The following is a 60,948-nucleotide window of genomic DNA, read 5'->3' on the forward strand; positions in this document are numbered from 1 at the left end:
AGATCTGTTGGCACTTAACTTTGACTGCGCCGATGGTCGAGTAGCGTTTTAGGCGCTCAAATAAATTTGAACCGGACAGTAAACAAACTGTGCCCTAAATTTGCCAGCGATCACCAAAGAACAAATGCGGCTACACTTGATCTTATTTTGGATCGAACGACAACAGGCTTGTCGACTCCGACAGTGCAATGGAGCCTGAACCCTTCGTGTGGCCACACCCAGGGAGGCCGCTACAAGCGACGCAGATCGACAGAGGTTGTGAGCCTCTCCCCCATGCCATGAAACAACCGTGAATGGTGGATGGGTGTAAAAGCACGTGGTAAGCATGAAACGACATGAGCGGCCCATGGGCCCAAAACCAGATCGAAAATTCTGCTTCCCGAAAGGGAAGCCCAAGGTCAAGCAGAGACACCCAAAAGGGCACCCGTCTCAACCCCGGTTACAAATTACAAACTACCCGAAAGCAAGCCAAGAATGGCTACTCTCAAGTAGGATCCCTGACAAAAACAAAAACAGACATTAGACAAAAACTGGGATCACGAACAGGCAACAGCAGTACAACTAATTAAAGCGACCGCTGTGTCTGAAGAACCGGACTTGACAAAAACAAGACAAAAGCAAGAAACGCACGCAGGGGCATGCAGAGAGAAAGGGAGGCCGGGCAGACCACTCCCCTTCCTGGGGCAGGAGACGCTAGGGCAATACCCTATAACCTAAAAAGAAGGTATACGGCTTAAAGAGGACGTGCCAAGCAAAGTTTAACACGCTGTTGCTCGGCCAATCTCCATACGGAGACTTGAAAAACGTTACACTACATTAACAAAATACGCGACGAAAACAAACATACCGAGCCGTTAACACAAGATTAACCAACCACAGGAGGGGTGGGGTCAACTCTCTTGGACGAGAAGCATGAGAGACCGTCAACAAAGACTTCAGCACTCCCCCAGCGAGCCACTCGTTGGTGTAAAACACTTCACTTGTTTGACGCTGTTGGACCTTTGAGACAAATCGGAATGAAGACACGATTTTCTCAACCAAGCCCCGGGGATCTGGACGGATATCCTCAAATTGCCAGGCATTTCTAGCGACCCAGACGTAATGTCTGAGGGTTGCCAAGAGAAATTTATATCCGGCTGGAATTTTGACCGAAGCCGCAAAACCAAACCGGACTTCTGCGTTCAAAGCTGGCGCCCGAAACGAGGCCAGCGACTTAACAACCCCTTGAACCAGTCAATCAATTCTTTCGCCAAATGGCAGGAGAGAAACAAATGTTCTTGCGTTTCCAGAGCTCCACAGTGGCAGGACAGCGAGTTAACATTTACGCCCCAGGCAGAAATACGGTCAGCCGATGGAAGGATGCCATGAAGGAGGAGCCAATTAGTTTTCCATACTGGTCGATCAACAAAAAAGTTTTTTAAGTCTCTCCAAGCATTTTGCCAATCAATGTCATATTGCCGGAACTTCATCACACAACGATGCGGAGCCAATGGCAGCAGAGACGAATAAGCCAGTTTTGCTGACAAGTTCGTTAAAGGAACTTCAGAATTGTGAGAGGGGACCACCCACTCTTTTTGGTCGTTAAGTCCACCTCCCAATCGAATCCAGGCGAGGATGACTTGGTGATAAAAGTCTGGGAGGCGACGTAGAGTGAATGATCCCACGTGCTTGAGGTTGAACACTTGATTGACTGGTTCGGCAAGAAAAGCCCGGCGAAGGAAGTGTCGGAAAAAAACACTTCCACAGATGCTCTGTACCAACAAGGAAGCGTTTCACCCACATCACCAAGAGTGATGCTAGCTTCAGAGACACGTTGACAACACCTAATCCTCCATTGGAAAAGGGCTGACAGACCGAGACCCTCTTGAGCCACTCCCCTTTGTTGTCCCACACGAAGTCAAACATAAGTTTATCTATCCTATGTACCAGATGTGAACTTACCGATACCGTGGAACCCAAGTACCAGAAACGGCTCACACCCAGTACGCATGCAATTATCGCGCGACCTCGGTATGATAACTGACGACGTTGCCAGGAATGAAAGATTGCTTCCAGCGTTCGTAACGCAGGCTCCCAGTCCTGATCACCCCCTGCGAAGATTCTCGTTCCTAGGACCTTGATGTGGCTGGAAGACCACCGAATAGCCACCGGTAGCGAAGTACAATTACGCCAGGAACCAAGAAGTAAACCAGAGCATTTGCCCTGATTCAGCCTAGCGGCGCTTGCACGCTCATACTTTGCAAACAAACCAAAAAGTGCGACAAGAGAACCATCGCGGCAAACGAGACAAGACGTATCATCGGCATATTGTGACAGTTTTGCCAGGTTGTTTCCTCCGGGGAGAGGAAAACCGTCAATGTTTGGATCACCGCGAACTGCACATGCCAAAGATTCCATCGCCAAGACATACAATAACGGAGAGAGAGGACACCCTTGACTTACTCCCCGAGTCAGCGGAAAGAACTTCGTGAGGAATCCATTCCCAGAGACTGCAGAAACCACATCGGTGTAAAGAAGTCTTATCCAGTGCCTAAAAGACGGGCCAAATCCCATGGGGTCAAGGACTTTCATCATGAAGGAAATTTCCACACGATCAAAAGGCCTTTTCTTGGTCCAGGGAGACGATTGCTCCCGGAACGTTGTAACGGTCTGCATAATCAGCGACATCTAACAGAAGTTGCACATTCTCACCACAAAAGCGACCTGGAATTCCACAGGACTGGTCCGGCGAAACAACAGATGTTATTACGGCAAGAAGTTGATTAGCCAGAGCTTTTGCAGCGATCTTGTAGTCAACACACAAGAGTGTTATCGGACGGCAATTCACTGCATCAAGACAATCCCCCTTCTTAAAAAGAAGCGAAATTGCACCGCATCTCAGGGATATTGGTAGAACACCTTGATGGTAACAGGAGTTAAGCACCTCAACCAAATCTGGGCCCAACAGCTTCCAGAACCGCATAAAAAATTCAGCCGGGAAACCATCTACCCCGGGCGTTTTGGCCTTGGACATCTTGGAGACAGCTCTCCAACATTCCTCGATCGTGAGGTCACCTTCACAGAACTCCGAGTTTTCTGGCGACAAAGTACGTTCGATGCTGTTCAAAAACAGCACTTTATCTTCTTCAACTAATTCTTGAGATGAGAATAGGTCGAAATAGAAATCTCGCCAGACGTTCAAGACGTCTTTCGTGCTCGTTGCCATGGAGCCATCTTTCCGCCGAATGGCATCAATCAGTCTCCTCTGACCCCGAAGCTTTTCCTGTCTCAGGAAATAAGACATCGATCTCTCCCCTTCTTCAGCATCCTGGATTCTCGCCCGTAACCGAGCACCCTGACCCTGATGAAGCAAAAGCTCATCAAGTTCAGCCCTCGTCTCCTCTAGAAGCACGGAGAGATTGTTACCATCATCGGCCCTTTTCTCGAGATCTTTGAGCTCAACTGCAAAATTTGTTCGCTCCTTTCCTGAGCCAATTGCTTTGAAAAGTCCCGAACCAAAGCGCGAAGCTTTGTCTTGCCTGCTTCATACCAATTTGAAAGCCGGACAAACCGACTGCGCTCCCGGCGCCAGCTGCACGGAAATTCTTCAACTTCCGCACAAAAGGCTTCGTTCTGAAGAAGCAAGACGTTGAACTTCCAACAACCAGGTCCACGTTCCACCCCTCTAGGGAGGTCCAGCTCCAGATACACACAACGGTGATCCGAACGAACGAAAGGAGTTATATCCACAACACGGACCCGACCCTTCCATCTCTTTGACAGCCAAATCATATCGATTCGAGACCCCTGGGAACCATTTGTCCTCCAGGTGAACTCCTTGACACCAGGGTGCAATTCACGCCAAATATCGTACAGTTCGAATGTACTCATCAGATCACGATGAGTGGAGGCCCAATTGTTTGCCCATGGGGAGTCGGGATTACAACCGAAACGATCAATACGAGGATCAATTGTCGTGTTGAAGTCGCCACACATCAACAAAGGGATGTCCGGATCAATTTCCTGGTAAAGGGACTCAAAAAATTGTTTCCCTTCAGCTTTGTCTTTAGGCGCGTAGAGGCACATGACTTGAAAATCACCACTGTCACCAGAGAACTCGGCGACAACGAGTCTTCCCTCGTCATCCCTCTTTGTACACTCTACCTGGAAATTGGGACAGAAGAGAATAGCAACACCTGAGGAGCGCGCGCTGCCCAAACACCTAACACATTTATACTGGGCGGATCTAGAAACACAATTAAGTGAGTCTAGCCACCCTTGGAACTCGGCAATAGAGGTTGCATGTGTTTCTTGCAGACAGACAATGTCCGGACAAAAACATGTTAACCACGAAAAGAAAAACAAGTCGAGTCCAGGGAACGCATCCCTGACAGTTAATGGAAACTATCTTACTTGGACGCTTCATCAGGCAATACATCATAACGATTCCAAACTGTCGAGGTAGACTGCGAGGATTTCCGGGAGGTGGGAAGTGGGCTCAGTCTGGTCGCTGAGCGGTAGTCTAAGGGAGACACGGAAGAATCTTTAGCCAATCTCTTCATCTTACGGCTCATCACTATTCTCTGCTTTCGACTGGCACTGTCCTCTTCCGATGAAAGAGAAAGTTGGGAGGGAGGCTTGGGCCTGGGCATCAAGTCTACTGGAGGATCACCCTTCACCAGGGTACGGACCAAAACTTTATCAGGTGGAGTACTACCGCTAGCTGGTATTTTAGAAGGATCGAGGGAAATGTCCGAATCATCAGCTACCATTTTAGGAGGATCGAGGGAATCAGCTACCGGTTCTTCATCTAAAGGATCCTGGAGGTTCTCTACTGGAAGAGTCGTTGGAGGGATGATTGGGGCAAGATCTTTTGGAGCCAACGAGTCGACAGAATTGTCACTGGGTGCAGGAGGATCCTTAGGAACCAAGGGCACATCTTTGGAGATTGAGGATTCACCCATAGGGTCACCAGAGGTCTCCATAGTGAGGATTGGAGCAGTTTCGGGAGAACTATCGTTGGGTGCCGGAGGATCTTTAGGATCCAGGGGTACCTCTTCAGCAACGGTGGATTTACTTTGACCTTCACTACCGGTATCCACTGGGGGGGGGGAGGGGGATCGGGTTGGAGAGGGGGGAGGAGACCGAGTTGGAGGAGGGGGAGGAGACCGAGTTGGAGGAGAACGAGGATGCGATGAGCTTCCTTCATTCACAACCTGAGCATGTGATAACTCTTCACCAGAGGATGAGGTCCGTACCCGTTTCTCTCCACAGGGAATCTCCTGGTCTGGATCAACTGTATTGATAACAGCAGGAAGAAACGGAAGTACCGCTTTCTTCTTCTTCGTAGGGCAAGTCTTAGCTTCGTGACCAGATACTCCACACACAAAGCAAGAACGTGGCTGATTACGATAAAATACATTGAGCGGATTCCCTTGTACTGAAATCCTACTAGGTATGTCCGATTTCATGACCATCTCTACTACCATTTTACAGAGGTCATAGCCTTTGAACTTAACCCGATGAGACTTCTTAACCTCACCATACCGCTGTAGCAGGGACACCACAGCATCGGCAAGTAAGCCGTATGGAACCTTTTCGAAGGTTACATTTGTCGAATTTTTTTGCAGCTTCCAGTTTCACTGGATGTCCACGGAAATTAATGCCATTAGCTATAAATTCGGTGACTTGCTCACGCTTCGCAAGATGGATAAGGAAGGCTTTCGCCGAATATTGCATAATGCTGCATACGGCAGAATGCATGTTCACTTCTCCCAACTGGGATTCAAAATCATTAATAATTTCAGTTAATGTTGGGGCCGGTGTTAATGCCAGAGCAGCAATTGTCCCCACAACCGCACGATGGCTTTCATATATAGGCATGATGAAAGTCCAAATATACACACGAAAATATAGAAAAAAGAAAAAAAAGTTACCCCGCCTAGAGACTATTTGTCACTTAGACGTTGTTGTCCACACAGTTTATATATATATACAGAGGTCCACCAAAAGATAGCAGTGAGTAGACCAAACACCAAAAACACACAGGATGCGCACGCACGGCAAGACCCACGGATGCCACAAGGCGGCCTCCAAGCCTGAGCACCAGCCCAAAAACACAACCAGGACCAGGATCAGAAACAAATAGCAGGAGCAAAAAACAGCAGGAACACAGGAACAAACTTGAGGAACGACTTGAACAGTAACTTGTAGAGGTCTTCTAAATACCAACAGCAATCAACAATATTCTTTTCAGAGAACTATCGAGATAAATAATCTTAGCCAAAAGGCCGAGAAGCGATAACCCGTTTTCGGCAAGACTTTATTGCGCGTTGGCGAGCCCGCTCGACCCGGTGCCGGCTGCTGATGGCGTGTGCGATCGAGCGAGCTGAATCGGTCGCCGGCACGAAGAAGAAGCCGACCAATGTCGCTGCTGCAGCTCTCGTTATTTTGCGAACGGGTACGATGCGAGGCTGGCGGGGCGCCTACGCTTGCCGAGACGTCCTCGTGGTCACGCTTTGCCATCATTACGTAGTACTGTCGAGAGTTGGTGAACAACGATCGTGAAGCTGTGTTTTTTTGCGGTTTTCGGTCATTTGCTTTCATCATCACAGTTCCGATAGATAGTTGGTCATTCATTTATCCGTACGTCGGTCGATGTGTTGCCTCGCAAGAGTTGTGGTGCATGGTGCCATACATGCATGAGTACTGCCGGCCGGCGCCATTTGCTGCTGCATATGTGCTGATATCGGAGACGTTGTTGTATACGGTGGTAGTATATGTATATATAGTAATGGCACGCGATCCGTCGATCGGTAGCGAGAGCTGATGAATAGTTGTCGAATTTCAAACGATTTCCTGAGATTCGGTTACACTTAATGACTTGTGACAACCCGGTTGTTAAAAAATCAAGTTGTTATTAGCAGCTTTCACACGCAGCACGCTTCTGAGTAGTTTTACACTTGTTTTTCGTTGTTTTTTTTTTGAATCATGAACATGATGAGGTGGCCGAACTGAAGGGAGAAGGGGACGAGCGCGAACGCAGGTCCCCACTACCAGAAATTATACGCTCGAGTTACCCACATTAGGGGAAATCGCAGGAGTCAACCCAGTCGAAGTGCAATGAAAGGGCCTCATCCTGAGAGAACCTCCTAGTTGATCAAGGTGCCTCTCGTGTCAGGTAAGTATGCTTTCGTAGCAGCGCGGCAAGCTTATAATTGTGGCGACGAAGCGTTTCGATCACGGTCGTTAACCGCCGCGTTACAGTAGTGAATAATATTCATACAAGTACGTACGTACGCCGTTTCGGTTACCTGAATGCAGTGGCTGTTCGTAACTGGTTTCCCGATCGATCGAGGAGTCCGGCGGCGGCGGTTCGTGTCTGAAATGGAAAGCGGCCGTGAGTTGATATATCTGTGAGGTTTAACTCTACCGAAACAGAATTTTAGAAAGAACAATGCAAATTAAGTTATAGCATTGAATAATAATATGTATAGGGCTGCATGGCTGAGTATAATAGATTGATAGCTACTAGATCGGATACTAATATATATGATAGAATCATATACTGAGCGAGTTTTCAGTGTTACTGAATTCATATTACAGTTTTGTTTCGATTCAAATGATTTGATTCTTCCCCTCGCGTTGAGGGGAAGAGGGCCGTACTCGGATGTAGTGCAATACCGAGACAACCCGTGGTGGCCAGGGCGAAGCAAGCTTCAATCCCAGGGCCGAAGGCCAAAAATCAGTTTAATATATGAGTTAGGCATTGCCTAACATATCAGATATTAAGCTGATAAGAACAGAGTTATTATAATTTATTTCTTTGAAAATTAGATATTTACATACGTTATAATTACTATATAAGGATACTAATAAAATAGCACATCAATTTACAAGAAATGAGAAATAGTTCTCATAAGAAGGGGGAAATGTGAGAGGTAAGTGAGTATAAACAATACTATATAGACAAGTGTCTTTTACGCACTCAAATTAAGCACTAATTATGCAAGAAATAAAATTGCATTATCAAGTGTCTTTACGCATTGAAGTGAGGCACTAATTATGCAATAAACAAAACTAAATGATCAAGTGTCTTTAACGCACTCAAATGAAGCACTAATTATGGGAATAATATATGAATCAAATACCACTGTTAGTCAGTAGTACCGTTTAAATGAGAGACTGTTCAAGTAACTATATTTTTAATCAATGTCATCGATACTACAAGATAAATGCTCATAGTAAATGTCAGTAGAACCCTGTATAACGTCACTGCAACAGAGTTTACGAAACAGGGACCGATAAGATCTTGTCATCTTGAGTTTGTTCAAGACCACTTCGTTATTAGGATGCCAAGCACCAAGGGAACCAATCACGAAACCAAACACTGAGCAGTTCTTTCCTTGATCTTCGAAGTGCTGTTTGAGGTGCTCATATTTCTGGAGTTTGGCTGCTTCAGCGATAGAAAGGGCATCACTATCATTTTCAAAGGGGCACGTGACATCAATGATGGTGACATCATTATCATCCATAATTACGATGTCTGGGCGGAGTTGATCTGGGGAGTCAGGAACTTGTTGGTCAAGGCGGACTTCACCTGAGCGAACGGCGTTAGCTAGTCTGTCAACGACTTTGTTGTGGCGATTGCGAATTTGGACCATGTGTGGTGGGCAATGGCATAAGATGTGAGGGAGGGTTTCAGCATCGGAGGAACAATTGCGGCACGAGGGAGAACAGTCACACCAACGGGCTTTATTCTGGTTAGTTGGGACGACGTTCAGACGTGCACGATGAATAAATCTCCAGTCCTTGAAACGAAGGTTAAGACCCTTAAACATCCAAGACGAGCCATTGTAGAAGGAGTCAGCCATCAAACGGCGAGCTACTTTGCCTTGGTCAGGGAGGTCGGTTAATTTCTCAGCTGCTTGATCTTGTACCAGACGATGGAGAAAACCACAAACGGCTTTGGATAGACAAGGGCCGTTACCTCCTGCCGAGATGGAGGGTTGGTCATTATCTGGGACGGAAAATTCAACTTTGAGGCGATTACAGGAGACTCTCGTACCGGACCAGAGAGATTGACGTCAGTAACGGATCTTATCCGGGTGAAGGTTTCCATGGTTAGAGCCTGAAAGGAATTTCTTGAGAAGACCAGAAGAGACGTTATCTTGGGCGGCGTACCTGACAACCTGGCACAATTCTGCTTTGGCAATTGACACCACAAACGGATCCGAGGATGACAACATTCTGATGGCTTGAACAATGGTTTGAATGTCGACTTCTTTCAGGGGATCCTGAAAGGCAAGACCACCATGTTTCCTAGAGGCAAATACGTAATGTGTTGTGGCACGAACAGGGAGATTGCAGATGGAGCGAACGACCTGAATCAACTTCTTTCTATAATTAATTAATGAGCGCTTGAGGGGGTTTCCAGCACGAAGGGCATACGTGAGGCAGGGTTGGACGAAGGTTCTGATCGCATCGAGTTTTTGCCACGGAGCGAGAAGAGAGAAGCTTATGCTTTCTAGATCATCACACAGGTCATCGACAATATGCTCGATATTGGAGACGTCACGAATCACACCAATAGGGACACCCAAATAACGGTAGTGTTCATGGCTCTGTAAGGCCGGAATAGATTTCCCCTGGACTTTAAAATCGTTGATGGCAATATTACCTTAAACACGTCTAGAATTAGTTAGGCTGATGGAGGCACACTTATCTTGGCGGAACTCAAGGCCAATTAGAGAAGCAGAAGAGCTGGCGGCATCAAGGAGTTGCTGTAGATTATTTTTGTTCCTCGAGATAAGAACAAGGTCATCCGCGTAAGCAAGGACGGAGATCGGGGCACCATGATGAAGAGCAGGACCACACTTTTGACCACTAGCGCTGATGGATCTCAGAATGATCTCAATACAAAGGTTGAAGATGATGGGAGAAAGGGGACACCCTTGTTTCACACCAGCTAGGACAGGAATCGGGGGAGTAGAACCTGACGGTGTTCTGATCTAAGTAGAGGTACCAGTATACACATTAGAAATGAGGTCAACAAGCTGCTTAGGAATACCCATGTGACTAAGTGTCAACGATATGATGTCATGCGGGACACTACCAAACGCGTTTCTAAGGTCTAACCAAGCCAAGAAAAGGTTTTTGCTGTTACGCTGACAATCGGTGACAAGCGATTGCAATATGAATGTATGTTCGTAGCAACCCTCTGATGGACGAGCACTCTTCTGAGATGACGACATTAAATTGTTAGAGTTGACGTGAGAGACCATACGGTTTGCGATGATGCTCATTAACAGTTTGTAAATGCAACTCATCAGTGCGATAGGGCGGAAATTTAACACGTCTTCAGTGGAGCCTTTCTTATGGATCAGAACGGTTGATGATGTTTTCCATTCGGCAGGAACATCACTCTGAGACATGCATCTACGGTAAATGAGGGCCAAAATTTCACCTTTCGGATCAACAGCTTTAAAATGACGATATTCAACACGGTTAGAACCTGGAGCGGAATTAGCAAGAGATCTGAGCTTTTTGGACACTTCATAAGGCGACGGGGCAGCATAAAGGTTTTCGTCCACATCAGCGGCGGGAACGAACTCTTCGAGACCTTTCTTTTCCTCCTCAACATTACAAGTTTTTTCCCCAAACACATCAGAGAAAAAAGAATTAGCATCATCAACAGTTCCTGTGTAAGAAGGAGAGTTGTTATTCAATATTTTCCGAGCAGCACGTTTCTTAGAGAACCGATAAAGACCTTGAATCTTACGAGCAGCGACAGGATCGTATTGGAGTGGACGTCGATTATTAGGAACCGGACAAGCAGAAGGACGGTCTGGACGACGAGCAGCTGGTTTTTTCCTCGAGTCGTTAAGATGAGCAGTTTGGACTATATTATTGGCGAAAGCACTACAGCTTGCTGAAAAATTGTCCCAAGAAAGGTCAGAGGAGAAGGTGTTCGACCACTTCGACTGAAAGTCACCAAGGGGGTTGTTAGGATTAGCTAATGGTTCCAAGTTAAACGATCCTGATTCATTAATGGAGGGAGGAGCATTAATCGGCTGATGCGAGACATCATTAGATGGAGAAAGATCACCAAAATTACTTGCCTGGGAGGAAGGGGGAGACGAGATCGTTGAGGGAGGAATATGATGTTGGTTAATTAACTCACTATCAGCGGTCTGCGATACATTGCCAGATAGGTTTGGAAATGACAACGGGGGGGGGAATGCTGAACATAGTATCATTATCGCTAGGAGCCTCAGGGTTGATGGAATCAACAAAACTAGATGATTGATGACTAAAGGGGGGAGGTGAAACCACGGAGGGGTCTGAACAAGGTAAAAAGGTATCCTCATCATTAAAAGGAGTCTCAGAGATAGTGGAGTCTTCCGTGTTGATTGATTCAAGGTTGAAGGGAGGAGGGGATACCCCTGAGGGTTCCGAGGAAGGTACATCCGTAGAATTAGGAGAGATTACTGAGAATGAAGGATCACCCATGGATGAGACAGTGACATCAGAGACATGAGATGAGCCAAACGATGGAGACGAAAAAGGGTCAATGGGTGAGGATTCAACAGGCACACGAAACCTTGGGATGGATTGAATAAGAGTGGGGCTAATCGGAGCTAGCCTGGGAGCTTTCTTCTTTGAGATGTTATGTTCTCTCTTACAATGAACACCAACGCCTTTAGCAGTGGGAAAATCTTTGTTGCAAATCGAACAATGACCGGACGAGATGAGGGAAACATTCTTATGAACATTGTCAAAGTGTCTTTTAAAGTTAAGAAAGCTACCAATAACATTGCCACATAAGCAGCATGAGAATTTCTTGCTTTCAGGATAAATACAAACAACTTGAACTGCTTCAATCAGGGAGTCGTCAGTAGGATGGGATTTAATGCGATGGACCCCAATACCGCTGCGAAGACGATGTAAATTCACAATGAGGGCATTCATAGTTACAAGAATTATCCGATGACCGACAAGCCATGAAAATAGTGTTTAGAAAAACCAAAACCACAAGAAACCAATTACTAATGTTGAGAATGGAATGAGAGACAATATCCGTTGAAAAAATGGAGAGAAAACACCAAATCTTGCGATTAAATCAAATAACGTGTTGCTAGGCAACAAACGCGTCCCAACGGTTTTCCAACGGTTTTTCACTAAAACCTGTGTAGTTTGAATTTGACTGGACCAAATCGGCTAAAACTTCCTGAGTATGATCTTATAAGTACCAGGCAACTGTCGATTGTAAAATAATTAACCAAAGATACCAAATAAGCCAAAAAAAACAATTACAAATAACGATGCCAAATGCGATCAATTGCGTGAAAATGGCGAGAAAAACAAAGACAGTTATCTTCGTGAAAATAGAAAATTCCACCACAAATTTAAATATCCAAGTAAATAATGATAAGATAGTCCAGAATAAACCAAAAACCAACAGGATATGTTCACAAAACGTTAGTATACCAAGCGAGAAAATCCACCAAATATAACGGGATAGACGCCAATAAACAAACACAAATAATCATCAAACAATACACGGAAACCAAAAACAAACTAGCCACGTAGCTTCTGATAGCCTTAGCAATATTTTGATATCAAATTTACTGTGAATTGATCAAGTGTAGTAGAAAAAATAACATTAAGCTGATAAGAACAGATACTACACTTGATCTTATTTTGAGTTGAACGACAACAGGCTTGTCGACTCCGACGGTGCAATGGAGCCTGAACCTTTTCTTGTTGCCGCACCCAAGGGGGCCACTACTTAGTGACGCAGATCGTCTGAGGATATGAACCTCTCCCCTGTGCCATGATACAACATGTGAATGGTATTCTAATGATGATGAATGGCAGTAAAGATGATAAATTACACGATCAACGCGAGCAACCCCGAACACCGGACCAAAAATTCATCCAAAAAGGATGTTTTGTGTTTCGTCTATTCTAACCAAGGTAAGAACAAAACACAATTCCAAAAATTCATTACGAAAAAAACATACAAAACATGTGACAAGACAAAACATTGAATAAATCCATTCATGTGAAAAAACACCCGAAGAGGTATTTACTCATTAGACAAAACAAAAAGCACCTCCAACAAGAGGCATCAAAGAAACATGAAAAGGACGTTACTACTTACGTAAAATGATTAAGGACAACAGCAGTGCTTTCCCATAAGGCGACCACTGCCTCCATAATCGATAACAAGGAAAAAAGACTCAGGTGATAAAGTCCCGAGAAAAATGAATCCAACCAACTTGGGAGTTGGAGCCAATTAGACCATCTACTAGCCAATCTTGTTGAAATTGGTTCTGAGAACAACGACGCTTTTGCATCCGTACCATGAAGCGGAAGGTGGATTTCGCTTTTAAGATCGTTGTATGATAGTTTGGTGGGATACCATTAAATCTTTGCTTATTACGCGAGAGCCAACTATGATGGCGTAGGACTCCTACTAAAGCAGTGTAGACTGGCGGCATGCGATAACGTGGTGGGAAGCCAAATAGGATGATTGTATTTGACAATGTCAAGTCGGATTTGAATTTCTTTGCCTAAGGTAGAAACCAGGACCAAATGGACATGGCAAAGGGACAAGAAGTGAAGAGGTGAACCAAAGACTCATCGTGGCCGCAGAAGCAAGCAGGGTTGACATTCATTCCAAAACGGACTAGACGATCAGCAGTGGGTAATATACCATGAAAAGAAAGCCAGGAGGTGTCTTGAACGGACCGGACATGTTTCCATAAGAGAAGGCTGTTCCAAACATATGACCAGTCGACTGCAAGCCCTAAATCGTTGAACTTTGTCACTGTCCTATGTTCGGTTTGGTCTTTTGAATACAAGATGGAATATGCTTTTCGCGAGGACAGCTCGTTGATGTCGAGTGGATCTAAGTTACCACAAGAAATACACCAGCGACCAGATATGAATTGTCCCTTGAGGGCTATCCACGACCGGACAATGGAGCCATATTATTTTGGCAGACGGTTGACCAAATAAGCGGGAATAGTATCCATGGAAAAAAGAGACGCCACAGTCTGGTTCGGAAAAACTTGGGCCACATGGTGCTCAAAGAAAATCATCCATGCATGTTGAGCGGGATTCAGTAAGCAACGACGTATCCATGAAGCTCGTAGAGAGAGCACTTTTCTGGACAAGTCGACTACGTTCAGACCACCATCTGGTAAAGGCTGGGTGACTGAGGTTCTGGCCAACCATTCTCTTTTCTTGTTCCAAACAAAAGGAAAAAGGATTTTGTTGATACGGGCCAAAATAACTTTCGGGGCATCAAAAACTGACGCTTTATACCAAAATAAACTCAAACCAAGAACGTTAGCTACCAAAGAGTGACCTCTGAAAGAGAGTGAGCGAGATCTCCACGTTGCAAGAAGATTGTCAAAACTTTGTAGTAAACCATCCCAGTCTGGTAATATATCATTTCCAATACGGCAACCGAGAATAGTGATCTCTTCTTTAGACCAACGTAGTTTCACAGGTAAGTCATCACGCATTTGCCAGGGACCAAATAATAGACCATGTGACCTTTCCACATTAAGACGAGCTCCAGACGCTTGGTAATAACGATCAAACAAAGCGAACACAGCATAAAGGGATTTGTCAGATCGCACCAAAACACTTGTGTCATCAGCATGCTGGAAGAGCTTGACAATCTGGTGGTTTGGGAGTTGAAAACCATCAATGAGCGGATCTTTACGTATGGCACATGCCAAAGTTTCTGCCACCAAGATATAAAGGAGAGGAGATAATGGGCATCCCTGACGAACACCCATGGCGATGGAAAATCGTTCACTGACAAAACCATTAGCACTAACTCTCGAAAAAATGTTGGTGTATAAAAGCTTCACCCAGGAACGAAAGGAAGGACCAAAATTCATCTTTTCTAAAACACTGAATAAAAATGGCCACTCCACCCGATCAAATGCTTTCTCTTGATCTAGAGATAACAGAGCACCACCAATGTTACTTGAATTGGCATAGTCAACAATATCTTTCAATGCTCGAATATGTTCTGTACTTTGGCGGCCTGGAATGCCACAGGCTTGTGCAGCATCAACAACATTAGCGATAACTGTTACCATTCTGTTGGTTAGGACTTTCGCTAGTATCTTGTAATCTGTACAGAGGAGGGAAATAGGACGCCAATTCTTTGGTTCCAAACGGTTACCTTTTTTGTATAAAAACGTTATGAGTCCGGTTCTTTGTGATAGCGGGAGAAAGCCAGTTTGAAAACAATCATTAAGCATTTGTACAAAATCTGATTTCAGGACTGACCAAAAGGTAATGTAGAACTCATAAGGAATACCATCTAGTCCTGGGGATTTATTTCGCTTCGTCTGTTTGAGTGCAATTAGACACTCTGCTTCTGTAACTGGACCTTCGCATAGTTCTTTGTCAGTCTCGGATAAAGATTGAGTTAGTCCATTGATGAAATAATCTTTCTTCAAAGAAACCAGGGAAATGGACGTAAATAATTGGACATAAAAAAGCACCCAGACTCGTAATATTGATGATGCAGACCGAACTACCACTCCACGAAAATCTTTAATACCATTGAAAATACGTTTAGACGCTTTCACTTTTTCTTGTCGAAGAAAGAACTTAGATGATGATTCACCTTCTTCAGCCCAACGTTCTTTCGCGCGAATCTTTGCTCCCTCTGCTCGATGCAGATAGATACTTTTAATTTTGTCTTTTGTCTGTTGAATACTGACGGAAACATCTTCTCCATCCTTCAATTTTTGTTCAAGATCACGTAAATGTTGTTCCAAGTAGAAGAGATCTGCCTACAAACGTAGCTATAAATTTTGAATATGTACGAGTAATGTCGATAATACGATTTTTCCCAGCATCCCACCACAGAGAAAGCGAGGGAAAGGAATCTTTTTCAGAACGCCATTCGTTCCAAAATTCTTTAATCATAGATACGTAGGTGTCATCTTTCAAAAGAGAGGAATTCATTTTCCAAGTACCCCGGCCACGTTTAGGTTTAAAGGGAGGTGTAAAACGAATGTATACATACGAGTGGTCGGAACGGAAAAAGGGTAATATATCGATTTGGTTGACCATCTCTACCAGATTGGAGGAAAGGAAGAACATGTCTAAACGAGATGCTTGAGTACCACATGGGCAATGCAAGTATAAGCTCGTTCGTCAGGGTGTTTCAATCGCCAAACATCTAATAAACTGAACTGAGATGTCAAATGTTCCAGCAATGATGGCCAGTTGTATGCCCAAGGTGATGATGGGTTGCATCCCATACGATCTAAGTCGGCGTTCACCACGGTGTTGAAGTCACCAGAAAGAATAACAGGTTTTGTAGGATCAAAATATTCTGTCAAATCTTGAAAGAATTGTTCACCCAAAGCTTTATGATTGGGACCATAAATATTTACTAGTTGGAAAGGTGAGGATCCCCTGGAGACTTCGGAAAAAATTGCTGTTACAACACGACCTTCATTGTCTCGAGTCATTTTTTGACATTCATAGGAAGGCTTGTACAAGATGGCTACTCCTCTACTGCGTGCTATCCCTGGTGAAGATATAACTTGATATTTGGCGGAGTTCATACCATTAAAATTTTCCTCCCTTATCCAGGCCTCAAATTCTTCTAAATTTGAATCCGAATCAGCAGAACCAAAATCAACTGATTCAATAGTGGAATCCACCGTAGCAGATTCAGTATCCATATCTTTGGCGCAATCAGTACTAAAAGAGAGGTTATCCAAACTAGAATAGGATTCTCCCAACTCTTCCGCTTAATGCAAAGGAGAACGACTTCTGGAACGACTCTTTCTGCTAGAAACTTTACGACACCGTTTCGTTTGTGGTTCAGTTTCAATGACTTGAAGCTGGGAAGTTTGCTCTACCAAAGTTGATTGCGTCGCTTCATTATTTTTCGAAGACTCTGTTAAAGGATATTGTGAAGAGGCGGAATGTTCTGTACTAACATCCTTTTGTAGAGGCAAAACCTGATCATTAGAATGAGCTACGTTATCAATCACATGTTGTTCTTCTTGAAGTGTGGGGACAGGTTCAGTAACAATCACGTTACTAACCTCTTCAACAACTGATTGTGTTATCTCCATAGTAGCTGTAGACTGAGCTACGTTATCAGTAACAGTAACTGTACTAACCATTTCATCAACCATTTGTGTTGTTACAGATTCCAGAATTTGGGAATTTTGTCCTTCGGAATCAATAAGGTGAGGATCCACTACCTCACCATCACTTTGCACACGTTTTGTGGGACAGTCTCTGCTAATATGACTTTCTTCGCCACAATCAAAACACACTTTTTCCTGTCCCTTATAGTATATAGCACACCAATGTCCAGCAATTCGAACACGAGCTGGGATATTATGTTTATCTCCGTTAATACATTTCGAACACCGGTATATACACCCAAATATTGTTGAGATCGAATTAGGCGAATCTTACCAAAAGAGCCTAAGACTTCTGAAATAGCAGCATCAGGGATGCCATAAGAAAGACGTGATACTTGTACCCATTTGAATGTTGAAATTGGTGTGAATTCAGCAGGAAAGCCACGAACAGTCGGACAAGTATTCAAGACAATTTCCAATTTGCGAGAACTGCAACAGGTAACTCTGAACTTGCCAGGAGCGATTAAAACAACGGCTTCAAAAAGTTCAGAAAAGTTATCATAAACATTACGGAGATCATCAATAATCTCCCGAACAGAATCTCTAGACACTTCAATTTGATCGGATAAAATAAAATCCGATGATCTATTGATGTACGGAATCATAATAAAGAAAAAGTTGTGGAGTAGCCTCCAACCACTAACCAACTATCACACGAAAACACTACTACGAAACTGGATTCGGGACCACCCGACTTACCGGACAACAACAAAGAAAAGAAAAAGACCACCTCCCTTGAGTTACCCGTTAGGGCCCCTCGACAGGAACAAAACCGAAATAAAAACCTCTTCTTTTAACCACTACCGTAGATTCCGTAGGACTGGTTTCAAGCGACCACAGCCCAGCCAGGCACCAGAGGAGACCACCACTAGCAGGCCACCAGAAGGAATGGATCACCAGCGAACACCACTAATTCTTGATCTTGCACCAATGTTGAAAGATTATTCTTTTCGAGATTTATCGAGATTTATCGAGAAATACTTGATCTTATTTTGGATCGAACGACAACAGGCTTGTCGACTCCGACGGTGCAATGGAGCCTGAACCCTTCGTGTTGCCACACCCAGGGAGGCCGCTACAAGCGATGCAGATCGACAGAGGTTATGAGCCTCTCCCCCATGCCATGAAACAACCGTGGATGGTGGATGGATGATGTAAAGCACGTGGTTAAGCGTGAAACGACATGAGCGGCCCATGGGCCCAAAACCAGATCGAAAATTCTGCTTCCCGAAAAGGAAGCCCAAGGCTAAGCAGAGACACCCAATAGGGCACCCGTCTCAACCCCGGTTACAAATTGCAAACTACCTGAAAGCAAGCCAAGAATGGCTACTCCCAAGTAGGATCCCTGACAAAACAAAACAAACATTAAACAAACATTAAACAAAAACTGGGATCACAAACAGGCAACAGCAGTACAACTAATAAAAGCGACCGCTGTGTCTGCAGGAAAAACCGGACTTGACAAAACACAGGACAACGGCAGGAAACGCACGCAGGGGCATGCAGAGAGAAAGGGAGGCCGGGTAGACCACCCCCCTTCCTGGGGCAGGAGACGCTACCTCCATTTACGGGGCAAGGGCATGACCCTATAACCTAAAAAGAAGGTATACGGCTTAAAGAGGACGCGCCAAACAAAAGTTCAACACGCCGTTGCTCGGCTAAACTCCTTACGGAGAAAACACCGAGCCGCTAACCAGAATTAACCAACCACAGGAGGGGTGGGAGTCGACTCTCTTGGACGAGAAGCATCAGAGACCGTCAACAAAGACTTCAGCACTCCCCCAGCGAGCCACTCGGTGTAAAACACTTCACTTGTTTGACGCTGTTGGACCATTGAGACAAATCGGAATGAAGACACGATTTTCTCAACCAAGCCCCGGGGATCTGGACGGATATCCTCAAATTGCCAGGCATTTCTAGCGACCCAGATGTAATGTCTGAGGGTTGCCAAGAGAAATTTATATCCGGCTGGAATTTTGACCGAAGCCGCAAAACCAAACCGGACTTCTGCGTTCGAAAGCTGGCGCCCAAAACGAGGCCAGCGGCTTAACAACCCCTCGAACCAGTCAACCAATTCTTTGGCTACAGGACAGGACTCATAAAGGTGTTGCTGAGACTCCAGAACACCACAGTGACAGTTCATATGGTTAAAGATTACTCCCCACTTGGATAAGCGGTCCGCAGTCGGCAGGATACCATGACATAACTGCCAGTTCGTTTTCCATACAGGACGGTCCACAAACAGTAACAATAAGTCCTTCCAGATGTTTGGCCAATCAAGTTCGTAATTTTGGAATTTGCGTGCACAACGATGAGCTATGGTTGGGTGTAATACCGAGTAAGCAGTTCTAGCTGTGAGATCTGATAATGGAATTGACACAGTGTTCGATGGGACCACCCACTCTTTACGATCGTTAAGGCCACCTCCTAATCGTAGCCAGGCTAGGATGACTTGATGGTAAAAGTCTGGGAGGCGACGCAGAGTTGAAGATCCCACATGTTTCAGGTTGAATACACGATTGACTGGTTCGGCAAGAAATGCTTGGCGGAGGAAGTGTCGGAAAAAATACTTCCACGGATGCTCTGTACCAACAAGGAAGCGTTTCACCCACATCACCAGGAGTGATGCTAGCTTCAGAGACACGTTGACAACACCTAATCCTCCATTGGAAAAGGGCTGACAGACCGAGACCCTCTTGAGCCACTCCCCTTTGTTGTCCCACACGAAGTCAAACATTAACTTATCTATCCTATGTACCAGTTGTGAACTTACTGATACCGTGGAACCCAAGTACCAGAAACGGCTCACACCCAGTACGCATGCAATTATCGCGCGACCTCGGTATGATAACTGACGGCGTTGCCAGGAATGAAAGATTGCTTCCAGCGTTCGTAACGCAGGCTCCCAGTCCTGATCACCCCCTGCGGAGATTCTCGTTCCTAGGACCTTGATGTGGCTGGAAGACCACCGAATATCCACTGGTAGCGAAGTACGATTACGCCAGGAACCAAGAAGTAAACCAGAGCATTTGCCCTGATTCAGCCTAGCGCCGCTTGCACGCTCATACTTCGCAAACAAACCAAAAAGTGCGATGAGAGAACCATCGCGGCAAACGAGACAAGACGTATCATCGGCATATTGTGACAGTTTCACAACGTTGTTTCCTCCGGGGAGAGGAAAACCGTCGATGTTTGGATCACCGCGAACTGCACATGCCAAAGATTCCATCACCAAGACATACAATAACGGTGAGAGCGGACACCCTTGACGTACTCCCCGAGTCAGCAGAAAGAAATCCGTGAGGAATCCATTCACAGAGACTGCAGAAACCACATCGGTGTAAAGAAGTCTTATCCAGCGCCTAAACGACGGGCCAAATCCCATGCGGTCAAGGACTTTCATCATGAAGGAAAATTCCACACGATCAAAGGCCTTTTCCTGATCCAGGGAGACAATTGCTCCCGGAACGTTGTAACGGTCTGCGTAATCGGCGACATCTAACAGAAGTCGCACATTCTCACCACAAAAGCGACCCGGAATTCCACAGGACTGATCGGGCGAAACAACGGTCGCAATTACGGCAAGAAGTCGATTAGCTAAAGCTTTTGCGGCGATCTTGTAGTCCACACACAAGAGTGTTATCGGACGCCAATTCACTGCATCAAGACAATCCCCCTTCTTAAAAAGAAGCGAAATTGCACCGCATCTTAGGGATTTTGGTAGAACACCTTGATGGTAACTGGAGTTAAGCACCTCAACCAAATCTGGGCCCAACAGCTTCCAGAACCGAATAAAAAATTCAGCAGGGAAACCATCTACCCCGGGCGTTTTGGCCTTGGACATCTTGGAGACGGCTCTCCAACATTCCCCAATCGTGAGGTCACCTTCGCATAACTCCGAATCTTCTGGCGACAGCGAACGTTCGAGGCTGTTTAAAAACAGCTCCTGATCTTCTTCAACTAATTCTTGAGACGAGAATAGGTCGAAGTAGAAATCTCGCCAGACATTCAAGACATCTTTCGTGCTTGTTGCAGTGGAGCCATCTTTCCGCCGAATGGCATCAATCAGTCTCCTTTGACCACGCACTTTTTCCTGTCTCAGGAAATAAGATGTCGATCTCTCCCCTTCTTCAGCATCCTGGATTCTCGCCCGTAACCGAGCACCCTGAGCCCGATGAAGCAACAGTTCATCAAGCTCAGCCCTCGTCTCCTCTAGAAGCACGGAGAGATTGTTACCATCATCGGCCCGTTTCTCTAGATCTTTTAAATGGACATTCAACTGCAAAACGCGTTCGTTTCTTTCCAGAGCAGCTTGCTTGGAGAAGTCCCGAATCAAAGCACGAAGCTTCGTCTTGCCTGCTTCATACCAATTAGAAAGCCGGACAAACCGACTACGCTCACGGCGCCAGTTGCTCCAAAATTTCTCAATTTCGGCACAAAAGGCTTCATTCTGGAGAAGCGAGACGTTGAATTTCCATAAACCAGGTCCACGCTCCACCCCCATGGGGAGGTCCAACTCCAGATACACACAACGGTGATCTGAACGAAGGAAAGGCGATATATCCACAAGGCGGACCCGACCCATCCATCTCTTAGACAGCCAAATCATATCGATTCTAGACCCCTGGGAACCATTTGTCCTCCTCCAGGTGAACTCCTTAACCCCCAGATGCAAAGCACGCCAGGTGTCATACAGCTCGAATGTACTCATCAGATCACGATGAGTGGAGGTCCAATTGTTTGCCCATGGGGAGTCGGGATTACAACCGAAACGATCGATACAAGGATCTACTGTCGCGTTAAAGTCTCCACACATCAACAAAAGGATGTCAGGATCAATTGCTTGATAAAGGGACTCAAAAAATTGCTTCCCTTCAGCTTTGCCATTAGGCGCATAGAGGCACATAACTTGAAAATCCCCGCTGTCTCCCGAGAATTCGGCGACAACAAGTCTTCCCTCATCATCCCTCTTTGTACATTCCACTTGGAAACTAGGACGGTAAAGAATGGCAACACCCGAGGACCGCGCGCTACCCGGGGAACTGACACATTTATACTGGGCGGATGTAGAAACACAATTGTGTGAGTCTAGCCAACCCTGGAATTCGGCAATTGAGGTCGCGTGCATTTCCTGTATACAAACAATGTCCGGACAAAAGCAAGTTAACCACGAAAAAAAGACTAAGCGAGCATCCAAGGACCGCAGTCCTTGACAATTAATAGTAATGATCTTACTGCTGCGATTCTTCTTCATCGTTCAGTGTGGAAAAAGGATTTGGAGACAATGAGATCGTATTACGGCCAGCAGGAAGTGGGCTCGGACGAGTTGATTTACGGGTTGGAAGGCAGGAACTTGCAACAGCAATGGCCCCAGCATTTCTTCGGGTCTTTCTCGTTCTTGTAATTTTATTCAAGATGGTTCTTTCCGGTTGCACAGAGTCGCTTTTGGATTTATCCTTAATTGCCTTGTTAGTGGAACGCGCCGAAGTCTAAGAGCTTGTAGAAGAGGATGAGGAAGGAAGGGTAGGACGAGGGATAAGGGTCCTCTGGGAGCCTTCAACCAGTTTGCGTACCAGCTCTGTCGCCGAAGACATAATCGAGATATTGTCCTCCTGCGATGACACGTTATCAACTGTAGTCGAGACCGAAACATCAACTGGGACCCCTTCTGAAGGAGCCTCTTCGTCTTGGGAAGCAGCAACGGCAGTGTCAGACGCCTTGCTTATATCCACAGAGTCAACGGACTCTATTACTACTTCAGACTTCTGTCCTGAAACATCCATCAAATCGGAATCTACAGGCGGGGGAGGGGGGGGGGGGAGGAGGAGGGGGAGGGTTTCTACGACCATTTCCACCGACTACATCGGAGAAGGACAATGCTTCGTCCTCATCAGAAGACAGCAATACACGAGACCGCTTGCGGGAATGCTCTGCTGGAGTAGACTTGCCTTGCTGCGGATCAGTTCTCTGAGCACGGCGCGATTTTCTGGATGGGCAAGATTTGGCCTCGTGACCGGCTTGACCACATACGAAACACGACCTGGGTTTATTTCTGTAGAACACATTAATTGGACAACCCTGGATAGAAACCCGGCTAGGAATATCCGATTTTATTACCATCTCGACGATAACTTTAGAGATGCCAAGACCCTTATACGTTGAAGTTTTCATTTCCTTGACTTCTCCAAAAGAACGTAGTTCGGCCTCGAGGACATGGTTATTAAGCCCATACGGGACACGTTCCAACACAACAGTCGTTGTAGATTTAGCTGGAACCAATTTTACAGGATGACCACGAAAGTTAATTCCTTCAGTTAAAAATTCCTGTACCTGTTCCGCCTTTACCAAATGAAAGATAAAGGAGGTAGCTGAATGTTGCATGATATTACAAATCAAGCTTTTCAATTTTTGTCCGCCTAATTGTTTTTCAAAATCGTCAATGATCTCCGTGAGACTTGGCTTAGGCTTCAAGGCCAGCTCCGGAGAGCCCACTACAGCTCGTTTTTGTTCGTAAATGGGCATAGCTTATATATACACACACAGAAAAAGAAAAAAAAGTTACCCCGCCTCTGACAACTTGTCAGATGACGTTGTTGACCAAATGACTCGAGTGATATAAACACCAAACGCACCAAAACAGCCACGGTCCACACAATGCGCACGCACTTGAACAGAAATACAATGGAACACACAAGTTGATGACCAGCCAAGGACCGGCAGACCAGCCAAGGACCAGCCGACGAGGCCAGAGACCACGGGACAAGCCAAAGACCAGCAGAACCGCCAAGGAATGAATCAGGAACCAGAGAAACAGGAACACAGGAGACAGTAGAAACACAGGAACAGGAACAAACAGGAACTTGAATACCAAACTTGAAATTACTCTTCTTAACACCTTCCAACAAATATTCTTTTCGTACACTTGATCTCATTTTGTGAGATCGAATCAGCTACTAGGATCTGCCACGGGCATATGGCGATGCAATGATCCCATACCGATCAGTGCTGATTCACTTGACCTCGTAAGTGCACTGAGGACCAAGATTTGATACGCCACGTGCAAACTCGTTTACACCACAAAGCCCGTGATTGCCCTCTGTCATCCATTGCTATCAGATTGGGCGCATCAGTTGAGTAATCTGCAAATTGTCAGATTCCACTTCCTTTGCTACCCTAACCATCAGCAACTTCCGAGTCCTAAGATCAACACTAGTAACTTGTGGTACCACAAGCACTACACTTGATCTTAGCCAAAAGGCCGAGAAGCGATACCTCGTTTTCGGCTCGCCACAAGACTTTATTGCGCTTCAGCAAGCCCGCTCGACCCGGTGCCGGCTGCTGCTGGCGTGTGTGATCGAGCGAGCTGAATCGGTCGCCGGCAAAAAGAAGAAGCGAAGCAATGTCGCTGCTGCAGCTCTCGTTATTTCGTGAACGGGTACGATGCGAGGCCGGCGGGTCGCCTACGCTTGCCGAGACGTCCTCGCGGTCACGCTTTGCCATCATTACGTAGAATTGTCGAGAGTTGGTGAACGACGATCGTGTGAAGCTGTTTTTTGCGGTTTTCGGTCATTTGCTTTCATCACAATTCTGATGGATAGATAGTTGGTTATTTATCTATTTATCCGTACGTCGATGTGTTGCCTCGCGTTGCCTCGCAAGAGTTGTCGTGCATGGTGCCATACGCACTACTGCCGGCGCCATTTGCTGCTGCACATTATGTGCTATATCCGCCACACGTTGTTATAGTGTGACGAACCTCTCGACGCTGCGGTAGCGGTGGTAGTATATGTGTATGTATGTAGTACCGGCACGCCATCCGTCGATCGGTAGCGAGAGCTGATCAATAGGTGTCGAATTTCGAACGATTTTCCGAGATTCAGTTACACTTAATAACTTGTGACAACCGGCCGGCCGCTGTTGTTAAGAAATCAAGTTCTTATTAGCTTAATTCACATGCATGCTTGTGAGTTTTATTTAGACTTGTTTTTCGATTTTTTTTCGGAATCAGGAATAATATGAGGTGGCCGAACTGAAGGGAGAAGGGGACGAGCGCGAATGCAGGTCCCCACTACCAGAAATTATACGCTCGAGTTACCCACATTAGGGGTAATCGCAGGAGTCAACCCAGTCGAAGTGCAATGAAAGGGCCTCATCCTGAGAGGACCTCCTAGTTGATCAAGGTGCCTCTCGCGTCAGGTAAGTTTTATTTGAACTTGGTAAATCCTTCCTGAGGAAAGTGCAATGGATTTAACCAAAATCGAGGAGGGTGCGACCGGCACGCAAACGAGCTAGGGGGACGATCCCTACCACCTCTTTAAATACACCCGCTATTATTTATTGATGCGGTGGGTATATTTAAACCTATTAATAAAAATAGAAATAATAAAAATAGAAATAAATTTAATTAATTAATTAAAAGAGAAGACCAGCTTCTCGCCTTCAAAGTGTCCTAAGGTTTTCTTTGCTAGCCATTCTTTCTCGAAAGTTTGAGAATCCGTAAGAGAACGGCAACGGCGAGCAAGGACACCAAGAAGAAATTTGATTCTCTCAATCACAGCCTGTAAGATCTCTGCCTCCGTCCGCAAAACATCCCGAAAGCGATAGTCGCACCGAGAAACCCATAAGTGATGTTTGACCACCTGAAGCATCCACTTGATGACAATAGGGACGTCGGGACGACGCTGCTTACAGAGGCCAAACAACAACTCTTCAACAGTGAAGGGTTCCGCATTCATGTCAACCTGCACAAGATGGTAATGCACCCATCCCAACAGAATTTGAGCGTACTAGCACTCAAAAAAGAGATGCTCTGGAGTTTCATCAGCTGCACGGCAATGGCATTGGAGATCAATATTAGCCATCCCAAAGGAAGTAACGAGATGGGAGGCGGTGTAGAGAACTCCATGCGCGATCTTCCAGTTCACATCAACTATGGGTCGGTCCAGGGATGTAGCATGGATCTGATTCCATGTCTCGGACCAATACAGCCGACCATATGTTGGTAAGAACTTGCCAATGCAGTGAGGCTCATGCTTAATTCTGTTTCGACCGATGACGTAGGTCGAACGGGAGGTAACATCGAAAAGAGTGCACGGTCGTGGAGTGGAAACCTTAAGAGATGGAACGCCCAATATAGTTCCACCTTCAAAAGTGAACCACGCACGTGCGATTTGTTGATAGTACGGAGGAAGGAGAGACAGTAACTGACGAGTATGGTTACTCGTAGCAAAGAATTGTGCTGGATAGAGAGAAGTACAAGAAATTATGTAAAAACTAAAAAAGGATTTCCAATTGCCAGCGGTGAGCATGAAATAGCGTCGGACCCATTGAACAGAGAACGCCAGCGCTTTCAGTTCAAAGTCTATTACTCCAAACCCACCCTGACTCTTGGGAAGACAAACAGTTTTCCTGGCCACAAGCTCTTTACGGCCAGACCAAAAGAAACCCCAGACTGCCTTCTTCAAGCGACGACAGGCCCAATCTGGATTACAAATTATGACAAAGATGCCAAATTTGGCTGAGAGCAAGGGTATTTATAACAGTTGCCTTGCCCTGCAAGGTCAACTGGCGACCCTTCCACGAGGCCAGGCGAAACTCAACCTTCGCGACCGGAGCTTCCCAGGTGGCAACGGAATAGTCTCCAGCGCTAAAGGTGGCTCCAAGAAGTGGGAGTTCTTTAACCCACTGGATACCCCATGGAGAGTCTTGGCGATTTTTCCAAGCTCCCAACCAAAGACCCTTCGATTTTGTACGGTTAAGCTTTGCACCAGAGGCCAGCTCGTACTGTCCATAGACTTTGAAAGCAGCCTCGAAAGAGCCGTCCGTCGTGATGGCGATCGACGTGTCATCGGCATAGCCGGAACACTTGAAGAAAGTGTCGCGGCCCGGCAAGGCTACTCCCGGAATATCTGGACAAGCACGGATGGCAACGGCCAAAACCTCGATGCAAAGCACATAGAGAAGGGGTGATAACGGACACCCCTGTCGAACTCCCCTAGAGGGAGAAAAAAAGGAGGAAGTCCAACCATTGATAACAACAGCGGACTCAATATCTGTATAAAAAAGGTTTATCCAACGCCGGAAGGAATCGCCAAACCCGAAACGCTCCAGAACCCGCTGGAGGAAAGCCCAGTTGACGCGATCAAAGGCCTTCTCTTGATCTAATGAGAGAATGGCCAAGGGCATGTCGGTTCGGTCGGCATACTCGATAAGATCTCTCACCAGCGAGAGATTTTTCGAGATCGTTCGGCCAGGAATGCCACACGTTTGATCCGAAGCGACGATGGATCCCATAACGCATAACAGCCTACCGCTCAAAGCTCTTGTGGCGATCTTATAATCCACATTGAGCAAGCTGATCGGACGATAATTTTTGGTTTCCAGATGGTCACCTTTTTTATATAGCACTATGATGAGGCCACGTCTCTGAGACAGGGATAAGCAGCCCTCATCATAGGCAATGTTTAAAACACGGACAAGATCCGCTCCGAGGTCATCCCAGAAATGGAGAAAAAACTCCATGGGGAAGCCATCCGAACCAGGGGTCTTGCCACGTGCCATGCCAGAGAGAGCCCGAAAACACTCTTGGCTAGATAATTTTCCCTCGCAAGATTCCATGTCTGCCTTGCTGAGGGAGCGTTTAAGGTTACCCAACATTTGCTCTTGCGCGGTGGTGTCACACGCCTCGGTGGTAAAGAGCCGCTCGTAGTACCGGTGCCACGTACCCAAGATGTCAAAAGGGTCGTGATGAATAATGCCGGAGTCGGGGTCGCGTATCTTGGTGATAGACTGTTTAGCCCTGTGCTTCTTCTCCAAACTGAGAAAGAAGCTGGACGACGTCTCCCCCTCCTCGGCCCAGCGGACACGAGAGCGAACTTGAGAGGCCTTTGCCTCCCTGAGGTGAATGGCACGCAGCTGCTCTTGCAACGAGCAAAGTTGGGCAAAGGCAGAAGAATCACCCGCATCGAAAAGAGACTGGAGATTCTTAATTTGTCTCTCTAAATGCTTCTTCTCCTTTGACTGACCAGCAGCCTTGGAGCGAGCGAAAGAACGAGTGATCTCCCGCAAGTAAAACTTTCCCTGATCCCACCAATCACGGGAGGAACTATAAGTAGAAGGATCTTCCTGGCCTTGCCAGAAAGACCAAAAGGATCGCACTAGCTTGCTATAGTCTGGATCCTCTAACAGGGAAGTATTAAATTTCCAAACCCCAGGACCACGAACAAAAAAGTCACCGATGTTGAAATTAACTAATAAATAACGGTGGTTGGAAAAGAAAGAGGGGTGATATTCGCAGCTAACAATGGACTGCTCAAAAATAGTGGGAGCCCACACCATGTCAATACAGGAGGAGAACTCTCCCGAGGCATGGTCCCAAGAAAAAGTGATGTCTGAAGGATAAAGAGTCCGCCAAACAGGGTACGTTTGCGTGGCAGACAGCAGAGACTGTAAGGCTGCAACACTTTCTTGCCTCAGCGAGTTCCTGGATACGCCAGTGTAGGACCTACGACGCCGGCGATCTAAATTTGGATCAAGCACGGCATTAAAGTCGCCACCGATGTACGTTGGTGAGGAGAGGTCCATCAGGTCGGCAACTGAAGCGAAGAAAGTGTTACGCGCCGGGTTTGTGTTGGGCGCATATAGCGAGACGAAACGTATCTTATTATCGCCCAGCATAATTTCTGCCTGAACAAAACGACCCTGGTCATCCCTACAGACTTCACAAATAGAGAATTTTTTATTCACTATAACAGCAACCCCACAACGTTTCGTTGAAAAACAAGATGAGGCTACTGAGAAATTTGTATTGCGGAACCAGCTCTTAATGACAGCATGAGAGGCGGCATGAGTTTCCTGCAAACATACCACATCAACTCTCATGCATTTCAACCAGTCAATAAAAGCGGTCCGCTTCAAATGGTCATTAAGACCGTTAATGTTCAGGCTCAGCAGCCTGTACATTAAGTGTTAAGGATAAAACACCAGACTCCTGCGGAGAAGCAGGAAGTGCTGGGAAAGCAGAGGGAGGAGAAACGAACTCCACCTCAGAAAAATAATGGTCGCTGGCCTCCTGATGGAAAAGGAGGTTCAACGACGACTCCTCTGCAGAGGAGGAGAGGGAACGAATTGAGCCTGGATGGAAAGAAGGCGTCAATAAAGGCCCTTCGGAACAAACACTCCGAGGACCTGAAACTATAAAAGGTGACTCGACCTGCGAGTCTAGGCCACGCAATGATGGCACGGAGGAAGATGCTGATGATGTCCCGGCAGCAGGAGCGGAAGAACGAGCTAAAGCTCCCTCCATTGATTTCGGAGTATTCTCCTCAACCAGAAAACGGTAATCAATGGGGACGATAGCTGTTTCAGCGTCAGTCACACGAGGTGCAGCTGGAGGAGATGAAAACTCTCCCTCTGACTCCTGCGAAGACGACTCCGAGAGAACCGGCCGAGGTGTTGAGACGACCGGTGTTTTTTCCGGAGAAGGCAAAACCTCTGACTCCGCCGATTTAACAGTCGGAGAATCAACCAATACGGTGTCAACTACCGACTGTCCAAGGACATCCAAATCATTAAGGTCCTCCAAACGGTCTTGGAGGACCTGAAAACGGTTAGCTGTTGGAATAGCTGGGATGTCCAAAGTAACCGAAAGAGGAAGGGGAGCATCTTCTGTTAAGGCCGTTGATGGAGCAGCCGGTGAAGCACGCCTTTTCTCAATAAGGGAGGAGCGGTTGATCTTACGCCTCTTTATATCCCTTTCCGGATATCCTTCTTAGGGGGGGGCGAGGCTTAACCACCCTGTGCTCCGTGATAGATACCTGGCGGACACAGGTAAAAGAGCCGTCAAAGGTGACCGTCTCCGAGCTGGAAAAATGGCTGATGCAGATGGACAGCTCTGGCCTATTGTCCTTTGGATTCTCCGAAGAGAATTCCATCGGCACAGCAGAAATCTGAGATGGAGTTGTAGACTCCGCTATGCGTGAAGGTGCAGTGCGAGCTGGCGCATCAACCAATATAATTTTCTCGCGATTCCAAGCATCCTTTACCCGACCAGCAGGCAAGGAAGTTTTCACATGCTTCGAGCGAGGAGGAAGAGACGATTCCTTAGAGGAATGCCTATCTGTTTTGTCTTTGCTGACTGGACACCGACGAGGCAAGTGCCCAAAAGACTTACAACCAAAACAGTATTTTGGCGGGCCACGATACTTCACCGCACAAGGAAAGTTGGCGATTTGAAGCACAGGCGGGATAGGCTTAAAAATAGACATTGTCACCATCCGGGTCCCTGTTCTGATGTTGGGATATTTGCGAACAGTCAAGTGCTGAACGCGAGAGACACGACCGAATGATGACAAGGCATTTGAAAAATAACTGTCCGGCATATGGATTGGCGCACGGTCAACGATGACACGTGTTAGCGTTTCATATGCCGGCGAGGGTGTGATGGTAACACCCCGAAAACTTAAACCATTAATTTGGTAATTGGTATTGACAGACTCTGCCTTAAAATCAACACGGAAACAATGTTCCGGCAGAGCCTGCACACACGAAACCTTGTTGGCACCAATGGCATCAATCAAGGCCACCCGAACATCTTTAATGCCCTCTTTGGCAATTAAGCGGGCTGGGATTTTAAAAAGGGATGATGTTTTGTTCCACCTCGCAAAATCCTCAGCGGTGAAATTAGGGCAAGACATTCTAAAAAATTTTACAAAGACCGGCCACAGACAAAGAAAACACAAATACCAGAAACTGGTATAAAAGGCCAAGGAAAGACACCAACAAACGGTATCAAATTTAAAACAGAAGAGGCTTTAAATATATAACAGCCTCTAAAAACGCACAAACAAACGGAGGTCCAGCAAAGGCTAGTCCTTTGCCCCCCCCAAAGTAAATCACACAGAAAAAGGGAGTCCAGCAAAGGCTAGTCCTTTGCCCCCCCCAAGAAAAAACCACACAAAAGTAAGGGAGTCCAGCAAAAGGCTAGTCCTTTGCCCCCCCTGGAAGACACAGAACGGGAGTCCAGCAAAGGCAGTTCTTTGCCCCCCCAAAGAGAAACAACAAAGAAAGGGGTCCAGCAAAAGCTAGTCCTTTGCCCCCCAAATAAAATACAATAAAATAAAATAAAGACCTACAGGGAGTACAGCAAAGGCCGTCCTTTGCCCCCCTGAATAAATAATAAAAGAAGAGAAACAAGGGCCAGTAAACCTAGTGTTCACCCCCTTGGGGAAAGATACTCACTAGACTAGACACCCTAAAATTACAAGGTGCCTCTCGCGTCAGGTAAGTTTTATTTTGAACTTGGTAAATCCGTTCCTACTGAGGAAAGTGCAATGGATTTAACCAAAATCGAGGAGGGTGCGACCGGCACGCAAACGAGCTAGGGGGACGATCCCTACCACCTCTTTAAATACACCCGCTATTATTTATTGACGCGGTGGGCATATTTAAACCTATTGGTAAAAATAAGAAAAAATATGAAAAGTTAAGATATTAATATATAGAGTTAAAAAAGAAGACCAGCTTCTCGCCTTCAAAGTGCCCAAAAGTTTTCTTTGCAAGCCATTCCATCTCAAAGGTCTTAAAATCATTAACAGAACGGCAACGGCGAGCAAGGACACGAAGAAGAAATTTGATTCTCTCTATCACAGCTTGTAAAATCTCTGCCTCCGTCCGCACGATGTTCCGAAATCGAAAATCGCACCTGGAAACCCATAAGTGATGTTTGACCACCTGAAGCATCCACTTGATGACGATAGGGACGTCGGGACGACTCTGCTTACAGAGGCCAAACAACAACTCTTTGACGGTGAACGGTTCCGCATTCTTGTCGACCAGCAACAGATGGTAATGTACCCATCCCAGCAGAATTTGGGCATACGAGCACTCGAAGAAAAGATGTTCCGGAGTTTCGTCAGCTGCACGGCAATGGCATTGGAGGTCTATGTTGGCCATCCCGAAAGAAGTAACGAGACGGGAGGCCGTGTACAGAACTCCGTGCGCGATCTTCCAGTTCACATCAACTATGGGCCGGTCCAGGGATGTAGCATGGATTTGATTCCATGTCTCAGACCAGTAAAGGTGGCCATAGGATGGTAAGAACTTGCCGATACAGTGAGGCTCGTGCTGAATTCTGTTTCGACCGATGACGTAGGTCGAACGGGAGGTGACATCAAACAGGACGCGAGGTCTTGGAGTAGAGACCCTAAGTGATGGGACGCCCGATATAGTTCCACCGTCGAAAGTGGACCAGGCACGTGCGATTTGTTGATAGTATGGAAAGAGGAGAGAAAGTAACTGACGTGTGTGGTTACTCGTAGCGAAAAATTGTGCTGGATAGAGAGAAGTACAAGAAATCAGAAAGAAACTAAAAAAGGCCTTCCAATTGCCAGGGGTGAGCATGAAATAGCGGCGGACCCATTGAACAGAGAACGCCAGCGCTTTCAGTTCAAAGTCTATTACTCCAAACCCACCCTGACTCTTGGGAAGACAAACGGTTTTCCTGGCCACAAGCTCCTTGCGACCAGACCAAAAGAAACCCCAGACTGCCTTTTTCAAGCGGCGACAAGCCCAATCTGGGATCACAAAGTTATGACAAAGATGCCAAATTTGGCTGAGAGCAAGGGTATTTATAACAGTTGCCTTGCCCTGCAAGGTCAATTGACGACCCTTCCATGAGGCCAGGCGAGACTCGACTTTCGCAACCGGAGCTTCCCAGGTGGCGACGGAATAGTCACCAGCGCTGAAGGTTGCTCTAAGAAGTGGGAGTTCTTTAACCCACTTGATACCCCATGGAGAGTCTTGGCGATCCTTCCAAGCTCCCAACCAAAGACCCTTAGATTTTGTGCGGTTTAGCTTTGCACCGGAGGCGAGCTCGTACTGTGCATAGACTCCGAAAGCAGCCTCGAAAGAACCGTCCGTCGTGATTGCAATTGACGTGTCGTCGGCATAGCCGGAACACTTGAAGAAAGTATCACGCCCCGGCAAGGCTACTCCCGGAATATCTGGCAAGCACGGATGGCAACAGCTAAAACCTCGATGCAAAGCACGTAAAGAAGGGGTGATAACGGACACCCTTGTCGAACACCCCTAGAGGGGAGAAAAAAGAAGAAGTCCAACCATTGATGACAACGGCAGACTCAATGTTTGTATAAAAAAGGTTGATCCATCGCCGGAAGGACTCGCCAAAACCGAAGCGCTCCAGAACCCGCTGGAGGAAAGCCCAGTTAACGCGATCAAAGGCCTTCTCTTGGTCTAGAGAGAGAATGGCCAAGGGCATGTCGGATCGGTCGGCGTACTCGATAAGGTCTCTCACCAGCGAGAGATTTTCCGAGATTGTGCGGCCAGGAATGCCACATGTTTGATCCGAACCGACGATGGATCCTAAAACAGCAACAGCCTACCACTCAAAGCTCTGGTGGCAATCTTATAATCCACGTTGAGGAGGCTGATGGGACGATAGTTCTTTGTTTCCAAATGGTCACCTTTTATATAGCACTATGATGAGGCCACGTTTCTGAGATGTAGATAAGCAGCCCTCATCATAGGCAATATTCAAAACACGGACAAGATCTGCTCCGAGGTCATCCCAAAAGTGGAGGAAAAACTCCATCGGGAAGCCATCCGAACCTGGGGTCTTGCCACGTGACATGCCAGAGAGAGCCCGAAACACTCCTGGCTTGATAATTTTCCCTCGCAAGACTCCATGTCTGCCTTGCTGAGGGAGCGTTTCAAATTTCTCAACATTTCCTTGCGCGGTGGTGTCACACACCTCGGTGGTAAAGAGCCGCTCGTAGTACCGCTGCCACGTACCCAAAATGTGAAAAGGGTCGTGATGAATGATGCCAGAGTCGGGGTCACGTATCTTGGCGATGGATTGCTTAGCCCTATGCTTCTTCTCCAAACTGAGAAAGAAGCTGGACGACGTCTCCCCCTCCTCGGCCCAGCGTACACGAGAGCGAACTTGGGAGGCCTTTGCCTCCCTGAGGTGAATGGCACGCAGCTGCTCTTGCAGCGAGCAAAGTTGGGCAAAAGCAAAAGAATCACCCGCATCGAAAAGAGACTGTAGGCTCTTGATTTGCCTCTCTAAATGCTTCTTCTCCTTCGACTGACCGGCAGCCTTGGAGCAAGCGAAGGAACGAGTGATCTCCCGCAGATAAAACTTCCCCTGATCCCACCAATCACGGGAGGAACTATAGGTAGAAGGGTTTTCCTGGCCCTGCCAAAAAGACCAAAAGGATCGCACAAGCTTGCCAAAGTCTGGATCCTCCAATAGGGAAGTATTAAATTTCCAAACCCGGACCACGAACAAAAAAGTCACCGACGTTAAAATTAACCAATAGATAACGGTGGTCAGAAAGAAACAGGGGTGATATTCGCAGCTAACAATGGACTGCTCAAAAATAGTGGGAGCCCACACCATGTCAATACGGGAGGAGAATTCTCCTGAAGCATGGTCCCAAGAAAAGGTGGTGTCTGAAGGGTGAAGGGTCTCCACACAGGATATGTTTGCGTGGCAGATAGCAGAGACTGTAAGGCTGCAACACTCTCCTGCCTCAGCGAGTTCTTTGATGTTCCAGTATAGGACCTGCGACGCCGGCGATCCAAATTCGGATCAAGCACGGCGTTAAAATCGCCACCATATACGTTGGTGATGAGAGGTCCATCAGATCGGCAACTGAAGCAAGAAGGTGTTGCGCGCCGGGTTGTGTTCGGCGCATATAGCGAGACGAAACGAATCTTATTATCATCTAGCGTAATCTGCCTGAACAAAACGACCCTGGTCATCCCTACGGACTTCACAAATCGAAAACTTTTGTTACTATAACAGCAACCCACAACGTTTCGTTGAAATGGAAGATGAGGCTACTGAGAAATCGGTATTGCGGAACCAACTCTTAATGACGGCATGAGAGGCGGCATGAGTTTCCTGCAAACATACACATCAACTCTCATGCATTTCAACCAGTCAATAAAAGCGGTCGCGCAAATGGTCATTAAGACCATTAATGTTCAGGCTCAGCAGCCTGTACATTAGAAAATGATAAAACACAGACTCCTGCGAAGAAGCAGGAAGTGCTGGGAAAGCAGAGGGGGGAGAAACGAACTCCGCCGAAAAATAATGGTCGCTGGCCTCCTGATGGAAAGAGGTTCAGCGACGACTCCTCAGTAGAGAGAGGGAACGAATTGAGCCTGGGTGGAAGAAGGCGTCGATAAGGTCTTCGGAATGAACACTCCGAGGACCGGAAACTATAAAAGGAGACTCGACCTGCGAGTCAAGGCCACGCAATGATGGCACGGAAGAAGATGCTGCAGATGATGCCCCGGCAACAGAGCAGAAGAAGAACCAGCATTCCCCCACTGATTCGGAGTACCGTCCATCAGAGAAACGGTAATCAAGGGGACAATTGCCGATTCGGCGTCAACCCTCGAGGTGTAGCTGGGGTGAGGAAAACTCTCCCTCTGAAGCCTGCGAGGATGATTCCGAGAGCACTGGCTGAGGTGTTGAGACAACCGTGTTCTCTTGGAGAAGGCAAGGCTTTCAACTGCGCGATTGAACAGTCGAGAGACGACCATATGGTGTCAACGACCGACTGTCCAAGGAATCCAAATCGTTAGGTCCTCCAGACGGTCTTGGAGGGGCCTGAAAACGATTAGCTGTTGGAATAGCTGGGATGTCCAACGTAGCAGGAAGAGGAAGAGAAACAGCACTATTTGTGGCCGTAGATGGAGCAGCAGGTGAAGCACGCTTTGTCTCAATAAGAGAAGAGCGATTGATTTTACGCCGCTTAGTGATCCCTTTTCGGATAAGGTTATCCTTCTTAGGGGGGCGAGGCTTAACAACCCTATGCTCCACTATAGATACCTGACGTACACAGGTAAAAGAGCCATCGAAGGTGACCGACTCTGAGCTGGAGAACTGGCTGATGCAGATTGATAGCCCCGACCTATTATCCGATGGAGCTTCCGAAGAAAACTCCATCGGCACAGCGGAAGTCTGAGATGGAGTTGCAGACTCTACCACACGTAAAGGTACGGGGTGGGCTTGAGCATCAGCCACAATAGCGTCCTCGCGGTCACAAGCATCCATCGCCCGACCGGGACAAGGAAGATTTTGCACGCTTGGAGCGAGGAGGAAGAGACAATCCCTTGGAGGCAGGCCTATCGGATTTGTCTTTAACAACTGGACACTGACGAGGCAAGTGTCCAAAAGACTTGCAGCCAAAACAGTACTTTGGCTGGCCACGATACTTCACTGCACAGGAAAAGTTAGCAATTTGAAGCACGGGCGGGATAGGCTTTAATACAGACATTGTCACCATACGGGTCCCTGTTTTGATATTCGGATATTTGCGAACAGCAAGGTGCTGAACGCGAGAGACACGACCGAATGGTGACAACGCATTAACAAAATAATTGTCCGGCATATGGATTGGCGCACGGTCAACGATGACACGTGTTAGTGTTTCATATGCCGGTGTGGGTGTGATGGTAACGCCACGAAAACTTAAACCATTAATTTGGTAGTTTGAATTAACAGACTCTGCCTTAAAATCAACGCGGAAACAATGTTCCGGCAGAGCCTGCACACACAAAACCTTGTTTGCACCAATGGCATCAATCAAGGCCACTCTAACATCTTTAATGCCCTCCTTTGATATTAAACGGGCCGGGATTTTGAAAATGGATGATGTTTTATTCCACTTTGCAAAATCCTCGGCGGTGAAATTAGGGCAAGACATTTTAAAAATTATTAAACAAACAACGGCCCCAGACAAAAACAGAAATACCAGAAACTGGTGTAGTAAAAGGCCGAGAAAAGAACAAACGGTGTTTAAAACAAAAGAGGCTTTAAAACAACCTCAAAAAAACGCAAGGCAGTCCGGCAAAGGCAAGGACTTTGCCACCCAAATGAACACAGAAAAGGAGGTCCAGCAAAGGCTAGTCCTTTGCCCCCCTTGAAAATAGAAAACGAAAGGAGGTCCAGCAAAGGCTAGTCCTTTGCCCCCCCTGAAAAAAGACACGAAAGGAGGTCCAGCAAAGGCAGTCCTTTGCCCCCCCAAAAAGAAACAACAAAGAAAGGGGTCCAGCAAAGGCTAGTCCTTTGCCCCCCAAATAAAATAAAATAAAATACAATAAAATTAAAGAAAAGACCTACCGGGAGTCCAGCAAAGGCCGTCCTTTGCCCCCCCTGAATAAATAATCAAAGAAGAGAAACAAGGGCCAGTAAACCTAGTGTTCACCCCCTTGGGAAAAGATACTCACTAGACTAGACACCCTAAAATTACAAGGTGCCTCTCGCGTCAGGTAAGTATGCTTTCGTGGCAGCGCCGTTGACTTATAATTGTGGCGACAAAACGTTTCGATCGCGGTCGTTAGCGTTACTACCACTAGTGAATAATATTCATACAAGTACGTACGTACGCCGTTTCGGTTACCTGAATGCGGTGGCTTTTTGTAACTGGTTTCCCGATCGATCGAGGAGTCCGGCGACTGCGGCGGCTCGTCTGAAATGGAAAGCGGCATGAGTTGATGTGAGGTTTAACTCTAGCGAAATGGAATCAGTTTAGAAAGAACAATACTAATTAAGCTATTGCATTGAATAATAATATATGTAGGGCTGCATGGCTGAGTATAATAGATAGATAGCTACTAGATCGGATACTATATATGATAGAATCATATACTGAGCGAGTTTTCAGTGTTACTGAATTCATATTACATTTTTGTTTCGATTCAAATGATTTGATTCTTCCCCTCGCGTTGAGGGGAAGAGGGCCGTACTCGGATGTAGTGCAATACTGAGACAACCCGTGGCCAGGGCGAAGCAAGCTTCAATCCCAAGGCCGAAGGCCAAAAATCAGTTTAATATATGAGTTAGGCATTGCCTAACATATCAGATATTAAGCTGATAAGAACAGAGTTCTATTCAACAATGACTAAAGTGATGGGACAGTTTACTAACCTAAGTGCTGAGGGGGTGAGGTGATCATTCTCACTTATAATGTGTACTAAATATGAAACTAAGGGCTGGAAGACAACAATATAACCTAACATGTGAACTGAAAATTTGGATCCATGCAATTTGAAATGTCGAAACAAGAGTGGGGCTCTCTCAAGTTCGAGTACCTAGTGATTCATGTGCCCGAATGGCTTAAGTGTGTGCATAACAAAAAAAAGGGGGCTTAGAAACAAAAAAAAAGGTTAAAGAGAGAGTCTGAATGAAAATATAAAAGGTAAATGAGTGCCTAATGCACGTGTAAAAGACCAAAATAAATGGAGCATCACTCAGATGCGTTTTGGTCCCAACCAAAGTGGAGCCGGAAGATATCGCAGGAGCCTTGGATGACATGAGAGCAGCAGAGCTTCCGGAATAGAGAACGGTAGCTTCGGGTCATGCCAAGGCGTTGTAGGACTGCTTCATTTGGAGGGTACCAGGAACCCAGGGCGCCAATAACAAATGGTAGGATGTGGCATACTCGGTTCTGCTCGGTGAAATGTTCTTTCAGAACTTCGTACTTGTTGATTTTAGCGGCAGCAGCTTCTTCTAGTGCAGTCGGACCGTTATCGAATGGGCAGGTGACATCAATGATCAGAACTTGGTTGTCTTCCTCTACGATTATGTCGGGTCTGAGGCGAGATTTGGCGCTGGCGATAGCATGATCTGTTGTGACTTGGCCGAAACGGATGGCATGAGAAATACGGTGAACAATCTTGTTATGTCGGGCACGGATAGAGACCATTTCGGGACGACAATGACAAAGGATGTGCGGTAGTGCCTCGGTTTCGACGCAGTGGCGACAGGTAGGAGAGGTGTTGCACCATCGGGCTTTGACGGAATTGGTTGGTAGAAGGTTTAATCTGGCTTTGTGGATGAACCTCCAATCTTTGAATCTCATGTTGACACCGGTGTGAGTCCACGTTGAGCCGTTCGCATACAAGTCCGTCGCTAACGATTGGGCAACTTTGCCTTGGTCACGTAGGGACATGAGGGTATTGGCAGCTCTTTGTTGGATAAGGCGGTGGAGAAACTGCGAAGCTGTTTTGGCATGGATCTTGGCGGAGTCGTCAGCTGATATGGAGATGAGGTCAGTCTCAGAGAAGTGGAAGGAGACCTTCAGACGGCGGCAGGCATTGCAACACCGAGACCACAAGGAGCTGGCAGCATAGTTCAGGTTGGAACAGCGGTTACTGGTGGATCCGGAGAGGAACTCTGTCAGGAGGGCTGGAGTAGGGTTGGATGATGTGGCACAGCTGACAACACTACGTAGTTCGTTCCAGGCGCTCACAGCTACTGTGGGGTCGGATGAGGAGAGGATTCTTATAGCCTGCACGATAGCTTGAACGTCATCTTCTTTTGTGGGGTCTTGAAATGCGAGACCGCCGACGTGTTTAGAGGCGAAGAAGTACGCTTGGGTGGATCTTTTCGGGAGGTCATATATGGTGCGGTGCGATGAGATTAGAACGGTGCGGAGAGGTTCTAAGGATTGCTTGGAGGGGTTGCCAGCACGAAGGGCATAGGTGAGGCACGGTTCTACAAAGGATCTGATTGCGTCCAGTTTTTGCCATGGTGCAAGTAGGGAGTTGGTGATAGCGTGGATATCTTCGATAACTTGGGGGACGATAGATGGAATGTCGTCTATTCGGTGGATCATTCCGATGGGAACGCCAAGGTATCGGTAGTGCTCATCATGTGACATTGCTGGAATGGGTCGGGTTTGGACGATGAATTCATTCAATTCGAGTCGTTGTGGTTGACGCCGTTCATTTACAAAGGAGAGGGACGCACACTTGTTGGGACGGAATTCCAAGCCAACTGTGGAGGCACTTGTCGATGCAGAGTCCAGGAGTTTTTGCAGGGTGCTTTTGTTGCGGGCCACGAGAACCAGGTCATCGGCATACGCAAGGACTGACATGGGTGAGTTGTAGTGCATAACGGTACCATTGTTGAGCGAAGCAGCTTTGGACTTGATGGTGCGGAGGACGAGCTCTAGGCAGAGGTTGAATAGGATGGGCCCGTGGGGGCCGTGTAGGTGGTATTGTTGGTGGCAAGGATTTTACGAGCTGCGCGCTTCTTGGAGTGTCGATATAGGCCTTGGATTTTGCAAGCTTCTGTGGGATTGAAGTTGGCAATTTGTCTCCCTTGTGGTGGTCGTCTAGGGGGTTGCTGTTGTGGTGGAGGGTTTTGACGTGGGGGTCTATTTTGGGAGTTCATGGATGTTGCCAGAGTGCGAGATGATTCGGCAAATAATTCGCATTGTGTAGCGAATTCTTCCCAAGGAAGCTGAGTGGAAAATGTAGTGGTCCAGTGGTCTTGGAAATTTTGGAGGTCTACATTGTTTTGAGCTAGGTGGTGTAGGGACTCGCTTGGTGGGGATGCCGGTGGGTCGATTTCCCTTGTGGATGGGTTGGCACGATTATGCGAGGAAGTTTCAGTGGTAGGGGATTGGGGTGGAGGGGAGGGTTGTGATGGGGTGAATAGGGTGGGTGAAGAGTTGAAGGGGGACATAGGGTTGTTGGTTGATGGTATTTGGGAATCGGGAATAGGGGGACTGGAAGGTGTAGGCAGGGAGGAGGAACTATCATCATCACAATCAACATCTTCGAGGGTGGCACGAAGTCAAGTTAGGTTATTATTGAGGTGCTGGATGGTGGCTGATGGCTCGTGAGTGATGCAGGGCGGTGGAGAGGTTGACTGTCGTCGGGGGGGGGGTTGTGCTTTGCAGGTGTGTTGTCGGTTTCCTATGGTAGTGGCGAATGAGCTGCCGAATTTCTTTCTCTGGTCGCGGACAAATCGTGGAGCGACTGTTCACAGGTATGGGGGGTGGTATCTCTGGAGATACCAATCTTTGGGAAGTTGTCGATGCTGGTGGTGTAGATTCAGCGCTCGTACAAGGGAAGGGATCACGAGGTGGTTGGGGTGGCGCAGAGTTTTCCAAAATTTTCTGGATGATTTTCCGTGTAGATTCAGGGGTTTTGGCAACTTTGTGTGCTTCGGGAGGGAGGTCGCTGTTTGGGCTTCGAGAAGGATTCAATACGCTTGCAAGTACGTCGATAACTTGAGGTGTAGATGCCGGTGGAGGGGTCTTTGGTAAGACATTGCAGGGAGTAGATGGGGTTGACGCTGGAGTAAGGTGTTTTCGTGCGAAGTGTGCTGATCCGGCACGGAAAGTGTTAAAAACCTGGCCGCAAATTGAGCATGTTGTTGGGGTTTCGGGATCTTTCACATGGTGAACTCGACGGGTGTGAGTTTTGAATGGGGAAGAGTCACGTTGCGTCTTTTTACAAATCGGGCATGGCAGTCCGGTTGTAGGGAAGGGTACGATACACTCGAGACGGGCAGTAGGAAGGCAAGCCATCTTGCCGGGAAGCTGGCGGCCGAGAGGAGAGATAATCAACTCCTCAGGACCTACAGTGGACCTGGTTCAACTCGCAGAGTCTATGAACTGAGCAAAAGGTTCCCCAGAGTTGAAGATCCTTAAGCCCAGAACATATCCTCTTTGAGAGGAAGGCCAGGGAGCCACTTACCAGCACGCGGGACTTCTTCTTGCAGCCAAAAACTTCTGAAAACTTGCTTGGGATTGTTCTTCGGTCGACGATTAAGCTGATAAGAACAGATACTACACTTGATCTTATTTCAATTTATTATACGTTTAAAAATTACATTAAAGTGCAATATGTAAATTTTAAGCACTGGAAATAATAAGACCTGCGAGTAAATATATACATAGTATTCAAAAGAAGAAATTAGCTAGACTTGGCCAGCAAGTCAATTGTCCATTAATTCTTAAGAAACCTTATAAAGTTCGGGAAATAAAAACAATGTTCAACATGTGTAACAGAGATCAGAAGAACTGGCTACTAGCTCGTATAACAGGGTTTTCATATCTTTGTCCAGAGTATTAATGTCCATTATATACTCTGGGTGCATATAAGCAAAAACGTCAAATAGCCTGTTAAGGTTTCAGGATCTAAGCCTCGAAGGCATGACAGGTCCTCTTCTGAGGGCGGATTCAGCCTCTTCGGCATAACCAGCGCAGCATAAAACCACAACATATAGAACTCGTATTGAGTATACGTGACAGAATGGTTGGGATTCGAGCAGGGCGGCAAAGTAGGGATCGTAAAATGCGGAGACTCTAGAAATTCAAGGTTCGGGGGTAAAGCCAGGGTACGGAGTGCATCAAGGGCAGCAGGGTAGAAGTTTTCTTCATCAGGTGTCAAGAGGGTAGGATGTCGGTAAGCGAAGGCTTTTTTAAAGCGAAGCAAGTCGGCCACAGGAATAAGTTCGGTGAGATCTTCAAGAGCTTTTAGGTCATCACTAGTCACTTCATCAAAGGCTTCGAGCTTTAACCGGGTTTGTTCATAAGCAATATAATCAACGGGAGGATCTTCATCCATATCTGTCGAAGACTCCAAGGGTAAAGGCAGTTTTTCAGGAGCATCTTTGGGAACCGTGTCAGGGGTGTCTATAGGTAGGTCAACCGGGAGAGATTTTTGTTGTTTTTTCAGCTGAGTCGTTGATTCGGGATGCAAGCGTTTCTCAGTGTCGACGTGACGAAGGGTTTCTTCGGAAACCGTGGATTCCGCTGGAGCGTCAATCGGAGGGATAACCAATGAGGGGTCATCAACGAGTACTGGTTCAGGAACGATTACTTTACTTGGGCCTGAGATCGGACCGACGGGAGGAGGAGTCTTCTTACGCGGGCAGTGTTTTGAAACATGCCCAGTCTGCTCGCAGCGAAAGCACTGTTGAGCCTGGCCACGATAAGAAACGTTTACCGGATGGTGGTCTAGGGTAATTCTGGAAGGAATTGGTTTCTTAAGATCCATCTTTACTGTATAGACCGAGATTCCAATACTGTTCACCAGCTCACGGCGAATTTTCAACACGTTGCCGTAATCGGACAGACGAGACTTGATTGTGTTCTCAGTTGTCCCGTACATTACTCGGGTCAGCTTCACCCATTGTACACTTGGGGCCGGCGAGAGTTTTAGCAGATGACCCCGAAAGGTCAAACCTTCAGCACCTTCAGAGATCTTTCTCTTCTGAAGAGAGTAACGTCGGGTGGCGGAAAGCAAGAGCTTTCTTAAACAAGGGTAAATCTGTCAATACCACAAGTTCTTCCAGATTTTTCACCTTCTGCCTGTCTTCATCTGTGATCGTGTCGAGTGCTTCAAGGCGTAAACGGGACTGCTCGTATTCAAAATAGTCTACAGGACCATCATCTGACATATCTTCCTCAACAGACCCATCCGATGGAAGGGGAGGTAGAACAGAATCAGTAACTTCAGTGACTGGTTGATCTACGGAGGTGGTACGTTTTTGTTGTTTGGTGGGCTCGGAGGAAGCATCTACAAGTAAACGTTTCCCCGAATCAATATTTCGTGGAGTTTCTTCCGAAGTACCAGATGGTTGCAACGAGATACTATCATTCGGGAGAATGTCAGTGGAAACAGGTGGAGGAAGGACGACTTTTTGTGACCCTGCAATCGGTAGAGGCAGGGTAGGCGTTTTCTTTCGGGGACAGTTCTTCGAGATATGCCCCGTTTGTTCACAACGAAAGCATTGTTGGTTTTGGCCTCGGTAAAAAATGTAGTAGTGGTTAATCGTAATGCGAGAAGGAATGGGCCGCTTTATGTCCATCTTAACGGTAAAGACAGAAATGCCAATACCCTTGACAAGTTCGCGACGAATTTTCAATACAATTCCGAAAGGTCAAACCTTCAGCACAAAGCTCAGTGGCAGCCTGAGCCGAACGACAATGTATGAGCACGGACATAGCACCAGTCTGCATGATATTCTCGACAAATGCCGGAGCATTTTCGCACTGCTGACAGAAATCATCGACTAATTCCTGCAGCGTGATCGATTTGCCAGGTAACAGCGACAGATCCGCTAGATAACCGACAAGAGCACGTTCCGCATGTGGTATTGAGGCCATCTCAATAACCAATATGCACCACCACGGCCGAGCCAACCACCAAAGGAGACCAGCACGAACCAGAGGACACCAGCAGACCACCAGAAGAATGGACCACCAGCTGACAACCAAGACCAAGACAAACAACAAACCAGAACTTGATCTTGAACAATTTCTTTTATCGAATATTCTTTTCGAGATTAACCGGAACTAACAATCACTTCTACACTTGATCTTATTTTGATTTATTTACGTTTAAAACTGTATACATGAAAGTGCAATATGCATGTTTTAAGAACTGGAATAATAAGATCTACCGGGATATATTTACATAGTATTCAAAAAGACCATTAGCTAGACTTGACCAGCAAGCCGATTGTCCACTAGTCTTTGAGAAACCGTTTTAATGTTCTGGCAATAAAAACATGTTCAACATGTATAGCTAAGTTCTACGGAACTGGCTACTAATTCATATAATAGGCATTTTGAATCATCATCCAAAGCATTAATGTCAGCGATATACTCCGGATGTCTATGAGCAAAAAATTGCAAATAGCAAATCAGAGTTTCAGGATCCAAATCTTTTAAGCATGACAAGTCTTTTTCAGAGGGTGGTTTCAGTTTATCAGGCATAAGTAACGCAGCATAAAACCAAGACATATATTGTTCATACTTTACATAAGTAACAGGATGATCGGGATTTGAAGTGGACGGTAAGGGAGGCTTCGTAAAGAAAGAAGCTTCAAGAAAGTCCAGGTTCTGAGGTAATGCAGGGGCACGAATGGCTTCGAGAGCAGCGGGAAGGAGATCTTGTTCTTCAGGTGTCAGCAGCGTGGGGTGTCTAAAAGCAAAAGCTTTTTTAAAACACGGCAGGTTAGCCAAAGGGATGAGTTCAGTCAGATCTTTAATAACTTTAAGATCATCCTCAGTGACTTCATCAAAGGCTTCGAGCTTTATACAGGACTGTTCGTATGAAACATAATCCACTGGAACATCTTCAACCATATCAGTCGCTGACTCTTCGGGCAGAGGCACAGCATCAGGGGCATCTTCGTGCTGTTCAGCAGGGTGGGATTTCTCTTGCTTTTCAGACTGATCTGTGGGTTCCTGAACTGGAACCTCTTCAGGACTGGAATCTATAACAGGGGCATCTTTGTGTTCCGCAGGAGGTAGGGATTTCTGGTGTTTTTTCAACTGCGTTGTAGGATCCGGATGCAAACGTTTACCAGTGTCAACCTGGCGAAGGGTTTCAGCAGATGTCGTCGATTCTGCGGCAGATGCATTGGCCGGAGGGATATCCGTTGGGAGGACATCAACAGGGAGAACGATCTTGTTTGGGCCGGAAATTGGGCCAAGGGGAGGAGGAACTCTCTTTCGTGGGCAATGTTTCGAAACATGCCCCGTTTGCTCGCAGCGAAAACACTGTTGGGATTGGCCGCGGTAAAAGACGTTGACCGGATGATGATCCAGCGTAATTCGGGATGGAATAGGCTTCTTTAAATCCATCTTGATGGAGTAGACGGAAATACCGATGCCTTTCACGAGTTCACGACGGATTTTCAATACTGTGCCATAATCTCAAAGACGGGATTTGATCATATTCTCCGTGGTCCCGTACATAACACGAGTCAACTTTACCCATTGCGTACATGGGGCAGGTGATAGCTTCAGCAGATGACCCCGAAAGGACAAACCTTCAGCACGAAGCTCTGTTGCAGCTTGAGCCGAACGACAGTGAATCACACAGACATTGCACCAGTTTGCATAATATTTTCGATGAATGCCTGGGCATTCTCGCATTGCAGGCAGAAATCGTCAACTAGTTCCTGCAGTGTAATCGACTTGCCGGGTATCAGCGACAATTCAGCTAAAAGCCCGACAAGAGCACGGTCCGCATGCGGTATTGACATCATCCCAATAACACGCACGCGCCAAAATGAACCACGGCCGAGCCAACCACCAAAAGGAGACCAGCACTGACCAAAGAGACCCAAAGACACTGGCAGACCACCAAAAGGAATAGACCACCAGCTGACACCAAGACCAAATCAAACACCAACCGAATCTTGATCTTGAACTAACTTCTTTGAGCAAAAAATATTCTTTTCGAGATTACCGGAATCACTTCTACACTTGATCTTATGTTAATTTATTAAACGTTTAGAACATTACATAAAAGTGCAAGATGTAAGTTTTAAGTACAGGAAATAATAAGACCGACAGGTTATATATACATAGTATCGGATCGAATGTAACTAGCTAGACTTGACCAGGAAGTCAATTGTCCGTTACTTCTTTCAGAACCCTAAATTACCGGAAATAAAATTAATGTTCTACATTAACAAGTCAGAGCGTTCCCATTTGCTACGAGAGCAAAGAGAGAATCCTTGATATCAGGGTGAATATCATCAATATCGTTGATATACTCAGGATGTAAATAGGCAAAAAACGTCAGGTAAGCAATCCGTGTTAATGAATCAATCTGGTTGACGGACTTCAGGTCGTCTGGCGGAGGAGGCTTCAGCAACTCTGGCAACGCTTTTGCAGCGAAAAACCAAGCAAAGAACAACTCAAATTGAACATATGAGATCGTGGGATCTGGAGTTACATCGTCCGGCACCGGTGCTTGGGTTAAACACTCGTCTGATAGGAAATCCAACTCTGGAGGGACAAAAGGCGATTTAATTGCCTCAATAACTGAAGGAAGGAGATCTTTCTCTTCTGAAGAGAGTAACGTCGGGTGGCGGAAAGCAAGAGCTTTCTTAAACAAGGGTAAATCTGTCAATACCACAAGTTCTTCCAGATTTTTCACCTTCTGCCTGTCTTCATCTGTGATCGTGTCGAGTGCTTCAAGGCGTAAACGGGACTGCTCGTATTCAAAATAGTCTACAGGACCATCATCTGACATATCTTCCTCAACAGACCCATCCGATGGAAGGGGAGGTAGAACAGAATCAGTAACTTCAGTGACTGGTTGATCTACGGAGGTGGTACGTTTTTGTTGTTTGGTGGGCTCGGAGGAAGCATCTACAAGTAAACGTTTCCCCGAATCAATATTTCGTGGAGTTTCTTCCGAAGTACCAGATGGTTGCAACGAGATACTATCATTCGGGAGAATGTCAGTGGAAACAGGTGGAGGAAGGACGACTTTTTGTGACCCTGCAATCGGTAGAGGCAGGGTAGGCGTTTTCTTTCGGGGACAGTTCTTCGAGATATGCCCCGTTTGTTCACAACAAAAGCATTGTTGGTTTTGGCCTCGGTAAAAAATGTAGTAGTGGTTAATCGTAATGCGAGAAGGAATGGGCCGCTTTATGTCCATCTTAACGGTAAAGACAGAAATGCCAATACCCTTGACAAGTTCGCGACGAATTTTCAATACAGTTCCGAACTCGGAAAGGCGGGATTTTACGGAGTTATCAGTTGTACCAAACATCACTCTAGTCAACTTTACCCACTGGATACTCGGAACTGGCGATAACTTAATGGGATGACCTTGAAAGGTCAAACCATTGGCACTGAGTTCGGTGACAGCTTGAGAAGTCCGACAGTGAATTAGAAGGGACTTAGCGCCCGTCTGCATCACATTTTCGATCAATGCCGAAATATCCTCAACTTGAGCACAAAAGTCATCAATCAACTCTTGTAAAGTAATCGATTTCTCAGGAACCAGCGACAGTTCAGCTAGAGTCCCGGCGAGAGCCCGATCGGCATGTGGTATAGAGGCCATTCTCGGGACACGAGAAACTCCTCTTCCAACAAAGTCCCTGCAGCCAGCCAACCAATCACCAAAGGAGATCAGCCACAACCAGAGGAACGATAGAACACCGGCAGACCACCAGACGAGACCAATGGACCACCAGAGAACACACAAGACCAACAACGAACCAACAGCAAATCTTGATCTTGCATCAAACTTTATTAACAAACGAGATTATTCTTTTCAAGAATACGGGAATCGCTTCTACTACACTTGATCTTATTTTGAGTTGTACGACAACGGGCTTATCGACTCCGACGGTGCAATGGAGCCTGGACCCTTTATGTTGCCGCACCCAAGGGGGCCACTACGTAGTGACGCAGATCGACAGAGGTTATGAACCTCTCCCCTATGCCATGAAACAACACGTGAATGATATTTCAATGATGACAAATGACAATTATGATATGCGATCAAAATGAGCAACCCCTAAGACACCAGTGTAACCCATCAAGACCTAAGTCCAAATGAGTAACACAAAAAAATTCATCTAAACGATGGTTACCTGTGCAACTTAGCAAGAGCAAAAGTCTAACCAAACCACAGGCCAAAATTGATGAGACAAAAAACAAACAGAGATACTAGACACAGTTACATTACAATACATCCTCAAAGACAACGGCAGTTCTTTCCAATAAGGCGACCGCCGCGTCTTCGAAGAACAAAGGAAGAAGGATTTACGTGATAAAATCACGAGAGAAATGTATCCAACCAAGATTGGACACAGATCCAATACGACCATCTACAAGCCAATTGTTACAAAATTGCTCAGGAGAACAATGGCGTTTCTGCATCCGTACCAGAAACCGAAAAGTAACTTTAGCCTTGGAAATCGTGAGTTTATAGTCTGGATGGATTTGGTCAAAACGATGGCTATTACGAGAAAGCCAAATGTGATGACGTAAAATACCTAACAAAGCTGTGTATACAGGAGGAATACGCATGCGAGATGGAAAACCAAACAAGATTATCTCAGGAGGCAAATCAACATTAGGATTAAATTTTCTAACCAAAACAAGAAACCAGGACCAGATGGATATGGCAAAAGGACAAGAGGTAAAAAGATGTATCAAAGATTCTTGCTGACAACAAAAACACATAGGGTTTACATCCATCCCGAAACGGACAAGACGATCTGCTGTTGGCAAAATCCCGTGAAAAAACAGCCAAGCTGTATCTTGGACAGAACGAACATATCGCCACAGAACCAGGCTGGACCAAACTGCCGACCATTCTACGTTAATATTCCAATCTCGGAATTTGGCTACAGCCCGATGTTCTGTACGCTCACTTTGGTATAATAAGGAATAGGCAATCTTTGATGAGAGATCGTTTATGGCTAAAGGAGCGTTTAAACGAGGAATAAGCCATCGGCCTCCAGAAAACTGTCCCTTTAAAGTAACCCAAGAACGAACAATAGATCCATAAAATTTCGGCAAACGATTTATCAAATAGACTAGAATTGAATCTAGAGAAAAAAGGGATATTACAGTACGATTGAAAACTTCGTTGACGGAATATTCAAAAAAGATCATCCACGGATGATGAATTGACCCCATCAAGAAGCGACGGATCCAAGAAGCTCGTAGCAAAGATATTTTTCGCGATAGATCAACAACATTTAAACCACCGTCAGACAAACGTTGAGTAACTGAATTACGAGCCAACCACTCACGCTTCTTGTTCCAAACAAAGGGAAACAAAGATTTGTTACTCCGAGATATTACAACTTGGAACTGTCAAAAAATCATGCTTGGTACCAAAAAAGGCTAAGGCCAAGGACATTTGCTACCAAGGCACGACCTCGAAACGAAAGCGAACGAGGCTTCCAAGACCCAAGAATATCATCAAAACTTTCAATTAAACCCTGCCAATCTGGCGTAATATTATTTCCAAGACGACAGCCTAGAACAACAATAAATTCTTTAGACCAACGTAATTGAACTGGTAAATCAAGGCGGTTTTGCCAGGAGCCAAATAAGAGTACATGTGATTTTTCTACATTTAGGCGTGCCCTAGATGCTAGATAATAACGATCGAATAGAGAAAAAAGAGCACACAGAGATTGATCTGATCTCACCAATACACTGGTATCATCTGCATGTTGAAATATCTTCACTATGGTATCATTTGGCAATTGAAAGCCATCTATTTCAGAATTATTTCGTATGGCACATGCCAAGGTTTCAGCTACCAAAATGTAAAGAAGGGGGGACAAAGGACAACCTTGTCTAACTCCCCTGCCAATTGGGAAACGCTCACTAACAAAATCATTAGCGATCACTCGAGAAAAAATATCAGTATACAAGAGTTTTACCCAAGAACAAAAGGACGGACCAAAATTCATTTTCTCAAGAACGCTAAATAAAAATGACCATTCCACACGATCAAAAGCTTTTTCCTGATATAGAGAAACCACTGCGCCACCAATGTTTTTAGTATTGGCATATTCAACAATATCCGTTAGTACTCTGACATTTTCTATACTTTGCCGACCAGGAATACCACAGGCTTGACTACTGTCAACAACGGAAGCAATCACTGCAACCAACCTATTAGTCAAAACCTTGCTTAATATTTTATAATCCGTACAAAGTAAAGAAATAGGCCGCCAGTTTTTAGGCTCCAAACGATCTCCTTTCTTATATAAAAGTGTAATAAGTCCAGTACGTTGAGAAAGTGGGAGACGGCCAGTGCGCGTACAGTCATTAAACATCTCCACCAAATCGGATCCAAGAATAGGCCAAAACTTCGAATAAAACTCATAAGGAATACCATCGAGACCAGGGGATTTGTTAAGTTTCATTTGCTTAAGAGCAAACAAACATTCAGCATTTGTAATCGGACCTTCACATAGCTGTCTATCAGCAATCGATAAAGATCGAGTCAAACTATTGATGAAAAAATCTTTCTCAGAAAGACATAAAGTCATAGATGTAAATAATTGCACATAAAACAATACCCAAACCTTTAAAATTGCAGAAGCTGAACGAACAACTATACCATGAATATCTTTAATACCAGTAAAAGTACGCCTGACAGCTTTCCTTTTCTCTTGCCTTAAAAAGAATTTAGTTGAGGATTCACCCTCTTCAGCCCATTTTTCCTTTGCACGGATCTTAACCCCATCCGCTCGATACATATGTATACTCTCAATTTTAGCTTTTGTTTCCTGAATCAAGGGTGAAACATCTTCACCTTTAGCTAATCTCCGGTCCAAATCACGAAGAGACTTATCTAAAAAGGACAGTTCTAACTTCCTCGAACTAATGGTAAACTTAGAGTATATGCGAGTAATATCCGCAATTCTCTTTTTACCAGCATCCCACCACAGTGACAGAGAAGGGAACGAGTCTTTTTCTTGTTGCCACTCCGCCCAAAAATCTTTAATGATAGAAATATACGTATCATCTTTTAAAAGAGACAAATTCATTTTCCAGGTTCCGGGACCACGGGCTGGGACAAAAGGAGGAGTAAAACGCAAATACACATAAGAATGATCAGAACGGAAAAAAGGAAATATATGGACTTGCTTAACCGATTCCACTAGATGAGAAGAAATGAAAAACATATCCAGTCTGGATGCCTGTGTGCCACAAGGACGATTCCAAGTGTATGTTCTTTCATTAGGATGTTTCAATCTCCACACATCTATTAAATTAAAGTGGGATGACAAAGATTGAAGAGCTGTTGGCCAATTGTACGCCCAAGGTGATGAAGAATTACAACCCTTTCTATCCATATCTGCATTTACCACTGTGTTAAAATCACCACAAAGAATTACAGGGTGAGCAGATTCAAAATACTCAGATAACACTTGATAAAATTCTTCACCTTCACGTTTACGGTTTGGACCATAAATAGAGATCAACTGGAAAGGTGAAGACTCACTAGAAACCTCTGCAAAGGTAGCAGCTAAGACACGACCAGAATCATCTCAAAAAAATTTTCTGACATTCAAACGACGATTTGTATAAAATAGCGACTCCCTTACTACGTGTTGAACCAGGAGAAGATATAACTTTGTATCCAACATTATTATTTCCATTTGAATTTTGTTCCTCTACCCAATCTTCAAATTCTTCAACAGATACTGAATGAGTTTCTTGAATTGAAACGAAATCACATTTGACACAATTGAGCCAAGAGAAAAAAGTAGACCGATTGGCTAAAGAACGTAACCCTTGTACGTTCAAGGTAAGGACAGAGATATCATTTCTACTGACCATGTTTAAAAAGAAAAATTAAACATAATTCCCTTGAATTATCAAGAAAATTCTTAAAGATTTGACTCTCCAACTGGAGAGTAATTATGAATATTTTGCTCAAAAAGAGCAACAAAAGATCGAGATTCATCAGATAACTCAAGATTATCTGGTCCGGAAGGAAACGTCCTCCTTTCCGACGTAGGACAAGGAAGATTTGGCGTAAACATTTAAATCCGATGGAGGAATATCTACCGTCAACTCTGTTTGGTCACCATTGACACCTGATTCATCATTTATTATTTCACCAGGTTCAACCTCCACCTGGTCAGCACAATCCGTACTGAATGAAAAATCCGAATCAGATTCAGAAACTGTCTCTGATCCTTTCAAAGGCGAGCGACTACGAGAACGATTTCTAGAATGAATTGAAGATTCCTTTCGACGAGATCGAACCTCAGCCACACATTTATTATTTTGGGACTCAGTCCCTTTAGAAACAGAAGGATCAGAATACCCTTCAGTATTTTGAGTTTCTGTATTTAAACTACCTTCTTTTTGTTGAGAGTCTGCTGGTGCTTCATGCTCAACAGACTCAACAGATTTATTAATTTGGGATTCAGTCTCTTCGGTATTTTGATCTGTAGAGATCGATTCCATCATCTCTTCAGAAGAAGCAATAGGCCGCTCCTCAGTCGGAAGTTCTGAAGAAATAGACCGACCAGTTTCTGTTTGTTGAGAGGCAGCTGGTATTTGATGCTCAACGGACTCAACAATAGGAGGATCTTCTTCAACTAAACAAGGATTATTATTTCCTTCAGTTACTTTCTTAGGACAATCCTTACTTATATGACTTAAGTCACCACACCCAAAACACACTTTCTTTTGTCCTTTATAAAAAATTGCACTCCAATGACCGGCAATTCGAACACGTGCTGGAATATTGTTCTTAACTTCCATTAAAACATTCCTCACTCCAGTGTACACACCTAAATATTGTGCAGATCTGATCAATCTAATTCTACCATAAGGTTCTAAAACTTCCCGAATAGCAGAATCTGGAATTCCATACGAAAGACGAGACACTTGCACCCATTTAAAAGATGATATTGGTGTAAATTCAGCAGGGAAACCACGAACTAATGGACAAGTGTTCTGTGCAATCTCCAATTTACGAGCACTACGACAAGTCACTCGGAATTTACCAGGAGCAATTAACACTACAGCCTCAAAAATCTCCGAAAAATTATCATACGCACTACGCAAATCATCAATAATTTCTCGAACTGAGACTTTCGCAACTTCTATGTTGTCTGATATGATTAAATCCGAGGATCCATTAATATGAGGAATCATTTTGGTTCCTTCAGTGATGAACACACACAGAAAGGGAGTCCAAAAAAGATAAACTTTTTCCTCCCAGAAAACACACGGGAAGGGAGTCCAGCAAAGATAAAATACTTTGCCCCCCCAGGAAAACACATGAAAAGTGGAGTCTAGAAAGGCTAGTCCTTTCCCCCCACAAGAAAAAAAAGACAAGGGAGTCCAGCAAAGAAAAAATACTTTGCCCCCCCGGAAAACACACGGAAAGTGGAGTCCAGAAAGGCTAGTCCTTTCCCCCCACAAGAAAAAAAGAAAAGGGAGTCCAGCAAAGACAAAACACTTTGCCCCCCCGAAAAACACACGAAAAGTGGAGTCCAGAAAGGCTAATCCTTTCCCCCCACAAGAAAAAAGAAAAGGGACTCCAGCAAAGGCAGAGCTTTGCCCTCCAAAAAAAGGAGAAGTGAGTCCAGCAAAGACTAAGCTTTGCACTCAAAAGAGTAAAGAAAGAAGAATAATATAAAATACGGAGAACCGGAAAAGGCAGAACATTCCTTTTCCCTCCACTAAGAAAAAAAAAAGAAGGACCAGCAATTAAATTGCCCCTTCACCAAAATTCTCGACCAATTGATCTTATTTCAATTTATTATACGTTTAAAAAATTACATTAAAGTGCAATATGTAAATTTTAAGCACTGGTAATAATAAGACCTGCGAGTATATATGTACATAGTATTCAAAAGAAGAAATTAGCTAGACTTGGCCAGCAAGTCAATTGTCCATTAATTCTTAAGAAACCTTAAAAAGTTCGGGAAATAAAAACAATGATCAACATGTGTAACAGAGATCAGAGGAACTGGCTACTAGCTCGTATAACCGGAGTTTCATGTCGTCATCCAGAGCATCAATGTCCGTTATGTACTCTGGGTGCATATAAGCAAAAAAAGTCAAATAGCCTGTTAAGGTTTCAGGATCTAAGTCTCGAAGGCATAACAGGTCCTCTTCGGTGGGCGGATTCAGTCTCTCCGGCAGAAGCAACGCAGCATAAAACCACGACATATAGAACTCGTATTGAGTATACGTAACATGATGGTTAGGATTCGAGCAGGGCGGCAAAGTAGGGTTCGTAAAATGTGGAGACTCTAGAAAATCAAGGTTCGGGGGTAACGCCGGAGTACGGAGTGCATCAAGGACAGCCGAGTAGAAGTTTTCTTCATCAGGTGTCAAAAGGGTAGGATGGCGGTAAGCGAAGGCTTTTTTAAAGCGAAGCAAATCGGCCACAGGAATAAGTTCGGTGAGATCTTCAAGGGCTTTTAGGTCATCACTAGTAACATCATCAAAGGCTTCGAGCTTTAACCGGGTTTGTTCATAAGCAATATAATCAACGGGAGGATCTTCATCCATATCTGTCGACTCCAAGGGTAAAGGCAATTTTTCAGGAGCATCTTTGGGAACCGTGTCAGGGGAGTCTATAGGTAGTTCAACCGGGAGAGATTTTTGTTGTTTTTTCAGCTGAGTCGTGGATTCGGGATGTAAACGTTTCCCAGTATCGACGTGACGGAGGGTTTCCTCGGAAACCGTGGATTCCGCTGGAGTGTCAATCAGAGGGATAACCAATGAGGGGTCATCAACGGGTACTGGTTCATGAACAATTACTTTGCTTGGGCCTGAAATCGGACCGACGGGAGGGGGAGTCTTCTTACGCGGGCAGTGTTTTGAAACATGCCCAGTCTGCTCGCAGCGAAAGCACTGTTGAGCCTGGCCACGATAAAAAACGTTTACCGGATGGTGGTCTAGGGTAATTCTGGAAGGAATTGGTTTCTTAAGATCCATTTTTACTGTATAGACCGAGATTCCAATACCGTTCACCAGCTCACGGCGAATTTTCAACACGTTACCGTAATCGGACAGACGAGACTTGATCGTGTTCTCAGTTGTCCCGTACATTACTCGGGTCAGCTTCACCCATTGTACACTTGGGGCTGGCGAGAGTTTTAGCGGATGACCCCGAAAGGTCAAACCTGCTGCACGAAGCTCAGTGGCAGCCTGAGCCGAACGACAATGTATGAGCACGGACATAGCACCAGTCTGCATGACATTCTCGATAAATGCCGGAGCATTTTCGCACTGCTGACAGAAATCATCGACTAATTCCTGCAGCGTGATCGATTTGCCAGGTAACAGCGACAGATCCGCTAGATAACCGACAAGAGCACGTTCCGCATGTGGTATTGAGGCCATCTCAATAACCAATATGCACCACTACGGCCGAGCCAACCACCAAAGGAGACCAGCACGGACCAGAGGACACCAGCAGACCACCAGAAGAATGGACCACCAGCTGACAACCAAGACCAAGACAAACAACACACCAGAACTTGATCTTGAACAAATTTCTTTTACCAAATATTCTTTTCGAGATTAACCGGAACTAACAATCACTTCTACACTTGATCTTAGCCAAAAGGCCGAGAAGCGATAACCCGTTTTCGGCTCGCCACCACGACTTTATTGCGCATCGGCGAGCCCGCTTGACCCGGTGGCGGGTGTGCGATCGAGTGAGCAGAATTGGCCGGCACGAGGAAGCCAACAAGCAATGTCGCTGCTGCTCGTTATTTGGTGAACGGGTTCGATGCGAGGCCGGCGGGCCGCCTACGCTTGCCGGGACGTCCTCGCGGTCACGCTTTGCTGCTGCCGCCGAGCCATTACTGTCGACAGTTAGGGTTAGGGGAGCTGTTTTTTCAGTTGCGGTTTTCGGTCATTTGCTTTCACAACAGTTCCGATAGATAGTTGGTTATTTATTTATCTACGTCGATGTGTTGCCTCGCAAGAGTTGTGGTGCATGGCGCCATATGCACAGTACTGCCGGCATATGTGCTATCCGAGACGTTGTTATATATAGCCTGACGAAGCTCTCGACGCTGCGGTAGCGGTGGTAGTATGTATAAATAGTACCGGCACGCGATCCGTCGATCGGTAGCGAGAAGTGATCAATAGGTGTCAAATTTCAAACGATTTTCCGAAATTCGGTTACACTTAATAACTTGTGACAACCCGGCGGCGGCGGCACCGTTGTTAAAAAATCAAGTTCTTATTTATTAGCTTTCACACGCAGCACGCACGCTTCTGAGTTTTAAACTTGTTGTTTTTCGATTTTTCAGTTTTGAATTATGAATATGAGATGGCCGAAGGGAAGGGAGAAGGGGACGAGCGCGAACGCAGGTCCCCACTACCAGAAATTATATGCTCGAGTTACCCACATTAGGGGTAATCGCAGGAGTCAACCCAGTCGAAGTGCAATGAAAGGGCCTCATCCTGAGAGGACCTCCTAGTTGATCAAGGTGCCTCTCGCGTCAGGTAAGTATGCTTTTGTGGCAGCGCCGTTGACTTATAATTGTGGCGACGAAGCGTTTCGATCGCGGTCGTTAACCGCCGCCGCGTTACAGTAGTGAATAATATTCATACGTACGTACGTACGGCGTTTGTTATATCAATGTGGCTGTTTGTAACTGGTTTCCCGATCGATCGAGGAGTCCGGCGACTGCGGTGGTTCGTCGAAAAATGGAAAGCCAGAGTTGATGTGAGGTTTAACTCTACCGAAACAGAATTTTAGAAAGAACAATACGACCTCGTGGTCGTGTGTAGACGTGTACTTTGGGCTCCGCTGAAAATATTGTGAATTCGCCAAGTAATTGCTGCTGTTAAAAAATTTCTAACTACAATTGGCTTAGTACATATTACGGTTTTAATTTGCCTACACCATGGCGAGTATAAATCAAAGCGAATCTTCGACTCAACCGACTATCAACAATCAACTCGTAGTCGAGGGATCAAAAATCAAATGGAATGGCTCCTTCGAAGATCTGAAAGCTTTTACCGAGCTGCGCTTGGGTTTAGGAGGCAACTGGACATCACCTGGTGGATCAACTAAGCTCTTTAGCAGCGATGAAATAACAATAAAATACTCGAAGAAATCGTTAGTATTGTCATTCGAAGGCGAAGCCTCTCTGAAAATCAAAGACCTAGTCAAAGACATATATCTAACTAATAAGGCAGCATCTGAACACATAGCGGACGGTGAACCCTTGACCGAAACGAGAGAGACTGTGGAAAGCGATAGCGAATTACTCGAATCACAAACAGGCGGCGAAGCCATTGCAAAACATCAAAGCTCAAAATCGGGAATTTGCATTTCATCTCGGAGTCAACAGACAGTAATTTGCATACAAACTCACGAGACTGTAACCTGAACACTGATAAGATACAGCTAAATGATCAAAACTACACAAGTAATTTAAATAGTACAAACTTCAACAAAAACCCAAAAGAAGTTTACGAAATTGAATCTAAGCTAGAGAAATATACCCAGAGTGTTACTCAAAAACTAGAGGCTCTTGCTGATGAAATTTCAACAATTAAAGAAACTAAAGAGAACAAAGCATATGCTATCCTGGTCTTAGAGGACGTTGTTAACGAGTTAAGGAAGGAAAAACTGCAACTTAACCGGGAAAATAACGAGCTAAAAGAGAAAAATAGGAACTTGTTCCAATCTCTGTCCGAAGCTAGAGCTAAAGTACTGGACCTCCAGGAAGAGAAATCGAGTCTGATGACCTCACTGAAGCTGGTCCAACGTGAAAAAGTTCTACCGGCGGAGAGGGAGAGAATTAAAGAACTGGAAACTGAGAACGATAGTTTAAGAGCAGCTGCAAGATCCCTACAAGAAGACCTCAATGATGGAAGCAAAACACAGAAACGGGATTATACCAAAGTAAAGAGCTCTAGTAAAGATACATCTGAAAGCGTTTTTGAGTCAAAGAATCGGTACGAAGTCCTCAGCATCAGTGATCAAGAAGACGATGCCAATGATTCTGTGAGCAAAGTATCTTTAGACAAAACCTTGGAAACTGGTCATCGGAATGAGAACACTAACACAACTCATAAAGGCACAAAATCCAAGCGAAACATCCTACTAATTGGAGATTCAATGATCAAGGATATTAATCCTCACAAGATATCAAAAAGCCAGTTCGAAAGTTAATATACCCTGGGAAAAGAGCTGAGGAAATAGCAAATGAATTCCAAAAAGCTCATGTGCTTCCCTCCCACAGATGTTATCATACACGCTGGAACGAATAACTTAATACAGAACTCGAGTAAAGAATGCTGCGACAATATTAAGCATCTAAGCTCCACAGTACAAAACAAGGTTTAAAGATGCCAGAATCGCAATATCTGGCCTAATATCGAGAGGAGATATTGACGTAGCAACAAAGATTCATGAAACCAATAAATTACTATACAATCTATGCAAGAAAAAAGGATATACATTCATCGCAAATAAGAACATAGACGAATCCTGCCTCAATGGCTCTAAGTTACACCTTAATACAAAGGGATCAGCGCTCCTGGCTGTCCATTTTATCAAATTTCTTCGGCGACTTTCACATCCAACTGTTGAGGATTTTCCGAAGGAACTTCATCATCTGGGGGAGCTTCTGAGGATGATCATACCACAGACGCCAAGGAAAAGAATTCATCGTTAGACAAATCGTTATATAACGCGGAAAAGAGTACTTATGCCACAAATAACAATGATCTGGCGAACACGTCAATAATAGGTAGTGTGGACGACCAATCTGCTGTGCGGGAGTCTGAATCGGTGCTACCGAGTGTAAATCGTAAGTGTACTAATATTAATTATAAACCATTTGGCAAAGGTCTAGTTATGGCCTCACTAAATATTAATAGCCTTTTTGCGCATATTGATGAATTTCGAATATTTATGAAAGAATCTGATATTGATGTTATCTCAATTAACGAAACAAAGCTTGATTCTTTAATTGGAGATAACGAAGTCCATATACCCGGCTATGAAATAGTAAGGAAAGATAGGAGAACAAATGGGAGACATGGGGGTGGTGTTTGTTTCTATGTAAGATGCAACCTTAATTACAAAATTTGCGATGATTTAAGCTCTGACGATTTAGAATATTTAACAGTTGAAATAACTAAGCCTCGGTCTAAATCTCTTTTAATTAGCACTTGGTATCGACCTCCAGATCTGCCAACGTATTACTTTGATTATTTTGAGAAAATAATACAGAAGGTAGATTTGACGAATCATGACTACTTTCTATTAGGTGACATAAATGTGGACCTTATGCCGGGAGCAACATCAGCCAATGCTAATAAATTAAATGATATATTTGAAATTTTTGGCCTCACACAACTAATTAAAGAACCCACTAGAACTACACCATATTCCTCAACGCTAATTGATCTTTGCGTTACAAATGCCCCAACAAAGATCATAAACTCAGGTATAATTGATCTTTCCATAAGTGATCATGTTTTAGTTTATATGACACATAAGGTTCATTATAAGAAAGCGGAAGCGCGATTAGTTGAAATAAGGAGTATGAAAAATTTTCATAGAGGAAACTTTATAGGAGATTTAAAACAACAGCAATGGTTAGAATTAAATTTGTGCAATGAACCTAATGAAATGTGGGTAAGATGGAAAGGGATGTTACTTAATTGCATTGATAAACATGCTCCACTCAGATTAAAAAGAATTGGGAAAAAGAAATCCCCTTGGATAACTAATCAATTAAAACAAAAAATGCGCCAGAGAGATTTTTTGAAAAAGAAAGCAAAAATGACTGGAGACACATTGATTTGGCAACAATATAAATCATTAAGGAACTCTACGAATAATGAAATTAAAAAAGTGAAAAGTCAATACTTTACTGATAACCTTGAGACCAACCAGAACAATCCAAAGTCAACTTGGAAACTTATTAATGAATTAAGCTCTCGTAATAATTCTAGTCATAAGACCATATCTAATATTACAATTGGCGAAGAAACAATAAATGCGCCTAAGGACATAGCCGAAATGTTTAATTCTCACTTTGCAAAAGTAGGTGAGAATTTAGCATCTGATATACCACCATCTGCTGTGGAACCGGAGGTTTATATTGAGCCAACTGAAACCACATTCTCATTGACACCCCCACAATAAATACAGTTTGTAGTAAATTAAGAACGATTAACGAAAAGAAAGCATCAGGTCTGGATAAAATACCCTGCAAACTTTTAAAACTTGCAGCTGAAATCGTTGCCCCATCATTAACTCTAATATTTGATAAGATTATAACTACTGGCATATTCCCAACGGAATGGAAGTTAGCAAGAGTTACGCCGATTTTTAAGAAAGGTAGAAAAGATGATATGGACAACTATCGACCAATATCCGTAATTTCATGTGTTGCTAAGATTTTTGAAAAACTGATTTTTGATCAGCTATATGAGTATTTAAATGCTAATAATTTGATATCCAAAATTCAATCCGGTTTTCGATCATTGCACAGTACATTAACTGCCTTATTAGAAGCAACGGACAAATGGTCAATCAACATAGATAATGGCCTACTCAATGGAGTGGTCTTTATCGACCTCAAAAAAGCATTTGATACCATTGATCACACCATTCTCTTACGGAAGTTAAGAATATATGGTGTTGACCAAAGCGGCATCAAACTCTTTGAATCATA

The 60,948-nt window shown here is 45.3% G+C and overlaps 1 protein-coding gene, 4 non-coding genes and 2 pseudogenes across 5 annotated transcripts; all 7 read right to left on the reverse strand.

Moving 5' to 3' along the window:
• Positions 1–7,003: 7,003 nt before the first annotated feature.
• Positions 7,004–7,167, reverse strand: LOC114540839. The gene has a single exon (XR_003689122.1). It is a non-coding gene; the product is annotated as a U1 spliceosomal RNA (small nuclear RNA).
• A 461-nt stretch (positions 7,168–7,628) lies between these two features.
• Positions 7,629–7,819, reverse strand: LOC114540868. The gene has a single exon (XR_003689141.1). It is a non-coding gene; the product is annotated as a U2 spliceosomal RNA (small nuclear RNA).
• A 17,410-nt stretch (positions 7,820–25,229) lies between these two features.
• LOC114540838 lies at positions 25,230–25,393 on the reverse strand. The gene has a single exon (XR_003689121.1). It is a non-coding gene; the product is annotated as a U1 spliceosomal RNA (small nuclear RNA).
• Positions 25,394–37,954: 12,561 nt separating this feature from the next.
• On the reverse strand, positions 37,955–38,135 carry LOC114540861 (annotated as a pseudogene).
• A 335-nt stretch (positions 38,136–38,470) lies between these two features.
• Positions 38,471–40,102, reverse strand: LOC114540816 (uncharacterized protein T26G10.4-like). The gene has a single exon (XM_028560870.1). The coding sequence runs from the start codon at positions 40,100–40,102 to the stop codon at positions 38,471–38,473; it is 1,632 nt and encodes a 543-aa protein (XP_028416671.1).
• A 15,614-nt stretch (positions 40,103–55,716) lies between these two features.
• On the reverse strand, positions 55,717–55,872 carry LOC114540818 (annotated as a pseudogene).
• Positions 55,873–56,593: 721 nt separating this feature from the next.
• LOC114540837 lies at positions 56,594–56,757 on the reverse strand. Its single transcript, XR_003689120.1, has one exon. It is a non-coding gene; the product is annotated as a U1 spliceosomal RNA (small nuclear RNA).
• Between the last annotated feature and the right edge of the window lie 4,191 nt (positions 56,758–60,948).

The sequence above is a fragment of the Dendronephthya gigantea genome, unplaced genomic scaffold (genome assembly GCF_004324835.1).
Source record: "Dendronephthya gigantea isolate DGI-Jeju-01 unplaced genomic scaffold, DenGig_1.0 000250F, whole genome shotgun sequence".
Classification (NCBI taxonomy): Eukaryota; Metazoa; Cnidaria; class Anthozoa; order Malacalcyonacea; family Nephtheidae; genus Dendronephthya; species Dendronephthya gigantea.

Bases quoted from the DNA above. Each gene is read 5' to 3' on its own strand.
- LOC114540816 (XM_028560870.1), bottom strand. From the start codon at position 40,102: ATGTCAGTCCTTGCGTATGCCGATGACCTGGTTCTCGTGGCCCGCAAC.